Below are 72,089 nucleotides of genomic sequence, written 5' to 3' on the forward strand. Positions count from 1 at the left end.
GATATCTCTTAAACGGGTTATAACATCTTATTCAATTAAAAATTAATTTTACCAATTATTTGATATGAAATTCCTATAAAATAGGGATATACAAAAATTCAATATCCAATTTAAAAAGAAAAGGATATTATTTATAATTAATAAACAATTTTATAGTAAAAAAACATAAGCGGGTCATGAGTCACCAAATTCAGATAACTTTTAAACGGGTTATAACATATCATTTATTTATGAAACCCTTTCATCATCAAACCTTAAATATATTATTAACTTTCTTACAATAAAAAATTAATTTTCAAAAAATAAATATTAAAAAAACAAAAAATATAAAACAACGATTCTCTCAAGCAAACCCAGTTAGCTTTTAAACCAGATTATAACATATCATTTATTTGTGAAACCATTTTATCATCAAACCTGAAGTATATTAATTATTAACTTTCTTACAATAAATAAAATTAAAATCCAAATATACATATATAAATATTAAAAACGAATAATGTAAAACATCTCCCGTAATACGGGGATAAAATCTAGTGAATTAATAAAGTTATAGGGTACTTGTGGGTAGGTGCCACACAAAATTCGTTCGTTTAATAAATTAACGAAAATGAACAAAAAAATTCGTCCGGTAAGCTTAACAAACGAACACGAACAAAGGTAATGCTCATTCAATTGTGTTCGTAAACGTTTGGTAAAGTGTTCGATTAGGTTCGTTCGTTAATGTTTGTTTATGTCTGTCCAAGTACACACACACACACACACATATATATATCCATATAACTGCCTAACATAAAATCCTACGTGTCACTCTCACGTCGCTCCCCACCCCTTTTAGAGCCACCAGATTGCTTGATTTGTAAATGAAGGGCTTTTATTGATTTAACCCATTTTTGGATAATGGATCTCATATGCGTTACGTGTGACCCGGTTGACTAAAACGGGTTATAATACTCAATAACGTTATCCTCTCATGGCTTTCATTCTTCATCTCATTGTAAACCCTAATTCCTTCATGATCTGCAAATCTGCCACCAATCGTTCATTCATCTTCACCACAAACCCTCGATGGGTCATTCATGGGTCCTCCACCGCATCAGATCAATTTCACACTTTCCCTTTTGCCTCCTTCATCCAAAACCCTAGATTTTATCATCCACAACCACAACACAATTACTATCATCAACCACCTCCTTTTTAATCCCAACAACCAGACCTTGATTATAGTACTTTTTGTTATTATTATTATTATTATTATTATTGCAATTCGATTAATATACCACCGAGTCTTTTCTATTGGAGTGGGAGTAGTAAACCATGTTTAAGGCTTGATTCAAAACAACCACATTCATTGGATGAAAAGTTCTATTGATGGTAGATCTGATTCAGAAACACTTTCGATTCATTCTTCATAGATGTTGTTAGTTAATCTCAAACGAAAGTTTGAATCAGAAGTTGTTGCCTACTAGATGTTCGATCAATTGACTTCGCTTTTTAATATTGTTTAAAGTTGTTTTATTCCATTATTTTAGACTTTGAGCATTTCAAATGTTGATTCTTGTTGATTCCGAATTTAGGGTCTAGGCTAAGCTGCCTCTGTATGCTTTCCCAGAATCCGTCAAGGCTCTTCGTTCTCTTCCTATTGTCCGAACCGTTATACCCCAAGCCACGGCGAAACAGCCCAAGCGTAAGCAAGCTTGGCCGCCCAGCGTCCTCAAATCATTCAATGTCATCAGTAACCATTCCCTTGCGTCAAGGATGTGTTGTTTCCTTTTGTATGCCCTACGGAATCATATTGGTGAGCCATTTTTTATTACATTTATATGGATATAAATATGGGTTGTGAAGTAAAATATTCTTAGTTCTATCCTCACTGTACGTAGTCTCAAAGTTGAACTTAATATTCTTTTAAAGTATAAAGAGTAGTTCTTCATGTGTTTTTAAAAAGTTTGGGTATAGAGAGTTCTTATCAAGTGTTTAGTGTTGATTGTGAATTGATCATGATTTTCCTATGTTTTTTAAAAAGTTTGGGCTCATTATACATTGTTTATTTGTATTCCTTTTCATATAACATATACATCATCGTTGGTGCTGTGGTTGCTTGATGCATTTTTGTGAAGATTGTAGGCTGAAGGTCGAGTGGTGTTGTGGTTGCTTGATGCATTTGTGAACACTGTGTGATGAAGATGGAGCTCATAGATGTGGTCAAACTAATAATTATCGCAGTAAATCTTTATATACTTTGTGCCAAGGTCTGCTTAGAGTTATTGCACACTCATCTATTATACAATTTACGTACATGTATGAGTTATTTTTTATTGCCATGAGCATTTATAATTTCTTTTCCCCGGACATATTGGATGAATCACATCGGAAAAGATTGATTAAAACTTTCAACTGTAGATGCTTATTTTTCATTTATTTTTAGCATTTGCATTATTTTTGTTGTTTTGTCGTGTTTGTAGATGTTCTTTGCCACTGTTGTCATTAGTGGTAGATCCAGAAATTTTTTTTACAGAGGTCGGAAATTTTAAGACAGGTTGTCTATCAGTAGATATTAATTTTTCCGGTTGCTTCAGGCCAGGTCGAGTCACATTAAAAAAATATAATGCAAAATTAAATTATGAATACATTGCAAAAATTACATCAAACGCAAGGCACATTAAGGCAACAAGGCCCCGAGCTGATGTGCAAAAACGCACCAATTCACATATGCGATGAACATATGAATAAACTTTATATATTTTTATATAAAAACAATAGCAGTGTGAGAAAATATAAAAAATAACAAAATAAAGTAAATGAAAACTAGTTAATTAGAAAAACTATAAATAAGGTATGGGGTGTTAAACTAAATAATTTTATTTATTTAACTTATATGCTATTATTAGTAAAAATAAAAATAATGAAAAGAAAAAAAAAAGAAAGAGAAAAGAATGAAGTTAAGCTGGACCCACCTAATAAAATATCAATTTTATAAGATTGTCTTCCCCAAAACCCAATTCCCGTTAATAACTCCATCATTGCCGGAATTTTTTCCGGCAACATTTCTTCTTCCCCTTTCTTTTTTTTCTCCTTCTTTTCTCAGTCTTTTATAGAAGTCGGTGTCAAATTTTTATAGGGGTCGGTTGAGATTTTTCGGTATATATAACACTATTTTTTTTAAATCACGGGGGTCGGCCGACCCCCGTGATCTTGCCGAGGTCCGCCAGTGGTTGTCATCTATGATTATTGATGTTGTGGTACGTTTCTTGTGCTTTCTGTTATGTTTGCGTGTCTTTTGTTAGTTTCTTTTTTATCTACTTGGTGCTTGATGTTGAGGTTCGATTGGGTTATGGGTTACATGTCGGGCTGCGGGTTAGGACTGTGCGGGTCAATGGATAAAGGTTTGGGTATGTATAATTTTAACTTTACTGAGAGGCTAGTTTTTTATACATTTTGAAACGAATTCAGGATTTGGTTCCCTGTCAATAAAAACAAAGATGACATGTGAAACTGTGATTAGTTAGATAATGTTGAATTCCTGTTACTATAAATATTATATATATGAAAGAAACTTAAATGTTAACTAAGATAATAGCCCGTGTTACACACAGGTTGAAAACATTTCAACAAACAATATAAAATATAAACTACGCATTCAGTCAACACAAATATTTGACTTAAGTTTTTTACCCTCAGATGCTACAAAAGATGTTAAACTATGCATATAACATAAAAAAAAATACTTTATAAATAAACAATACAATGAATAAAAAATAATATAACATAAATAAACAATTAGACCTGAAAAAAAAATAAAAAAACACATATTAGTAAAAGATTTTGTAATATTAATTGAAAATTAAGTTTACAAATACATACCAGCTTTAAACTGTATCACATTAAGTTTCCGAAAATCTCTTTGTAAACAGTTTTATTTAATTTTTTTTAAATGTTCCTAATTGTTCTAAAGAATGTTTTTTTTCTTTTTTCTTTTAGAGTGTTTTTTATAAATAATTTTCAAAGATATCTATATTTTTATAGCATTTTTTATGTCATTTCTTAATAAATACATAAATAAAACTTAAAAGAACATTCGGTTTGATCACTATTCACCGGCTCTTCTTATTTCCTCAAGAGTAAATTAAATCATTGACAAGGTGGTTATTAATTGAAATAAATAGACTTAATCATGGAGTTAATTGCATTAATTTGAATAAATAGATTTAAATAAAACAGAAACTTAAAAAGAAAGACATACATTTGACAAGGTGGTTATTAATAGGAATAAATAGATTTAATCATGGAGTTAATTGCATTAATTTGAATAAATATATTTAATTATAGAAATAACTGAATTAAATTGGAATTCTGATTTTAATCTAGTGGATTAAAAATAATTGTGAATATGTGGAAATTATTGATATGGAAATTTAATTACATGGAATCCTATGTAGATAGGCTAGAATAAGGACATGTGAAAAGAATCATCTTATTTTAATATATTAGTAAGATGTTTTAACATCTTTAATAAAAAATATTTGGTTTTCTGATGATAACTTAAGCCACTTTTAAGTATAAGAATGGTATTTAAAAACATATTATTATAAATATGTTGGTAATCAGATATGCACCAATATGAAATTAAAATGCATTCATAAATATTATTGAATACCTCTTTATGAAGCCTTTTGAGTTTAGCATCCTCTTTCATTAGTCTTTAGACTTCATGCTCCCTGATTCGTCTACACGAACCAACAAATATATATATAATATTATATCAGCTGCTATTATTATCATTAATATTATTATTATCAGCTATTAATTTATATTCTCTATATTTAGAACATTAAATCAGCTATTATTATCATTAATATTATTATGATTTTTATTATTATCGCCTATTAACTTATATTCTCTAAATGTGTTTTCAATTAAATGTTTTTGAAAGCAAAATTAAAGTTTATATGAAACAAAGAAATAATATCATTTTATCATCTCAATGTCTTAGTTTAAATGTATGTGCTTTTGTTCTCTAAGGGTAGTTTTGGGAATAGCATGTTATAGCAAATTGACATAGATATAGCATGCTATAACAAATACGGTGTAGATTTTAAAACTAACAAGTATTTTGACTCCGCGTTGCTGGGGCAGTCATTTTCAATAGTCAATGATAAAACCACCCAAAAGCGATAGCGGTAATTTTGAATGGTCAATGATAAAGCCACCTAACTCTAACGCAAAGTTCCTTCAAGTAAAACATCATAGGCTAAGATATATTATCATCATAGCCCTTATCAAGGAAATCTCAAAGGCATCTCTATAAACCAAAAGATTTATAATCTGTAAAAGCATTTACAAAGTATTCAAAACAACAAATGGGGGATAAAATAGTTTAATAATAGATATGTATCAAAGACAGCGAACACGATTTTCCCGGCTACCAACTTTTCTAAGTTGGAACCCGGAAATGATCAATGATAATCATCGTAGGCTCAGATTCATGATCATCATAGCCAGTAGCAATTACATCAACCATTGGGTAACCGTAAAGCCCGCAATAAACGTTAGACCACATAGTAACCAAATAGACCAACACAAATGTAACTACGTGAAGTCGTAGGCCGGCAAGCGACAGACAGCAGTCGACAAACCCAATAGCATAGGGTCACCATGACTCCAACCCCACCAAGAGTTCCGAATCAGAACCCGGCAACAATAAAAGATCGTGATCATAAAGTTGTCAGTATACTTTGTGGAACATAAACTCATTTATGACCATTCTGTAATAATCATCATATTTGATAAGGGGAACCTCTACACCCAAACAAATCTGCAAACTTCAAAGGCAAAACGTTCATAAAAAATACCACATCATCAATTCAATAGATCATTATTTGCTAGAATCAGTAACAAAGTGTAAGTTGGTTTGTAGTTTACCGATTGCTGATGTTTAGTATTATCCCTATTTCCATTAGGCCAAGCAAAATCTACAAATACTAATAATGATTAAAGTATAATAAAAGCAAACTATCAGCAGCATGAAGAGTTATTTGAAAACCATAGAAAAACAGATCGAACCAATAAACCTGCAGAAGCAGTTCACAAAAGCCAATTGCCACCGTACCACCACACCACCGCCGACCGACGCCGCCAAGGGTTCCGAACCGAAACCCGGCAACGAAAATTCCAATTTGGGAACATCGGCGAGGATGAAGTAGAGAGAGTCAGAGACAACGACACCTAGGGCGACGTCCGGCGTCACCGAGGGTTCCAAATTGAAACCCGGCATCGCCAAAGTCGCTGGCGATGAAGCATAGAGAGACAGACAGCAGCGGCAATAATTGAAGACGGTGGAAAAAGTGAGAGTACATTCCAGACGGTGGTGGAATAAGTTGAATCACAAATACACGTGTGTGGCTCAAATTTAACATAACCATGAATAGTGTTTTTCCTGAGAGGAGTAGAAATTACTTTTTAATATATATATAATAGGGCAGTTCAAAATGCAAGGTACCAAATTGACACACGGGCAGCTTTGATACTTGGATATTTCCAAAGTTTATGGGTCAAGTTCTTGCTAGAGACATTTGATGTTCGGTTTATTTGTACAGATTTTAGTTTGTTAACTTAGTCGTTTTACTAGTTTAGTTTAGGAACTTTGGTACTTCATACATGTTTATTATGTTTCAGGTCATAGGTACTTAACGCGCTTAATTTGGCCTATACGAGTATGGAATGAAGACCCGATATGTCCAGCACGCGAATCGAGACAGTTTTATGGACTTGCTGACTGAAGCCACCCATCACGTAGCGCGATGGGTGTGGAAGACAGGGCATCGCGCTACGCGATGCCCTTCATTATTGTCTGCGTTGACTTTGGTCCATCGCGTAGCGCGATGGGCCAGGAGAGGAGACCATCACGCTACGTGATGGTCCCCAGAATCGTGAAAATTAGGGTTTGAGTTTATATTACATTTGGACGACCCTAGACGCGATTATTCACCTTCCAGGCGATTTTCAGAGCAGCAAGGAGAGCCCTCATCACTTCCAATCATCTCCAAGCATTATACATGTCCTACCAGATCATAACCGAAGCCCGAGAGATGCCGATGCGCGGCTAGTTCCTTCGAGTCATGCCCGGGATGTAGAGTATTGTATCTTTCAGTTTTTCTCATGTATTAAGAACTAATTGATTGTAACTATCTTTGATGTTAATCTATGAGTATTGATGTCTAGTATGATTGTGCACAACGTCAGTTTAGGTTTATTTCAATCAGAACGATTAGTGTGCCAGTTGCTATGATAATTGCTTGTAGGATTGTTTTGACCTGTTAATTGCAAGAATGCATACGTTTGCCCTTAGTTGAGTCACACTGGCAGGGACCATTTGATAACCAGTGCCGTGTGTTAGCAAGCGTGTATGCCTAAGGTTTAACCGGTTAGTCAGTCTGTAGTTGACACAGTATAGTTTATCTGTTAAGTTGCATGAGTTTGCTGTTAGGTTGTGTACTTTGATTCCCGGGTGTGATTTGCTTTGTTGACTAATTGAATCTTTGATTATTTGTTCGTTTACTATAAAAACCAAACTGTTTGCTAGTGTGATCAGCACTTTAATTGAATTACTTCATAATTTTAGGAATCGTTTTCACTGCACACTTACCACATACTCCTCGTGGTTCGACACCCTACTTACCCTAACTAGCTTAAGGTGATTAGGAACACTGAATTAATTGTTTTGACTAGATAGCGACAGTCTAGCATCAAAATGGCGCCGTTGCCGGGGAGTTGGTGCGCTTAGTGTTTTTGTGTTAATTGATTTCTTTGTTTAAATTAGTTTAATCTAGTTGTTATTTCTATTTTTAGTTTAGTTTATTTTGTTTTCCCATTTTACGTGGGGTGTGTTATTTGTGCAGGTAGCAGGTTTATGCACACCCGCCATTCAGGGAGACGGTCCTCACTGATTTACTAGTTAGAGATTGAACGTTTAGCTCGGCAGAACCGAGCTCAGATCAGACAGGCGGATATGGAAGGTCAGAACCAGAACCAAAATCAAAACCAATACCCACCACCCGAAATTAATGTTTTCCAACCCGAACCAAACCCACCGAATAATCAAAACCTACCAAATAATGACCTACCACCACCAATAAACACCAATCAACAACCCCAAAATCAACAACCACCACCAATAAACACTAATATTTTAATATATAAGAATAATACTAATAATAATAATAATTAATCTATAAATTTAATAATATTTTAATATAACATAATAATTTAATTTAATACTACTATAATAATATAAATGGATTTTGAGGCCCGATCCGTCCGATTCTGTGATCCCCGATTTATGTTTTCGTTGTGATTGCACGTTTTTCGAGACATTGTCTATTTTCGTGTAGTTCAAGTCAGTTTTGTTCGAGTCGAGTCGTCTGTAGTGTCTTGGAATTTGGAGCGTAAATTATATTTGGGTTATCCGCCCATACTCAATCTCCATTCAGGAGGCGACACCTGGATTGATTTTAGATGTAAATAGGATATCTCGAATTTTTCTCGTTTTTCATGTCCTTTATTAATTTTCCATATGTTTCGTGCAGTATGTCGGAAGTTCCAGGACCTTCTTCAGGCGCCGCCGGGTGCAAGCGACAGAGGCCAGCTGGCGCGGGACGACGTGGTTCCGTTGCCCGATCGAGAGGTGCTCCAGAGCCCCCGCAGCCCGTGGTGCGTCCACCACGGGTTATTAGGTACGACGGGGACGAGATCCCGATCACTCCCGATACGGTTCGGGAGTCGATCATGGGGGACGACCGCCTTATCCCTCATATCGTTTTACGATTCGCTCCGTTGTCGGAGGAGCAGACTTTGTATCGCCGTTTCGCGGCGATGCAGCTACTCCGACATCAGACGATCGACTGGACACTGCCTCGTGCAGTGGATCAGGAGGAGGCCGTCCGGGAGCGATTGAGCGATCGGTGGGTCCAGGTTCTCACGTGCGACTCGGCACAGTACGTCGAGCTCACACGTGAGTTTTTTTCCACTTTCAGACACGCACCCACCGATTTCTCCGAGCCCCATGCGGTGTCTTTCGCCTTGGGACGACAGACTTTTGAGATGTCAGTACCTTAGTTTTCCGTCGCCACTGGCTATTACACCAATGAGGAGGTGCTGACCCCGGAGTTCATCACGAGCATTCAGGGCTACACTCTTAGGTCACCGACTGACTGGGAGTTCTGGCTGACTAAGGCCCAGTTGGGCCAGTTCTGGGCCACGATAGCAGACGGGGCACATTCGAGCACCGTGGTCGAGTCATCTATCCGAGACCCCGTCTATCGTTATTTGCATCGTGTTGTTGCTTCCTCTCTCGTTGGCCATCATTCGGGGCAGGGAGAAGTGTAGCAACACCGATTTATTATGTTTGCTATCGATGATTGCCGGCCGGGAGGCCAATATAGCGACGCTGCTACTCGCGTCGTTCTCCCGGAGCCGTGCATGGCAGGGCCAGTCAGCCAGGTTAGCGTTGGGGCCGTATATCACCCGTATAGCAGAGCGCGTCGGGGTATTTGACCGTTACCCGATCGATTATTTTACCCAAGGGCCTGCCACGGCCCCGTACGCATTGGAGGACGTCTGGAAGGCCGGGATTTGCGAGCTTCATGATCCGCTTGCACTTGTCCCGGTCCGATAGGGTCCTCAGGCACCACCACCTCCGGGGACTGACGCGGCTGTCGCGCTTCAGATAGGTATCCCGACTCATTGACAGCCCGTCTATGTCCCGTACATCATGAAACCCTAGCAGCAGCATCCGCTCCGCCAGCCACAGCATCCGTAGCAGCTAGTCACATTGGATACACTTCATCAGCAGCAACAGGCTATGCAGACAGAGATGCGGGCCCATATGGCCCGCCAGGATGACTATTTTCGCATATTATTTACTCATCTGCAGGTACCGATCCCAGCATCTTTACAGATACATCAGCAGGCTGGAGATCAGGCGGAGGCATCTAGGTCGGATCAGGCAGCTGATCAGCTTGACCCCACGACAGGAGATTAGATGGCTGCAGACGTCAGTTGTTGTTTTTGGTTGTTTTCCATTTATTTTGTTTTTATTCATATGGTCTGTATAATATTATATTTGGGAAACTTGTATGGGTAACCGGTTGGGTAACAGTTGTATATATCTTGTGATGTTTGTCTGCTGTGTTTGATTTGTATATTTGCATATATTTGTTTATATGTTTGTGTTGCTTTTGGAACTTTGTGGGTGTGTTCACTATAAACCCTCACGAGACCTCACTCGTCCACCCGGGCTACCGAGGGGTTTAAAGGGCTTGTTGCATACGCTAAATGTAACCGTGATTCCTACGAAAGTGAGTTAGATCTTTTATTATTTTTAATTAATTCACAAATTTTTTTATGAAATTGACTAACTCGGCTTGGTAATGATTTTTATAATATAATAATAATAATATTAACTCTCAAAAAACCTAAGTCTTATACTTGTGAGTGGTTGCTTATACATGTCTCGAGATTTGTGCAGATTTGGTTAGACAGTATTCGTCAGTGGTGGAGACATGTGTCACGAGTGTGTTGAGAGTTGTGGGCCGAGTTTAGCATTGCATTGTCTTTATTATCAGGGGATTTCAGTTTCATAACCTATTTTGTTATTTTTATTTTAGTTGTTAGAAATGTAATTGTATAATTTGCTTTAGTTCATCACATTTGTTCCCCGAGTTTTTAAGTGGTCAAACTGTCAGTTCAACCCTGTCCCCCAAATGATTATTAATTGTTTTATTATTATTTTAACATTGATGACAATGTTAACCTCAAGTGTGGGGATGGGGGAAAATTGAAAATTTTAGCCCAATAGTACCTCGAACAGTATTCAGAAACTTAAGTTATTAACTGTCACTTATTGCTATTAATGCCAAGTTAGAGGTTTTTGGTCATGGTTGGTTTTTCAGCTTCTCGATAGTTTTCCCAATAAATGTTTTTAAAATGAGAAGTTGAAAATGGAATCGTTTAGGCCGGGATAACGAGTCAAGGGGACGGGTATACATGTTTCATATCGGCAGCCCATATTTCCAGACATATTGTGAGATTAGCCCCTATACTTAATACACATATTATATAATAGATATAAAACATGTCTTGTCATTTATTGAGGGAAACCGGTATGTTTTACAGAATTAGAACTTGTTTGTCACATGTTTTTCGAGATCTTAATACCACCACCTGTATGGAGATTAGGACTTTAGAAAACCCATTCCGTACATATTTTCCTCACTAAATAAATTCCTTACCTGACATTATCCCCTAGGAGCCCGTTTGGACCATATTCCTTTTTCGTTTGTTAAACTGAACATTACACACCATTCAACCTTGGCCTTTATTTTATTTTTACATGTGTGATGAAATCCAGTTCGTTATCGAGTTGTACTTAGTCAGGCGAGTTGTAAAGTTGTCAAAGTCTGAGTTGTAATTATCAGTCATTTCAGTTATTATTGATATCAGAAAAAAAAATTGAAAAAATCAGCAAAAAGACAAAAAGAAGTTATCAGTTTAGTATTTAAGTTATTATTAGCAATCGAGTATGCAAATAGCAGTTGATTGTGTAATTAGTTCGTTGTATTCGTGAGTCTGTATATTGGTTTGTTTAACTGGGTTTCATCCACCTGAGTCACTAAATATGCCTAATCCGCACCCAAACCTAAGCCATAGCAAAACCCTTAGTCCGAGTCTTTATGCAACCGGTGGTTAATGGGTGGAGATAAGACTGACCTCCAAGCATATTAAGTTGTAACTCATATTAGGTATTTGAGGGCAGAGACATATACTGGCACATCTTTTGCTAGTCCAGATATTAAACCGAGAGGAGTGTTGATAGTGTGAGGGGTGTGAACATGTATGCCTTAACCGGAAACAAAGTACACTTGTCTGGATGATTCTAGGGTTTTATTGTAGCATTAACTTGATCTGTGGGTTGTCAATCTAGAAAGTGTCAGTCTGGGAAACTGGGTATGACCTTAAACCTTACTAGTATTAATGGTGATAATTGGTTGACCTATGATGGCGGTTAATGTTCACTTTAGAGTTTTGCTTGAGGGAAAGCAAAAGATAAGTGTGGGGATGTGATGTTCGGTTTATTTGTATAGATTTTAGTTTGTTAACTTAGTCGTTTTACTAGTTTAGTTTAGGAACTTTGGTACTTCATACATGTTTATTGTGTTTCAGGTCACAGGTACTTAACGCGCTTAATTTGGACCTGTACGAGCATAGAATGAAGACCCGGGATGTCCAGCACGCAAATCGAGACAGTTTTATAGACTTGCTGACTGAAGCCACCCATCGCGTAGAGCGATGGGTGTGGAAGACAGGGCATCGCGCTACGCGATGCCCTTCATTATTGTCTGCGTTGACTTTGGTCCATCGCATAGCGCGATAGACCAGGAGAGGAGACCATCACGCTACGTGATGGTCCCCAGAATCGTGAAAGTTAGGGTTTGAGTTTATATTACATTTGGACGACCCTAGACGCGATTATTCACCTTCCAAGCGATTTTCAAAGCAGCAAGGAGAGCCCCCATCACTTCCAATCATCTCCAAGCATCATACATGTCCTACCAGATCATAACCAAAGCCCGAGAGATGCCGATGGGCGGCTAACAATGAGAAAGTGTCAAAGCCATATTTACTCGACCTCCATCGGCTAACAATGACTCAAAATGAAGATGACTTTGCTGACTAGACTAAAAGCAAAATTGAAATTTGCACCTGATAAGGTTAGTTTTTATGCCTTCAATCTTCTATACAGACGATAACATGGGTGGGCCATGTAATGGGTCAACATGGAACCTGTAAATAGTTTAGTATGGCTGGTGACTTGGTTCCCAGGTTTTGGTGCAAACTGTAGAGTTCTGTGTGTTTGCCATGGGTGAGACAGGAAGCAGAAAACCCTAACTAGGAATATTGGAAAGGAGGTGACCGTTGGTGGTGCATTTCTCGATTTAATCAAGCAGGATAGGTGGCGTCGATGTTGTGGTAGTGGTGAGCGGAAATTGGTGGCTCTGCCATTCCATTTAGTGTTTATATAATTGAGATGCCAGCGAAGACGAACGACCTCATGACAAAATCGTTTCTAAGTTATGCGGATTTGAAGAAACAAGCCAATCTCGACATCAAACCAGAAGAAAAAGACATCGAGTTTTTGGAATAGTTTATATAATATTTATATGTTTATAGACTTTTTTTTTTCTTTTCATTTATGTGTTTTATTGTTTTTGGTTTTATATTTAGTTGGTTCTTGAAGATCTTTGCATAGATAAACAACGAAGAAGGGCAAAACATGGATCTCTATATTCCCAACAGTGGTGTGTTATTTAAACTTTTGTAAGTAAGTTTGCATCATATTTTTTAATGTCATAAATCAACATAATTATATTTTTTGCAACTCCGAACAGGTTGATTATTTCCAAGGACCGTGCTTTGGTATCAAATCAATGCTGGTCATTTGGATGAATGGGGCTGATACACACCGGGCGTTTTTAACTTTATACCTTTACGGAATATGGTATATCAAAAATTGCCTAGCTAATAAGGAGACATAATTTAATTATTTTGATCTATTATTATATAAATGATAATGATGATCACATATGAATATATAAATACATATATTTATTCTTACACCATGATCCAACCTGAAACTCCTATTTTTATTTCACAATTGGGATCTGAAACCTAAACCTCTCCTTTTTAAATCGAAGTATTTAGGTGTGTTACATCAAACACTTAACATACCAACTGTTCTTTTAGTTCCACCTCATATTTGTTTCTATTTTTCCATACATCATATTTTACCATCATGCATATAACACGTCCATTTTAACCATCTTCAATAAACTATAAAACATGGCCCAATGAAATTTTGGAGTACCAAAGTCTTTCTTTTTTTAATGATCAAAACGAAACCTGGCCAATGTACACATACAGGAAAAAAAGGCTATCCACGCTTGTGATTGCTGTCTGCGTTGTGACCCAGCCCGCCACCAATTCCAAAGAAAAACCCACCACCCGAATTTCCGCTGTCATAAAAAACCCTGATTCATGCATAATATTTCATCGCAGACAAGACTAAAACCGACAACCTTAAAAAATTACCAATTACCGCTGGTACTTTTGGTAGCAAAGTCTTCCTTAAATGCATATTTGACATTTCACATTTAAGCTGTGTGTTAATTATTAGTTTTAAGTTCTGATATGAAGCTGCAGAATGTCATCAGTCATGTCACTTCCTTGAGAATTCAATCAAGTAGAAAGCAGACAAAACCAGACAACTCACTTTCTCCCTAGTCCACTCCTCAAACGATGTGCACCCTACCTAAACCCTTCCACCACCACCACCACCACCACCACCGTATCCTGCCACTCATTCTCTTCCTCACCGCCACACTCTCGGCCGCCGTTGATCCAAGCCCAGTAAAAACTCTCCTCCCCTCCGACGCCGTCGCCCTTCTCAGATTCAAGCTAAAAGCCGACACTCAAAACACCCTGTTCTACAACCTCAACGAGCGGCTCGACTACTGCCAATGGCAAGGCGTCAAGTGCGTCCAAGGCCGAGTCGTCCGCTTCGTCCTCCAGAGCTGCGGCTTGAGCGGCATCTTCGCCGACAACACATTGTCTCGGCTCGACAAGCTACGCGTCCTCAGCCTCCGTAACAACTCACTCACTGGCTCCATACCAGACCTCTCCACTCTCACAAACCTCAAAACCTTATTCCTTGACCACAACGCCTTCTCCGGCTCATTCCCGTTGTCACTACCTTCACTCCACCAGCTCCAGTCACTTGATCCCGCTCGCAACAACCTCTCCGGTTCACTCCCGGTTCAACTCAATTCTCTATCCCGGCTCACTTTCCTCCGCCTGGAATGGAACCGGTTCACCGGCTCAATTCCACCGCTTAACCAGACCGTTCTCCAAGCATTCAACGTCTCCGGCAATAACCTCACCGGTGCAATACCGGTAACGCCTGCGCTTACACGATTCGATAACTCCTCGTATTTACTAAACCCTGGCCTCTGCGGGAAGATACTTAACAAAATATGCGAGACAAAGTCTCCGTTCTTTGATGCTCCGTCAGGCTTTACGGCTCCGGCACCGGTGATGCAAAACGCAGAGTCGCAAGGTTTAACTGTTTCTCCACCGGCGGCAAAGAGGCATAAGCGAGTAGGCGTAATCCTAGGGTTTATAATCGGACTCCTAATCATTATAGCTTTTGTACTATCGATTTTCACTATTTTGAATAAACGAAGCTATCAACGTAGAACTAAATCAGTTGCGTTAAGTTCAGATGCAGAAAATGAAACTCAAATCGATAGCGATAACGTAAACAGGAGCAATACAGCGACAATTATTAACAAGGAAGTTGAAATTAAAGAGCAGAAACTGCAATTACCTCAACATCACCGTGAGAGAACAGGTAATCTGATATTCTGTGACGGTGAGACGGAGATGTACGGACTGGAACAGCTGATGTCAGCATCGGCGGAGTTGTTAGGGAGAGGAACGATTGGAACGACGTACAAAGCAGTGATGGAAAACCAAAAGACTGTGACGGTGAAGAGACTTGACGCCGGGAAGACGGCGATAACGTCTGGTGAAGGTTTTGAAAGGCATTTGGAGGTGGTTGGAAGGCTTAGACATCCGAATTTGGTTCCGGTGAGGGCTTATTTTCAGGCGAAACAAGAGAGGCTTGTGATCTATGATTATCAAGCTAACGGCAGTTTAGTTTAACCTGATCTATGGTGAGTTCACTGTTAATCATTTTACTGTTTGTGTGAGTTCACTCACTGAGTTTGACTCGGTCACATAGAGCATGTGAACTTTATTGGAAAGGTACCGGTATGGGTAACGTGCTTTCCCACTGGAAACAAAGTGTGTTGACTAGTAAGCATAACGTTAACGTGATTATAGGGGTGGGGTGAGGCGAGCTGGTTAGGTTTGGCTTGGTTTGATTCGTTATGGGCTTCAACTGAACCTATACGTATGTTTAGGTTTTAGATTTTCATAAACAATCGGCGTGATTACAAACGATTTAGTTAACTTAGGAATTTTGAAAAGACGGTTAGATTAATTCGGTTATTTGAAAAGATGGTTATGTATAAAAGATAATAAGGAAACTTTTTCGACATATAACATGTTATTTTATAAAGATAAAAAAGTTATAAAAGCTGGTTTTTCAAAAAAATTATAAAAGTTTTTCAAAACTTTTTCGACATATAAACATATTATGCAAATTTTTGGTTATTTATAGTTATAACTAATATATGAAGATTGTTTTAGTTAATTCGGTTTATAACAATAACCAAACCATAAAAATCAGCTATCCGAAAAAACATAGCCGATCAGTTTCTCAACGTGTTTGATTATTCAGTTTATGCCCATCCCTAATCGTGATGACACAGATTATCTAGTGTCAGGTTTGGATAACCGTTAGGGATATCTTATCTTATCTTACAATACTAATAAAAGAAAATGCTGAAGCTTAGGTGTCAAGCCTACATTTCTCCTAATTTCTAATCTCTCATATCATTCATTCTAGCTATCCATGGGTCATGGGTCAAAATCATTTTGTCAAGCGGGTTATAACATAGTGTGGATTTTATAACATAGTGTCATTTTCGTACCTAAGGTTTGACCAACTACGCAACTTTAGCATATTTTTTAAATTTCTTGCAAATCAACGCCTGACATTTCCAAAACCATGCCATTTTAGTAATTTTCGTTAACCCATTTGTTTTTCCTCTAAGTCTACATTAAATTAATTCATAAGTATTTTGAGAATCACAAGTGAAATAAAAGACCTTTTTTATTTTTATCGTTTGATAAATCCCGTGTAATACATAGGTTCAAAAGCTAGTATTACATGTAAAAAAAAAGCTAGTCTACGTATTTACTACAACTTAATCTTATTCGTCCATTTCATATATTAAATGACATTAACAGGATCAAAATCAACAAGGGCAAAGCCACTACACTGGACATCCTGTTTAAAAATAGCCGAAGATATAGCACTAGGCCTTGCTTACATCCATCAATCCTCTAGACTCATTCACAACAACCTTAAATTCTCCAACGTTCTGCTCGGTCCTGACTTTGAAGCTTGTCTAACCGACTACTGCCTGTTGGTCCTCGCGGACCCCACTTGTATAGACGAGTCCATTTCCACAGGCTACAAAGCCCCAGAGTTAAGAACATCCTTCAACCGAGCTACAACCAAGTCTGATGTTTATGCATCTGGAGTCCTCTTGTTAGAGCTTGTATCGGGTAGGCACCCGTCCCAGCATCCACACCTGGTCTCCGAGGATATGGTTGAATGGGTGAGCGCAATGAGGGAGAATGATGACATGGCAAATAATAATAGGCTCAGGATGCTTGTTGAAGTAGCTGCGGTTTGTAGCATGACATCACCCGAACAAAGGCCCGTGATGAGACAAGTGTTGAAGATGTTACAAGAGATTAAGGAGACCGTGTGTATGACCACTGATATTGATTACATGCATAAGAGATTAAGGAGACCGTGTGTATGACCGTGTGTATGACCACTGATAAGTCAGTCATAACGGCTAAGTACAAGAAGAAACTAGAAGGAAATGATTATATTATTGTAGACTGTGGTTATAATTTTGTATATGCAACCACGGAACAATAGCGACAAGTCACGTTTTTGTATGATATGCTGTTGGTGAAGAGGAGGATGTTGGCTATTCGTGAAGATTAAGTATTAATATTTGAAGTAAGATCCCAACAATTTCTGTTATATATCCACACTTATCTTTAATATTACGTTTTAATTAGTCATAACTTGTCTTTAAATTCGCATTTGTCTACATCGAGGCAACTTGTGGCGGTATGCTTGTAAACAAACCGAATGAAAAACGAACACGACATGTTCGTGTTCGTTTAACTTTAAACGACAAACGATTGAACACAAACAATTAGACATACACGGTTTTCTTGTTCGTTTTAATGTTTGTTTATGTTCATTCGTTAGTATTATAAACAAACGACCATAAACATAAATGACACCAACGATCAAACATAATAGACGAGCAGATATAATTGAGTAAACACCAATGAACATGAATCTGTTAGGGCTAAAAGAGTAAAAAGAATAAAATTAAAACCTAGACTAACTTGTAATAGGTGATATTTTTTTCTCATAAAACTAAACTGTAATAGGTCTAAAAGATTTAAATGAATATATAAACGAACGAACTTAATGACATGTAAACCAACAAACATAAATGAACATAAACGAACAAACACGAAAGAAAGTAAATGAATGAACATAAACGAAATTAATGGAATGGATGTTCATGAACATAAACGAACTACCCTCCGAATGATTCACTGAACATTCGGTTCATTTACTAGCGTATGTGGCAGTCAGAAGATAGTTTCATGTTCTGAGACAAATGAAATACATACATTGTTCGATTCCTGTTTCGTGGAGATTGAACTAAATAATACAAAATTCTGCTAACCTTCACCAAATGAAGATAACTACTATTTACAAATAATGTTCTACTGAAAACTTTCAGTTTTCCTTTTGATCCTAACTCTGATACAATGTGTCCCTCTTTGAATTTATAATATGAATGTTTAAACTTTAACCTCAATGATCATTGCACATCTTCACCATAAAACCTCTAACAAGATTGAGATGATCCAGTGGTTGGACCAAGCCTGAGAGACAAATCTTGATCCTTCAATTTATCATCACTGTTTCTTACCCGATCGTTAGTTTTAATGAGGTGTGATAGCTTCCATGGTTTCTGCCACTTCCACTTGAACTGTATCAGCCATTCATCGTGACTTCGCCTCCACCTCGAGATCTTCCCCATCTGTTCGCCAAGGGGCAAGTTTTTCATCAGCACATGTGCGATTGGTATCATCTGTACCAATCGACATACCGTTGAGAAAATGAATGCAAAGTAATCGAAAGGTTCACAAAACCTTGACAAACAAAAGGCTCACCTTTTGTGTTTGTTTAACAACTACTTGAAGTGGCCTATTGCATATTCCGGGCTTATAGTCAAGTTCCTTTGATTCTGGGAATGGTAATGGAAATTCGATACCAATATCTGCAAAAATATCTATCGCAGTTGTAGCCTTTCCCTGTTACGACCCCAATAGTTAAAGATAATGAGGAAGTCGGTTTGTTTAGCTCCGAAGGTAACAAAGAAGAAATGAATCACGGTTTCATAATTCCTACCTTTAAAGGAGCCGAGTCGATTGTAAGAGATTTTGATTTCTTTGAAGGTGTCTTATCCCTTGTGGTCCACACACTCCGTTCTTCAAGTTCTTTCAACTTTGTTACTGAACTTACTTTTGCACTTTGAATAGAGGTTGTTTGTGTTGCAGTTGAACCAGAATATCTATTATCCTTTGTTTCATATTCCTTTTCCAACAACCGGCGTCTAGTAACCCGAAAGTACAAACAAATTAGAATTTGAGAAATTGGAATACTGTACTTTTAATTTTACCTTGCTTCAACAGCGGTACTGAATAAGTGTTGAAGCAAATCCTTTGCGTCTCCCAGGGAGTGTAACGCCTTCCATCTTCCAGCCGAAGCAGGATCGTGTCCCCGCCCTGCCTCTTGAATCTGTGAAGACAGCTTAGAAAGGGCGGTTGAAGAAGATTTCACCTTGCTTTCAAGTGATATGATCCTAACTGCTCGCGTGTTTGGTGACAATGAAGGCCCTCCTCTTACACCAAAAACCATATTTGACAATTAACACCATTACTCAGCACCTGATATATCTTGGCTGGAATAATCGGATTCAAACCAAAACCAACGGTTTGATTTATGCTTTTTTGTTTCGGTTTTGGATGTGATTAAAACCGAAAAAACCGAACTGAACCGAATTTATAGATTTTCGTTTTTAATTTTGAATCATTTTTAAGACTTTAATAGTGTAACCAAATATTTTAGCCCAAATGTATATTAATCGATTATAATCAACTGACAGATTAAGTCCCAAGGTTTTAGGCTCAAACTCCCAAAATTTTCAGGCCCAAATAAAGACGAATGGTTTTCAAAAGCTGAATTTTTATTTTTCGGTTCGGTTTGAACCCAAAACCGACCTGTGCACACCCCAAATTTTTGGTAGCAAATATTATATATACCTCTGAGGGCTGGGTTGCCTATGAGAAGGTCTATCCTGTTGTTTCAGAATGCTCAAGTCCTCCTTAAGTTTTGCATGTCTCAGAGTTTGCTTTTCATGGTCGGTGCGGAGTTTATACACATGCATCACTTTGTCAAGTTCATTATCAAGCCATCTCTTCAATGTTTTGATCTACATATGGAATATTAATTACGTATTAACTACTAACACGCTCTCTAAGAGAGACAATAATATTTGCAGGAACATAAGGTTTACAGTTAGCTACCTGTCCGGATCGGTTTTGTCCTCTAGGTTGAGCTAAAAGAGAAAGTGGAGAGAGTGAAAGTTAACCCAAGCAGGAAAAGAACGTGTACAAAATTCCATTGAGATTTTTATTTACCGATAGTTTCACGGCGTGTGGGAAGTTTGTTTTTGTTTGGTTTAAGCAACTCTTTTAGCTTTTTGGTAGCTCTTTCAGCTTCTTCTGTTTTCCTTTGAAGAACCTAAGGGTTTATGACCAGTCTTAAATGAAATTAAAGGGTAAAAATACATTTGAAAGCAATATATTTACCTGTGCTTGGCGTTGATATAGAGCATGCATTTTTTGCAATTCGACTTCAGTTTTCCTGCTATCCTTCTTTAACTGCTTAAAAACAACTAGTTACATTGAAAATTCTTTGTAAGCATATATGAACTCAAAAGTCACTCACCTGCACCATTTGCTTCTCTTGATTAGTCTTCCATTGCCGGTATTGCTCTTCATCGTATTTAACCTTCTGTTGTAACTGTACCTGTAATACAATACAAAATATACAGATAAAATTCAAATAAATACACAGGGAACTTCATGAAATTGTAAGCTGCATTTAGGCTTGTAAAAGAACATGAACGGGGGATGTCCGTGCTCATTCATTTAAAACTGAAGAAACGACAAACACGGACAGTTAAACGACTGAGGTTTTCTTGTTTGTGTTCGTTTGCTAAGAAAATAAAGGTGCTTATGTTCGTTTATGTTCATTCGTTAGTAGTATAAACGGACGATTCATGAACGTAAATGAACGAATAAAATGAAGATCAGTTTGTTGGACCTAAAAACTTAATAGAACTAAGACTAAATTGTAATGGGCCTAGCAATTTAAATGAATACATAAATGAAAAAAACTTAAATAAATGTAGTGAACGGACGTTCACGAATATAAATGAATGAACAAGATAGGTGTTTATGGTCGTTCATTTAACTAAATGAACAAAAAGTATCGTTCATGTCGATTCGCTTATTAAATAAGTGAACTTCCCACCGAACGGTTCACTAAAAGTTCGGTTCGTTTACAAGCCTAGCTACATGCGGTTAGAAATACCTTTTGGGACTTGATACTGTGTAACTCATCTTGCAACCTTTTCTTTGCATCATGACATTTTTGCTTGATAAGTTCAATCTCCTGTTCGTGTTTCGCTTCCAAATTTGAAATCTGTATAATAAAGGTTTGATAAAAAAAAAGGTTAGCAGATAGTTAAAAAGAGGTCTAAGGCAGCATGATAATGTGGATCACAACACCTGCCTGAGTAGCTAGTTCATGGGTCTGAGCATTCATGGTTTGCACATTTGTGGTTGCCTCACCGAGTCGTGCAATTTCATCTCGCAACTCGTCTCTTTCCATCTGCAATAACCTTTTGTCTTCCTCAAGTGCAATGATTTTCTCTCTAGATTGCTGATTAAGTGCTTCCATATCAGCAGATCTAATGATGGCCTTCGGAGAGGTCGCGCATTGTGAGCCTTTTGTATCTTCATGAGGTTCTTGATATTCATGTATCTTTTGAACATGAGTTTGTTGATATTCATGCATCTTTTGAACATGAGTTTCTTGATATTCGCGCATCTTTTGAACAAGTTGTGAATTGGTAGCCTCCACAGAAGCACATTTTCTGCTGTATTCATGAATCTTTTGTTCAAGTTCGGAGTTGGTAGTTTCTAGCAAGTTAGCTTTTCTCTTGAGATCCTACAAGCAAGTTTGCACATTATCATAATCCTTTCTAGTTTCTAATAGGAAATTGTTAGGGATTCAGGTATCGCAAAACACACACAAACACAAATAATCTGCAAGAGAAAATAATAAAATAAGATGAACACGCGAGATTTACGTGGTTCGGTCCGCTGACCTACGTCCACGGGCTGCAACCAGGATACTTTTATATATTATTGCCTCTGCCTCACTCGTGATGAGGAATTATAAGTACACAATGAATATATAGAGATCATGCTAGGGTTCACAACTTACTACCCAAGAAAGCTAATAATGGGCTTTAATTAAATAAACGGGTCAGGCCTGCCACTAGTCTTCAATTAATTAATCTGCCACAAAAGATGTCTTCTAACCCTGGCCTAATTAAGCCTCCATAAACCCAACAATCTCCCACTTGGAGGCTTGATAATCTTCAAACTGCCTTCCGCTATGATAACTTGTACCTCTTGTAATCTTCCTCGTCTTCCTGGTTGCATCTGCCTTCTCATCAGTTAACCTGAAAGCCCGTTGAAGCTCCCCCGAGCTCTAACACATCAGTCATGGCTACAACTGCCGCTGACTCGTTCTCTATCCCTACCGGCTCCCACTTACACGAACTGCCAAATCCTGGAATACCTTGAGAACAAACAACACTCTCCATATTAAGCAGGTAATCTTCTGGAGAGACTTTAACTGCTGAAAAACCGGTTCTCTTAACCCACTATCTGGTAACTCTGGCTAAAGCTTTGACTGGTCGACTGCCAGTGCTCCCACTGCCACGAAAACCCCTAACTGGTTTCTCTGAACCTTTTCTAGCACGTTCAACCTAAATCTGACATGTGGCTCTGGGTTTATATCCTGCAAAACAAACCTTCTTCTGCCCACTAGACTCTGTGAACCGGACTTTGGTCTTCTTCTGAACTGGTTCGGTCACTCCCTCAGACGATAAACTGACCATATACAACGAACCCCTCTTTTTTCCTCGAGCTATGACAAGATTTCCATTAACAACTTTCCACTGCCCATTCCCAAATTTAACCTCATGTCCCTGTTCATCCAACTGCCCAACAGAAATCAACGTTTTCTTTAAGCTTGGAATCACTCTGACATCCTTCAAGGTCCATGAACCGGCTGAAGTAACTAAATTCATGTCACCCATGCCCGTAACATCAAGAACATCATTGTTCGCCAGTCTAACCTTACCAAAATCACCTTCCTTCAAATTCTGCAATGCTTCACTGCTATGGATAGCATGAAATGAAGCACCAGAATCCATGACCCAATCAACATTACCTCAACACTAAGAACTAAAGCCTTATCTTCTGAGTATTCTTCTGCTGTGTTGACTTCTTTCTTTTCATTCTTTTCATTCGAACACTGATTCCTAAAGTGTCCCGTCTCGTTACAGTTCCAACATACCACATCCTTCCGAGTCCTAGACTGACTCCTTTTCCTGTTCCCGCTCCCACTACCTCTGTTATTTTTCCTCCCTCTGCCAACATGCATTAAATCACCCGATGATTCACCTGAATTTCTTCTTCTGACGTCTTCGCCTAAAATAAGATCCCGAATCCCATCAAAAGTGAACTCACTGGTAGAACTAGTAATCGCTGTAACAGTCCCTGACCAACTATTTGGCAATGATGATAACAGTAGTAGAGCCTGAACCTCATCCTCGAATTTGATACTGACTGACCCAAGTCTTGACAAAATCGAGTTAAAGTTGATGTGCACTGTAAGTGAACTTCCTTCTTTCATCTTTGTGTTCACCAACTCACAAATCAGGAAAACCTTATTAGCTACCGAAGGCTTCTCGTACATATTAGACAATGCATTCATTATCCCACGCACTGTGGTTTCCTTCAAGATGTTGAACGCAACATCCTTCGATAACGACAATCTAATAACTGCCTTAGCTTTCTTATCCAAAGTTTCCCACTCATCCGGTTGTATCTTCTCCGGTCTTTCACCCAATACCATGTCCAAATCTTTATGAACCAGCAAATCTTCCATTTGCATTTTCCACCAACCAAAGTCTTTACCATCAAACTTCTTAATCTGAAGTTTACCACTCTCAGCCATTAACTCAAACTAAGAATTTTCGACTTTGAATCTAGGTAACACAATCAGAAAAAAATAATCTCGGACAAACAAAATAACCCCCGCAAATCACCACAAAACAACTCGGCTAAACTGCCCGACAACGGCCAAAAAACCCGATGACCAAAGCCCGTTGCAAACTCACGAACCAACCCCAAACCTAATTAATAATCAGAAACTGAAACGAACCGAAACGCAAACCTGTTCCTTGGTTTCTTTCTGACTAAAAAGCAACTTGGACTTGCTAGAATCTAGCAACAACTGTTGGTAATTTTTCTTGGCTCCAAATTGATGATTGCGAGAATCAAATAATTGTGAAACAATCACAAAGTGCTCAACTATAATAATAATTAAGCTTTTGTGGCTTGCTGTGTTGACTTCACGCACAAGAAAAAGAAACTAATTGCAATATATACCTTTTTGCCTTTTCTAGAGATCAACACCAAAAAAAAACCGACGTGCTAGACTACGGATCCGATCGAACAACTTAGGTTGATTTAGTGGCCGGCTGCCAAAAATAAAAACGTAGCCCAGGTTCGATCCAAACAATTTCTCTAGCGCTGTGTTTCCCCGTGTGTAACCGTAACCTCGGCTCTTGATACCACTTGTTAGGGATTCGGGTATTGCAACACACACACAAACACAAATAATCTGCAAGAGAAAATAATAAAAAAAGATTAACACGCGAGATTTACGTGATTCGGTCCGCTGACCTACGTCCACGGGCTACAACCAGGATACTTTTATATATTATTGCCTCTGCCTCACCTGTGATGAGGAATTACAAATACACAATGAATATATAGAGATCATGCTAGGGTTCACAACTTACTACCCAAGAAAGCTAATAATGGGCTTTAATTAAATAAACGGGCCAGGCCTGCCACTAGTCTTCAATTAATTAATCTGTCACAAAAGATGTCTTCTAACCCGGGCCCAATTAAGCCTCCATAAACCCAACAGAAATTACATGTATCTAGGCTTGTTCAAAAAGCTTGCATCTCAATCAAAAAAGCTTGTTTTGAAACGAGCAGACCCAAGCCGGCTCGGTTTGAGCCCCAGCCAAGGTTGACTTGGCTCGTGGCTGCTCTTTGCTCGTTTAAATTAAACCCTTTTAAAATAATAATACAAAAATAACAATAATGATGATAATATAATAATATAAGAATATTGAAAAAAAAACAAAAATAATGCATATAATGTTTTGAATCTGCCTCGCGATCTTAAAAAATTAAAACATAAAACAAAAATAACACATAATGTAATAAATTCTCTAGTTTATAAATTTTGTATTATGTGTATGTTAAAAAAAAAAGACTTTTTGTATTATGTGGTGATCCGGCTCAACAAGCCACGTGCCAGATCAAGCTTTTTATGAGCCGAGCTCGAGCTAGACATTTCAGCTCGTTAAAATAAACAAGATGAACCGGGCCGCGCTGACTTGTTTAAGTCGAGCTCAAGCCCGAGCCCAACCTGGCTCGGGTAGGCTCATTTACAGCCCTACATGTACGCCACAAATACTTCTTTGACAACTTTACCCTCACACCACAAGATGAGATAAGAAAGTGTTGCAGAATGCAAAGGACAATATTGTCAAAAGAAGTGTTTGTGGTGTGCCGATGGTAACAAAAAACGCATACATATATTATACCTGCACTTTAACAAATTCTGCTTCTTTCCTGTGTGAAAGTTCTGCATGCAACAATCTTAACTGCTGCCTTAACTTGTGTGTGTCAGCAGGAAATACTTCTTTTTGAACCTACAAAAGGTCAATTAAGCATCTGAGCAAAACCATAGTTCAAAGAAAATATTAGTGAAGAAAAAACAATCAGTTAAACTGACCGAAGCTTTATTCTGAATGTTGCGAGCACGATTAGCATACTTGAGAGTATTAAGAGTTTCCTCAGCATTATAATCAGCAGGGCTAACACACGCTAAAAGTAAACCGCACTCAGTAATATAAGAAGTATTAACAATTTGAGAACATAATATGATTAGGAAGATAGATAGATACCTATCATAACCGTTTTGCAATTCCCACCAAGTGAAGCTTGTAATAACCGAGTAAGTTTACTGTCCCTATAAGGTATATGCAGTCCCTCTTTCCGTTTCTTGTCATCTCCTAGTGCACTGATCACATTCCCAAGTGCAAGAAGCCCCTTATTGATTTGAATACCTATTTACAAGAAACTGGAATAATATATCTGAATACTGTGATTACAATAGAGGTAGGCCTGTGAACTAACCGGATGCTCAATGAATAGTTTGTGAACCGCTTGGCGGGAAGTTCACTTATGTTTGAACGTCCATTTATGTTCGTTCATTTATGTTGATTAGTTTACGTTTGTTTATGTTTGTTAAATATATCCATTTTAAATTTTTGTACATTACAACTTAGTAGTACAATTTATTAACTTTTTAGTACCCACAAGCTATTCACATTACTTTTAACTGGATTTAGTTGAGCTATGTTCGTCCATCGATGCTTTGTTATGTCCGTTCGTTTATGTTTGTGAACCGTTCGTTTGTACCGTTAACGAATGAACATAAATGAACACGAACATGTTCATTTTCTTAACAAACGAACATGATCAAGAAAATACCAATAAGTGACACCTAGTATTTGCATCCATGTAAGTTAGTTGTAGGGCTGCAAACGAACCGAATGAACACGAACAAGGCCTTGTTCATGTTCGTTTGTTAAGGAAATAATGTGTTCACGAACGGTTCACGAACACTTACCAAACAAGATTTTATGTTCGTGTTTGTTCATTAAGGAAATGAATGTGTTCACGAACACAAATGAAATCGGCAGGGCCTAGAGATTGATATCGATGTATTCATCAATGTGAATAATGAGAAAGGAAATGGGAGCAATGCGGAAACAATGAGAGAATATGGTTTCCTATTTTATGTTAGGGTTAATAACTTAAAGAATATAAAATGTTTAGATAAAATAAATAAATGTACAAAAAACTTTCATGAACAACATATACAAATGAACAAGAACGAACGTTCACGAACACAGTACTGAATGTTCATGAACACAATTGAACGAACAGGGCTGTTCATGTTCGTTTGTTTAACTAATCAAACGAAATTTCTTGTTCATGTTCGTTTATTTATTAAACGAACGAACATAAGCGAACTTCCCGCTGAACGGCTCACGAACTGTTCATTGAACGCTTGGTTTGTTTAAAGCCCTAGTTAGTTGTTCGTGTTTGACCGTTTGTTTAGTTAAAGTTAAACAAATGAACACAAACATGCTCCGTTCATGTTTGTTCGTTTACAAGCCTTCTTTCAAATGAAGGGACCATTAGTATATAGAATCTACTAACCTTCTTTCAAACGAACCCCTTCAGAGCCTGCTCGCTTAGCTCTCTCGGATCCGGCAAGGTCTACCAAGTGCAATTTTGCACAACGATACTCCTCGGACATAATAAGTTGATTAGAACTGGTTTCGTCTTTGTTTTTATCCTTCTGCTCTAGAATTATGGTGAAGATTGCGTGGGACCGGCTGTTACAAACTTGAAGTTCATCCCATTTGTTGTAGAGTAACTAACAAACGGATGGAAATATATTACCTTGATTGATTGTTCATATCCGTTGATGCTACTGACCGATTCAAACATCCCTGCTCAAGGCAAGCTGCCATCTCTCTCTGTGTACTAACACTAACTTCTGTTGACCTGCTAAGGCTTAGACCTCCTTCTGATGTTTTGCGGACTGGTAATGGTTGTTTTCCTGGAACCACGTTCTCAGGATTTCCATCACGGGTTTCTAGTCTTTCAATAATGCCCGAATCCAGCAAGTCCCTCACTTCTTCTTTTAGAATCTTAACATTCAAACCCTTTACTTAGAACCAATTGTAAACACATATACAGGGAGAGGTTCGTTACAAAGCACTAAATTATTATTGCAAGAACAAAAGGAACAAACTTAAATCATGTAATTTTTTCAATAGTTCATATTAGAAAAAAAATGTATTTCTAACATACAAATGTCTGTGTTTACTTCACAAACCATAACCTACACCTAAATTTACACTATTTTTGCTCACAATGGCCTTAACACCTTGGTACCATTGGCTACAAGCCTTTTGGTACACATGTCTATGTTATGTACATGAAAAACCAGTAAACTAATTTGTTACAGTGTCTTTCTCATATATTATTTTATAATATTAGAAGGATTAATAAAAATGCGTTTAAGCCAATTTTAAAAAAACAGAAATTTTAAGCATTTTAAGAGTGAAAATATAAATAATTTATTTGTTCTTGTTCTCATAAAATTGTGTTCTGCCTACAACTCTCCCCATTTGGGCATTCAAATGAACATAGGAAGTGACCTCAATGAAGGAAACATGCAATTGGAATTCAGACTGATGTTGCAGAGCCTGAATCTTGTTAAATATTGTGTTCATAACTTGAAACATAAGTCCTGTGTGGGAAGTTTCTTTTGGTGAGGTACCCATGGTGTATGTCTTGCCTGAACCTGTCTGCAAACAAAACAATTGTTTATGAACAAATCAAAAACAAGTCTCCCATCTTACCAGAGAGTTTACACGGACGAAATACCTGACCATACGCGATAACCGTACTGTTGTATCCTTGAAACAGAGCGTCTAACAAAGGAATCACACAATCTTGAAACATATTTTTCGATGGAGACCCTCCTCCTCCATACACATGATCGAATATAAAGGAATGCGCACCCATTAGCACCTGCACTTGACAAATAATTGATTATAGAAATATATAGCAGCACGAATCCAAAGTATAATAAAAACCAACAAAATCGTGTATTTTTACGAGTATATATGTGCACGTGCCTGAGAGGTGCCTGGAACAACGTCCAGACATTCTTGGCCGCTGTTTTGGCGCTCATGGCGGAGGAGAGGACGAATATGCACGGCCACCTTCACATTGCAATTCTCGGGTGAGTTTTCCATTAAGATGTTCTTGTATGGAGAAAAAGAAGATTTTGATGATGATTTTGGCGGGTAGACGAGTCATTCAGGATCCAAGGTCTTCTAGCATCTCTAAAGTTGTTGGTGAATTTATTCAGTTTAGCCATGCATGCATGATGGACATTTTTGTGTTATTCGTAGATCAAAATTGGCACAATGGTTCTTCTCAAAATGGAACCTAGAGCCATGATCGATTCCAATTGTTATATGCTTGATCATCCATAATCCTCACAGTCATAGATTGAAAGACAAACCGATGATTTATTTCATCAGAGAAAGAGAGGGAATTAGGATCTAAATGGAGAAAAATCAATTAGTTAATTAATTAATGCAGATTTAAACCAATGTTTTGGTGATGTGATTAATGAAGGTGTCATGGGCTTGGGCCAAGGTTTGGGCTCTAATGTGCATTTGGGGGGGGGGGGTCTTAAAAGGATCTGGCTATACATTCTTGGATTTGGCCCAAACACTTCTATGGGGACTGGCCCAACTTGGTCCAATCCATTTGCTGACAACACAGTTCGATCCGTCACATTTCACCTCACGCTCCTCATGGACCTTTGCTGTGTTTACATAAAATGAAGCTAATATACTATACCAATTTTATTATAAACAATTTTATATACTACTTTAAAACTAATAGAGAGTATGGACGTATGGTCAGCGACGGATCCAGAAATTTTTTTTACTGGGGTCGGAAGTTTAGAGGGGTGATTGTCTATCGCCATATATAATAGTTTTTTTTTAATTTCGAGTCGGGTCGGGTCGGGTCACATAATAAAAAGATGAAACTAAATGAAATTACAAAATACCTGTAATATGATAAAAATGTTTTATATTTATCGAAACACCTTTATATATTGGTGAAATGAGTAATATGATTAAAATATTTTATATTTATAGAAGCACCTGTATATATTATTGAAATGTACTATGTTTATAGAAATAGTTAAAATAAAACATAATTTGTAACCTACTCAATAAGACACAACATACAAACCAAATGAAAGTAAAATCTAGTCATGTTCTAAAATAAACAAACTAGCAAAGAAAATAAATTACAGCTACTAATTTAGTTTTGTGGTAAAGATATATGACCCTAAACCAAAATAATTGTTGATTTTTATTTAGATTAGTTGTTAAAAAAATAAAAGAAAATAAACATAATAGAGCATCTAAATTAGTTTATTTTTATTAAAGCTACTTTACCTTTGAATATTTTATTGCATTGTTTCTAAATTGAATTGGTAAATGTGTAGTGCGTAGGTTCGTGTTCCTATATATAATAAAAACAAATAGTAGAGAGATACATACAACTCCATCTTCTTTTTTTTCATATGCATAAAACCAGTTCAAAGTTTCATACTTCCTCTGCTTATTCTCGTCGGATTTTTTTCCTAATAATCTTGTTTTTTTTTCTTTTTTCATTATGACACAGGGGTCGGTGTGGAAATTTTACAGGGGTCGGTCGTGATTTTATCTTACACATAACACTAATTTTTTTTTCACAGAGGGCGGCCGACCCCCTACGACAAAGCGTAGGTCCGCGCCTGAGCATGGTAAGTAAGAAATTGATCAGATGCATGTCAGACTCGGTGCCACCACACACATGACATCTAATATTTTGCAGTTTATGATGTCGTTCCTTACACTTGTACACAAAAGGTCATTGTCGACAACCATATGTGATTTGTCGCTTCCTAGCCCTCAACACCTTACTATTTATCTGTCGCTAGTACTTCAACATCACGAGAGTTTTAACATATTCCTGTTTAGGTAATCTATCAAAATTTTTCCTTGTCTCGTCTTTCATTTTTACAATTGTCAAATAATAAGTCCTTAAACTTATATAATGTGTAAGTATTGCCAGACTTCTAGGTCTAATAGAATTCCTTTTTAGTATTTTGATTCTCATTCGATTGTGCCTTTACATATTATACAATGTGATATTTGGAGACCAGTTCCCATTGTTTCTAGATAGGGTTATTGCTATTTTACATGGATGTACCCCTTATCTCATGATAATTGATTCCTTTAGCTACTTCAAACCCGTATATAGTAGAAAACGCCTTCTCATGCACCGTTGAAGGTCTATAGTGGGATTATGCACCTGCGCTTACTCATGGCTGGATAGACAAATACCTTTCTGATTCTAGCATCATGTATCGTATAACATGTCCCAACACACACCAACAAATAGGGTTGCTAAGCGGAAAATCTGCCATCTTTATGAGATTGCTTGCACACTACTCTTCAATTCTCGCCTTCTTTGATGATTTTGGTATGATAGCTATGCTATATCCGCCTCTCTCATCAACCGATTATCTACACTTGTTCTCCATCATTCATCACCTTGTGAGATTCTCTTCGGTACCAGTCCCAATTATTCTCCTCTTCTTACTTTAGTTGTTTGTGTTATCCATTTGCTGGTGACCCTCGTGCGGACAGACTTTCATCCAGATATTTCCATATTCATTTCTTGGTTATGACTTACCCATCTCATCGTGGTTATCTTTGCTACCACCCTCACATTTTACGTACCCACTATCATTTCCACATCTCATGTTTCTCTTTCTCTAACTCATTCACTTTTACTTAAACTAGGTGTTTTGATGGCGTGCTTGCGCGGTTGTTGTGCATTTCGCTACCTTGTGTATTATGTTGCATTTAATCATCCATTTTTGGTACTTGGTTATAAAAGACATTCCCACTTACATATAGTTTAGTTTCTATGTTTCCAAATGCAACCATAATTGTTGATAGGTACAAAACCAAAGTGTATTTTCAAAATCTTAAAGGAGTAAAGTTACATAGGATAATAGTTCACTGTAGCAATTACTTCTTTAATTATATGTAGTTTATAATATTTGTATATTACATTTTTTGTTGTTGTAAATTTATAACTTGAAAAACATGCAAAGACTAGAATATAAACCAAGGCTAAATCAACATGGTCCGTTTATTCATCAGATTAAAATTTTTTGATATTCTCACTTTTTTTCTTTTTAAAAAGGACTTCCTTGTGCCCTTAGGTATGAAATTTTAATGAGATGTGATGCACCGCTGCTAGTATGTTCAGAATGATATTATCACCCTGTTAATGTTTTATTTGAATATTTGCTAAGTATTTTTTTATTTTGTTTTTTTTATCGTGTTCAACACAATGCAAATTAATATGTTTTTTTTTCTTTTGCTTGTCTTTTTCTCTTAATTAGCTCATCATGCTCGTTTATGTAAAAAATATATTTTTTTAAAAACATAACTTTAAGGATGGACATCGGTATATACACACCTTGACAAACTAAAAACGTAACCATAAAATAACAAGACCGAAGCAACTTATTTAAGAACAATAACAACAGTATTATAGTAACAATAAGAATAAGAACAACAATAAACAATACCAAACCCACTGATTGCGTAGTTTCAATAACCAACACCTTTGGTCATGATTTAGTCACAAGATAGACGGAGGCTAACCAACTCACGAACACCTTGAATGGAATTATTTCTCGACAACTAAAATGACAAGCAAATCTTCAGCATCAATACACATGGTTAAATAAAACACCTATTTAAACGTACGAACCTCCAACTTTGCCGATCCTTAGATAAACCGGAAACGTAACGCTCTTTTCGTCCCCTTTCCAAGCATTTGCGAGTTCCTTGATAGCAGCTTCGGTCAACAGCTCGACACCCTGATCTTTTGCTGTTTGGTAAGTCGACCATGACCTTATGTATGCAAAGACGTCATCCAAAGTCATCAACTTGCAGGTTTGGAACTCAAAGGGACCGGTGGTGTCACATTGATCCACCGGATCAAACGGAAATTTTAAAGTGGTGTAGTTGCCATCCACCAATGCACGTTGCAAACTACCCGAATAAGGCTGTGACCCCGCGTAAAACTTTTGGAGCACGGGGTCGAATTGATCGTCAACTTTTGGAATAGGGTAACACCAAACAGCAATTACGCCACTAGGTTTTTTGAGTATCCATTTGACTTGATTGTAGAAGGCATCAAGGTGAAACCATTGGAGCGCTTGAGCTACTGTCACTAAGTCAACACTTGATTCTGGCCCCACCTTCTCTTCCAATTCAGACATAGACATGTTGGGAGAAGTACATTTGTAACGAACGTTTGGGAGCTTCATGGCAAACTCTAGCTGTTTATTGCTTGTGTCTGTGCCAATTACACTTTTGTATATGTTTGCAAGCTATAAACTTGTCAATAATTAATTAGCTATATATATATATATATAGCCTATATACATATATATATATAATTAATAATAATAACTAGTGACGACTTACAGAGGTGGCAGCCTGACCGCTGCCGGTGCCAACGTCCCAAACGACGTCATGGGTGGGCGTTTTGGAGGCGATGAAATCAAACAGTTTCTGTGGATAACGTGGTCGCGCCTCCGAGTATTGCTTCGCTTGCTTCAAAAACCGATCTGCCATCCTTCTATCCCTGTCAAAAACCACCCACATTTGAAATCTATACAAACAGCAACAATGCAAAACAAAATGACGACTCCAAAATATCTAATTTGGGAAAGAAAATTAAAAAAAGCTTGAAAACCATAAATTGCAAATGGCTAAATACCTCAACTACCGTACACAAGATGAGAGAGATCTTGTAATTTGTAAATCACAATATGAGAACTATATATATGCAGTAATATTATAAGAGCTTTATACACCAGTCCTTCTAAAAACACATATCCTCACAGAAGTCCTTCTGGTTTTTTATTGAATTCAGCAGGTGCCTATATCTATATCTATACTATGTATAAAGAATACCAAAAGAGATGACATAGGCGTGACACACTCTGGTTGCTCCCCAGCCTCCTCTATGGCACCACCAGATTCCTATTCCTTCTTTGCTGAATGGTGAAACAGTATGTGTTTGACCCGTTTAAGTCAAAAAAAATTCATTGGTCATAGGTCTAACCAAAACATGGATAACCTTTAAACGGCATGAAACCCTAATACCATCTGCATCTCCATCTCCATCTATAGGACTCCACTTCCTCTTCGAAATAATCTTGTTCCAAACCCCCATCCGCCATCACCTTCATGCTCCGACGAGCACATCGACGATAAGAAAAGCCAATAGCTGCTGCAATACCTCCAGGAGCTGCAACGATGGTTGCGACTATGCTCTTTTGAGCAAATTGATCATTCAGATTCAATGGCATATGATGAAAAGATTCTTCACGACAAGAAGATGCTAGGGTTCTATAATCGGTAAATCCATATTACATTTTGATTCTCTCTAATCGTGTTTATCTTATTGATTCTATTTGCTTCTTTTGTCTATAATCACGCCTTAATTTTGTTATTATATTGATGGTTGCTTGATTATGAATACGTACTGCCTTCTTTTAATTTATGCAATAAATCTAAGATCCATAGCCAAATGCACTTAATATTATCATCTATACTCATTGATTTATGCAATAGATTTAACCTTCTCACTGTCTGATCAATATAAAGCCCTAGCAGGTAACCATAAAAAACCGAAAACTGAGTACAATTCATTAACTGAACAAATTTTTTTTATCTTTAAATTCAGAAAAAGTATTAAAAAGGGGAAATAGAGCAATGATTTCGGCAATCAAGTCCACATTGCTTCGCGGTTTTGTGCGAGCTCAGGTTCGTATATATTTTATTACTTCCTAAATTTTCTAATTAGATGTTCTAGCAAAATCGAGAAGACGAACAAGCTATATTATTATTGGAACTCCAACTCTTCGATCAAGAGGGTAATTAATTCCTCCTTTAACCTATTAAAAATACTTTTGTTTACTGTTAGTTCTTTTAAGTTCATGGTGGCTAATATAGATGCTTAGGTACCATATACAACAATCATACTGTAGGACATGGGTCACGATTTTATTAAACAATATTAATAAAATAAATAAATAATCTCATTATACAAATTTGGGAAATTGTAGTACATATACCGTATACAAATTTAAACGAGAATAACAACAAATATAACATATATACATGTCTTGATTCATACCGAAGTCCTTAACTTGTGCTCGAACTCCGAATTCTTTAAACCGCACCGCAATAGCGCTCACGTCGTCTAGCTCATGTTCACCGAGACCCGAGCATCACCTCCGAGTCATGTCTTCTTGTACACCCCTTCGGTTGGTGAACCCGTCTTGATCACCCGAAAACATCTACGCTTTTTTAACTACAAAACTGAAGAAACTGTGGTTCTCGGTTGTGACTGAGGATTTCTGTTAGACAAAGGTCCCTTAAAACAGATTTCGGGCTACCTCCGCGAGCCCGCCTGTTTCCCAGGGTACAACAGCCGAAGCAGTATGTACTGCCGGGATTACCCTAGCACCCGAACCATATTTGTAACGCGAGTTCGGGATCGAATGAGAGTTGAAATTGAGAGAACGTATCATTGGCAGGAAGCCGTTTGGTGCTATGTGCGTGGTAAACGAGTGAAGGCTTTGTGTGCATTCGGATTGTGACTCATGTGGTTTGTCGATGTGTCGTTGTTGTGGTTGTTCACTCTGAAATGCTCCCACGCACCTTCTATTTATAGAAAGGAAGTGTGATGTGTCAATGGACACGTGTCAGTCACAGAAGTGAGGTGAGCTCAGGCGCTGACACATGGCGTGCTGACTCACCTCAATTATCAACACATGGCAGCTGGTGGCACTCGACTCTCCAGAATGCGACACGTAGGCTGCTGACTCATCACTGGACAATGACAAGTGTCACACTACCCAACCCTACTACACAAAAATACTAAGGCGCCTCAGAAGCGTTCTACCAATGCGGGACAAACCCATTTCTCTTTTTAACAGTGTTCAAGTTCTCAACTACATACTTTAGAGTATCGATATTGCATTCATCTTTACTCTTTGGACACGTTACTAATTTATTTATTAGTAACAAATACTAATAAATATTAATTATTATCCAAAATTTCCAACACATACTTGGATTGCATAAAAGACAACAGCTATTTGATGGATTTGTTATAGATTTAGTGTGGATTGCCAACCGTTGTGTGTTGATATTCAACATTATTTTGAAAGTTCGCTTATTTAATAAACAAACGAACACCAACTTTATGCTCATTTAATTAATTGGACGGACATGAACACATATCTTAGTTCATTTACATTCGTGAGGGTTCGTTTATGTTCATTCATTTATGCTTGGTTTTATTATATATTTTGTTTAAACCTTAGGTGTAAATGTATTTCTTATTACTTGAGTTGTGTTTGTGCAGTTCCGGGCTGTTAGCTTTAAGGAAATGTTTGAATTCCTTTTGTTTTGTTAGAAAATGTCGTATAAAAAGTTATTGACGCTTTAAATATTAAATAATAAAAGAATTGGCACGTGCTTTGCATATAGAGAGAAAAAATCAATTAATGTGTTATTTTTTTATGCCATTGCTCTCATTTCCTACTTGATTGCCCTTCTAAACTAATCTCAATCATCGAAGTCCAAAGTCAATGAACAAGATTATTTCTGATTCATCATACAAAAACAATACTTTTTATTATGACCTAACCTTACACACACACACACACACAAATATATCACATATTTATGACAAAATGGTAATTTGGTCTCCCTGCTAATTGTTTCAAAGCGTTGATTCCCTCATTACTCCTAAATTATTCTCCGCATTAATTCTCTTAGAAGATTACATATTTTAAGAAAAAAATAATTTGGCTTTACATAAAACACATATTCTAAGAAAAATTTAATGAAATATCTTCATGATCAAGTTTTTTACATTCACGGTTTCGTAAGTCATTTTTATTTTCTTTTCGTGTCATCGTTTTTACATAATTACATGATATCAGAGCGTGGTTATTAGACCTGCTCTTCGTTTCAACCGGGTTTTTCATCATTTCTCAGGATTTTCTCTCTTTATCAGCTGTTTCTTCTTGTTTCTTGATCATTTGATCATCATCTTTACTTCTTTCCTGTGTTTCAACTGATATATTTCATCTTGTTTCTTTCTCAAAATCATCCTTTTCATCTCTTTTTTCCATTCATTTTAGATTTTTTATCCATCAAAACTCCAATTCTCTTAAAATGTCATTTTTCTTGTTTCTGAATCTTTCCTCAAAGTTTCAGACATTTTCTCATTCAATTTCTCACACTTTTCTGTCTTTTTCTCTTTGATTATACTTACACGCCGCATAAGTCTGTGAGTTACACGACGCATAAGCTTCATTACATTCTTATACGCCGCATATCTTACGCGGCACATAAGTCTCTTTCACTTATACGCCGTATATTTTACGCGGCACATAAGTCCTTCAGTAACGCTTAAAGTTTGTTTTTCTGTGTTTTCCTAATGGAAGCCCTGAACATTTATTTTGTTCAAAACATGACCATTGATTCCTCCAATCTCTTTGCCTTTATCCGTTTGATCACCCTGGCATGATTTTTTTAAAATTCCTTGACGAAAACGGTTTTGGAGCCTGTCAATGAGTAATGACAATTGCTCTTTCAACTAAGAACCAACTAGGCTTCATCAATAAAACCGTCACCATGCCAGCTAATCAACCACATCTTGCTTATTGGAAACGATGCAATGATATGGTGATGATATCATGGATCCCCAACACTCTCGATCATGATATTCGTGATAGCGTTTTGTATGTTGAGACATCTCAAATCCTTTGGAATAAGCTTAACTCTCGATATGGTTAGGCAAACGGTGCTAAAATTTATCAATTACAAAAGAACTCAAGGTAGTAACGACATTGCTACTTATTTTGCTAAGATAAAGTCGAACTGGGACGAGTTGAATGCTATCAATACCATTCCTTCTTGCACTTGTGAGGCTGCTCATGCCTTTGCTAAAAGAGAAGAGGATCAAAGGCTATTTCAGTTCCTTGTTGGATTGAATCGTAGTTATGATATGGTTAGAAGCAATATTCTGATTATGCAACCCCTTCTTTCCATTGATCGTGCTTATGGGATTCTCATACAATATGAGAAACAAAAAGAAATCCACACCACCATCACCACTTATTTCACTGCATCCTCTGCATCTATGCATGCAAACAATGGAGGACCTGTCAGTGCAGGAACGGGGGAGAATAGGAGGACTTTGGTGTGCACCCATTGGAAAAGGAATGTGTATTCAGTGAACAAGTTCTATAAATTGATTGGTTTCCCAAAAGGCTACAAGTTCGCAAAGGAAAGAAGTATGCTAATCTTGCTGAGGAACAAGGAAAAGTGATCAAAATCAATCTGATCAGCAAGAAATCATTCAGCAACAATATCATGACTTGATGGTTATATTGCAACATAACAAAATTCAATATGTCCCTTCAAATACTTTTGCTGCAAGCAATGCTACAACCATCAATCATGATTCTTTCCGAGGTATAATGTCTTGCAATTCTTCTATGTTTTTTTTTTCCAAATGGATCATTGTCACTGGTGCTAATGATCATATGTGTCATGATCAAAATTTGTTTTCAGGTGTTTCTTTTCTCAAAAATCCAATTTTCATCACTCTTCCTAATGGCACAAGTGTTACTGTTCATCAGTATGAAATTGTTCCTTTAATTGATAAAATTTCTTTGTCAAAAGTTCTTTTAGTACCACACTTTAGAAATAATCTTATTTCTATATCAAGATTATGTTCTGATACTGATGGTATTGTTCTTTTATATAAAAACACTTGTGTTTTATAGACCCTTTTTCTAAAGAGCCCTCCTGTTCTTTGTGAAATGCTGAATGGTTTCTATCTTCTTGAGGCTACTAAGCATATTGTTTATCCTTCTTTTGTTTTAAATAAAGTTTGTACTCCGTTGAAAATAGTGAAATTTGGCACAATCGTCTAGGTTATTTGCCAATTTATAAACTAAAACAATTACCTTTCATTTCTAATGCTTCTTTAAAGTCTATCGAGCATTGCGTTATTTGTCCTAAGGCACACAAATTGCCGTTTCCAACTAGCACCACATCAACTAGTAAAAATTTGAGCTAATTCATATTGATGTTCGGGGGCCTTATCATACAGCTACCTAAAACATTTTTCTATTTCCCTTGGGGGTTCTCCGATTTCTTGGAAATCTATGAAGCAACCTGTCGTTTCTTTAAGCTCTGCTGAAGCTGAATACCGATCTCTTCGATGCATCACTAGCGAACTTGCATGGTTGACAAAACTTCTCTTGGAGTTTAATATTCCTGATATTACTCCTGTCACCCTTAAATGTGACAGTCATGCTGCAATTTGTATTGCAAAGAATCCTGTTTTTCATGACCGAACTAAGCATATTGAAATCGATTGTTATTTTGTTCGCAAGAAGTTACAAAAAGGCCTCGTGACTTTGGTGCATACGAAGACGAATGATCAGCTTGCTGATATTTTTACAAAGAACTTACTAGGGCCTTTTTTTCACGAGATTTTATGCAAGTTGGGGTTTTCTCAACCTCCAGCTTGAGGGGGTGTGAACGTATATGTTGTTATCTAACATATACGTCGCATAACATATGCGCCGTTATGTGTTTGTATATATAGGTTGTTTCTTTTCTTGTATTGTAAAAATTGATTATGAGATAATAAAATTTCTCTCTCTCTCTCCTTCATTTCTATTTTCTTTTCGTGTCATCGTTTTTAGACGAATACACACCATTTAATTTGCTAAACTGCCCGACCAACACATTAATCAAAATGCCATATGCTAAATAAAGGTAGATACGAATGTCAAGAATAATATGATATGCTCATTGCAACAACCTTAATGTAGCGTTTGGTATGTAGGAATGAGAGACGGAATGGAATGGACCATTGTGAAGGAATGAAAAAAAGGTGTTTAGTTGCTCAATGGAATGGAATCACTATTACCATATGTCTATTCCACTCCCCCTAAAACACATCAAATTCATTCCATCCATCACCTTTATTTTTTTCCATTCCATCCATCTTTCACACTATATCACCTCCAACACTCTACCACCACCACCACCACCCATTGCACTCTCACCACCACCACCCACCGCCGTTGCCGCCTGTAACCGCTACCCATCACCGTCGCCGCCACCAACCACCATCATCAACCCGCTGCCACCACCTACCAGTTCCGATCACCTCCGCTATCACCCCCGACCCTCACCACCACTGCCCGCCACCCACCGCCGCCACCCACCGCTGCCCATCACCCATCTCCCACCACCTACCATCACCCGCCACCCACCACCACCTGCCACCACCGCCTGTCTCTACCACCTATCCACCCATCGCCACCAACCATCATTTCTAGCTCTCGCCCATCGCCGCCACCACTCACCACCACCACTCACCACCACCACTACCCACCACCATCCATTACTGCTCGAAGCGCACCACCTGATGGCATTCACCACCATTTTTATTTTATTCTGGTTTTTTCTAGCCTACCAAACAACAAAAAGTAAAAATTTATTTCATTCCGACATGGTAACCAAACATCTCAAGGGAATGATAATGATTAATTCCATTACCTAATCAATTCCATTCCATCACCCATTCTATTAACTCAAAACAAATGTACCCTAAATTTTATGTAATAAAACAATAAAAATAGAAAAATAAAGCTTGTGATAATGTGCTAATAAATAATTATGTTTCACATAAATACAGTGGTGAAGCTTGAACGAGAATTTGGGGGGGGGGGGGGGGGGGAGGGGAGGGGTGGTGTTAAAAAACCATAAATGAGGGGGAGGGGGAGGCTGAAATATTTGGTTGAAAACGGGTAATTTACACTACGTATAAACAAAACGGGTAAATTTACACTACTGTGCAAACAACAGAGCACGTTGGGACCACCCATGGCCCTCACTATCTTGCACCAATGCATAAATATTAATTAGTGATATGGTGATTATTTTTTAAAATCAAACTATTATATTTTTAGTTAACGTCATTAAAAAATCAAAATTAAAGTTAATATAATTTATAAGTGATACGTCAAAATCTATTTTTTAAATGCACATCTCGATGACTATATGTGTTAACATGTTACATCACATTTTATTCAATCCGTGTATATATGATTTATTTAACTCGTGCAATACATAGGTTTTCAACAACATATTTTTTTATCATTTAGTATATATATTTATTTAACTCGTGTAATACACAAGATTCTAACTTAATATATTAACAAAATTCCGTGACAATATGCTAATAAACAATTATATTTCACATAAATAATGACTTAGTGAAGAGTTAAGGGTAAGCCCAACAATCAGAAAGTCATGAACATGGTTATAATTCGAGAAAACTTTCATTTCAGCAGAAGTATTATTTAAGTTTCAAACATTCAAAATAGAAAAACTTGGTGTTAAACGTGTAATACCCGTTCTTATTATGGAATAAAGAAATGGATTATTATCATATTTTAAGTGCTGGAAGAATGTTAGTAATTATGGGTTATGGACTTGTTTATGGGGTTTGGAGGGTTCATTAGTATAAATACTAAAACCCTAGCTCCATACAATCTTTCCACCATAAGAACACCTTAAAAACTCACTTAAGCCCACATATCTCATAAACCAATGATTCTTTTTTGGCTCAGAATCGAAAAATGATCTATAAAATGTTTAGATGTATTCAAGGCAAGAAGGATACATAAAGGAATCAAGATATAAATACACGAACATCCGGATCTAGATCTAGCTTGTTTAAGGTATGCTTTTATTAAAATGGTTCACTTTTATTGCTTAGAATTCTATAAAAAACAACATGTGAGTAGATCGGGCTATGATTATCAAAAAGTTACGAGCCTGGTCTCAAAAGAGCCCAAAAAACATAGATCTCACAAAACGAGTATGGTTAGATACGCAACAAGGATTAGTAAATATAACTGGTTCGACTTGAAGCTCCTTATAGTATTAGATCAGATGGTTTAGGGGCTTAAAGTTTAGAACTTGGCAAAGAAAGGGGTTCGGAAGGTGATACTCGCAAATATAGGCGTGGTTCATTGCAGATGTGTCATACGAATAAACCTTGAAGATGGTTCAATATGGACGGCCCATTGTGAATGGTTTGATTGATGATGAAACCCTTTTTGAGAATGAAGGGTCATGCAAATGGCCCTTTTACGAATAGTCTATTTGCGAATGACCCCTTTTGTGAATGGAAGGCCATGCGAGTGGGACCCTATGGATAGGTCACATGCGGATAAGCCATGCGAATGTTCATAAGAACCGGTTAATGCAATGGACCACATGAATGGTCCTTTATGGATGAATCTTGTAGTAAATGACCTTAGTTTTGCAAGGCTCGATTAAGGTTATGCATAATAGTCCCTGAATGTGAGATACGGTTAAGTGGCGTGTGCAGGTAAGGTGGCTAGCTGACGACAAAACTCATGTGCCTTTCACGTGTCTCAAATGAGGAAGTACTAAGCTGACAATGTAACTCATGTGTCGTTTTAGATATTGAAGTGGACGAAATTGAACTACATCGAGCAGCCGGTCACAATAGTTGATCGTCATTAGAAGCAGTTAAGACACAAGGTTGTTCCCTTGGTAATGTCTTATGGAAGCACATGGAAGGATCAGAAACAACTTGGGAGGTGAAGGACGAGATGAGAAAGTTTTACCAAGTTTATTTAGTGTGTAATTGGTTTCGAGGAAGAAACCTCTTCTAAGGGGGTAGACTTGTAACATACATTTTTATTACGTTTTTATTAATAAATAAATAAATAAAAGGATTTATTTATTATCAAACTATAAGTCCTGGAAGAATGTTGATATGGCTATGAGCCTGTTTATGGGCTTTGAAGTAGTGTTGCTGTTCACGAACCAAGCCAAACCAAAAGAAGGCTTGCTCATACTTGGTTAGGTTTGAAAGTGAGCCGAACTGATCAAATTGAATTTAAACAACTAAGTCATATTTTTATACTTGAACTTGTTGAAACCCTGCAGCTTGGTTCGGCTTGGTTTTGGTTTGTTTCGTACAAATTTGTCAGCTTGAAATCTCTAAAACTAGAAAATATCATTAATTTAAGACTTTCAACTCTAAAATGTTTAAACTTTCAACTATAAAAATATCTAAAACTCAAAGTTAACAAGAAAAAGGTATATAAAACAAGTGGTTATGTTTTTGATTTGAACTTTAAAGTCAACACAAAAGAGAGAAATTGTAAAAACATAATATGTTTTTATATAAATACATAAAAAATATTTATAAAATTAATGATATATGAAGAAACACTAAGTGACCCCGGGCAGATTATGGATAATCTGGGGGCTAGATAATGTTTCCCACGAAGGTTAGGTCCAGCAGAGTAAGTTGTACTTTAGGGAACCTGCAAAACAGACACCGTAAGCTCGTCACTGAGAAGGGGGGGGTTCCTCCTTGTGACCACCCTCCGGCGTGAGAATCAGTCTATATTGCTCTTTGAATATAAAAGTATATGAATACTATTAGAGCAATTATCAAGTAAGTTATACGAGATAGTAGATGATCTTACCATTCCAAGATATTGGAGTATTTATAGCCGAAGGTAGGTTTTCTAGAAGGTACAGCCGGCTGAATAGTATTCCTGTTCAACCAACAGTGGATTACGCACAGGCCATACTGGTTGGTGGGTAGGTTACAGCCAACAGTAATAAAGTCGGCTGCACTATTCCACCAACTGTAGACCATGCACGTCCCACTGACTGTGGATTGTACGCAGGCCATGCTGGTTGGTGAATAGGTTACGGCCAACAGTAATACTATTCCACCAACTGTAGGCTGCGCCTGCTCCACAGTGAGGGTTGGTGAGTAGGCAGCGGCTAATAGTGACAAACAGTACTAGAGGGTGCTCCTCCTCGCACTGTTGTCGGTGAGCTGTCACCCTGTGATTGGCTCATGGGCTGTTCTGGTCAGATCGTCTGTCCTATCCATACCTTGGTAGGTATGGTACAAAAGATCTTTCAGAATCAGACTGGCTCATTTGGGCGGGATTGTTCCCGCCTTGCTCATGCCTTCATGTGACTGCTGAAGTAGCTAGTCTTGTACGTGTAGCCCTGCTGTCTGCGGGTAGCCTTCCCTGATGGCTTGTATCCGCAACTGCGGGAACAGGCGGGGTACTTCACCATTGGGAGGCTTTCCCTGCGTGTACAGCTTGCGTACTGCGCGTAAGATTCTATGAGCATGGTGGGTCCTGCGGGAGCAGATGGCCTTTGCGCAGACAACCCTGTTGAAGGTGAGTCTTGCGGGACCAACTGGTCTCTGCTGGGACCTACCTCTTCAAGTCCCCCCAGTCCAATGTTCTTCTCATGCGTGTTTAATAAAGTGAGGTGAACTTTTGGACTTAAGCAAAGGGTTTTGAAAAGGGTTTTGTAAGGTTTTCCATGGGAAGTCCTTGTCACTTGCAGAAATGCCCGAGTTTCCTGCTTGGTCTTTGGGTATGATGCGGGTAGGTCTGTAACCTCCTCGCAAGTCAGGAGCATTGAGTCCCAGTTGTATGTATTTTCCATGAGGTTTTGGTAGTTTCGAACATAGTGATCAATTATGTTAAGACCACCAATTCCATCTTGGAGCTTCAAACAACGTAGTTCTCGACGCTCCCGCTATGCGGGGATGTTATTTCCGTTTCCGCAAGCATTGCCCAGAAGATCCTTCTTGGTTTCAATTCCCAGCGGAGCGCTAGGTATGTGAAGGGTTTTGCCTTAACACTGTACCTGCGCTCGTCTTACGGTTACTTTACTTCCAAGGTATTCCTGGCGTTAATTCCCTGCGGGTGCTAGGTATGTGAAGGATTTTGCCTTTACACTGTACCCGCACCCGTCTTATAGTTACTTGGTTGCCGAGGAATATTTGGCTTCAATTCCCTGCGGGTGCTAGGTATGTGAAGGGTTTCGCCTTAACACTGTACCCGCATCCGTCTTATGGTTACTTGTTTGCCAAGGTTTTCTTGGCTTCAATTCCCTGCGGGTGCTAGGTGTGTGAAGGGTTTCGCCTTAACACTGTACCCGCATCCGTCTTACGGTTACTTGTTTGCCAAGGTAAGGGGGGATTTTCCCGCTTACTTTTTAATATTTTCGAATTTTGAATTTTGAAATTCGAAGAGTTGGTGAAAAGATAAGAACAGTCCAAACCTCTGAAACGTCGCGCGTCAGTTTCTTCTGACTGTCAGGACGTGCAGGAAGTTATGGTGACGTGACAGAACATGGTCATTCCAGTCGCTTTTTCAGGCGCGTGGGCGTGATTTTTCTGGCGCGTGGCCGCGAAATTACTGGCACACGTCCTTTCAACAGCTGTTGCCAGCCTGCTTTTTGCCACGTGTCATAGTTTCATTGCACCTTTGATTTCTCTCTCCTCCGCATTAAATTCACCGCATTAATTGCGATTACTATATAAAGGGGAAGAGAGTTATCTGTAATTCACACTTTCACCTTTCTTCTTCTTCTCAAGTAATTTCCGGCAAATTTTTCTGTTCAGTAAAGCCTTACTCTGAAATCTTTTTCTTTTTTCCACCATGTCTTCTCATGATACTGATGATCAGAAGACTGCTGGCGAATGCCAGTGTTCTCTTCCTGTCGATCTGTACCAGTATATCGTCAGGAAGTTCATGCTCGAGTCTCTCGAGCCTGAGTTTCCTGAACCCCACCATACTGTGTACGATGCCCCTAGTGGCAAGATCGGGGTTTATGCTGCATTCTTTGTCTACGGAAACCTTAGGTTTCCGTTGACAAAGTTTGTGTACCGTGTCCTGGAGAGGCACGGTGTGCACCTGACAGAGGTGCACCCCATGGCCATTGCCAAGGTCCGGCACTTTGAGTGGGTGTGCCGGATACTGGGCCTTGAGCCCTTTGTTGACCGTCTGATGACCTTCTACACTTGGAGGTGCATCCAGGGGTGGTACACTCTTACAACCCGTATAAAGGGTTTAAAGATTTGTACCACCGAGCGGAGTCTTCGCTCATGGAGAAGAGAGTTCTTCTTCATATCCGCTCGCGCCGTCCCCATCGCCATGAAGTTTAAGAATGGCCAGGCGCTTCCGAACCTTCCCGCCCTTAACTACGAGGAGGCGGAATGGTTTTCGAAGATATCCCGGGTCCAGTCCCCGGTTTTTCGTTTTCCGGAGTCGGCGATGGTGATGCTGGGGATGAGCCGGGTGTGGAAGGCGGCGAATGCGGATAAGGTTCCGATCGTCCTTGAATATGGTTCGAACTCTACCCCTTATGGTATGTCTTGTTTCTTTTTTACTGACTACGATTTTTTCTAACTTTTTTGTTGATTTCAGAGGGTAACGATCTTCAGTCGCTCCTGAATCCGCGGGAGGAAGATGGTCCTGCGCGGATGGGTACTCGTGCTCTGGACGAGAACGAGTTGCCCATCCTCGAGCAGACTGCGGGTCGGTTTGTGGAGGTTTACCCGCCAGGCCAAGAGATCCTGAGCCACCGTCGGCCAGGTAAGCCTATCTTCCACCCTGAACCTCTCAAAGCTGTGCCTGCTGCTGGAGTTCATGACATTTCTTCTTCTGAGGAATCCGCAGAAGGTCCTCCACTGGTGCGGAAGAGAAAGGCTGCCGTCGCGAAGGGCAAGGAGAAGGTGGCCTCTACGGCCGACCCGGTAGTCCTATCTGACTCGGAGTCAGATAATGCAGAGGTGGCGGGGAAGCCCGGTGGTGAAGAGACCACCGCTCCGGAGGCTGCAGGTGTCACCTCCGAGGAGGCAGCGGCAACGACGGTTACTGGTGGCAAGAGGCCGGCTCCATCGGGTTCGCCCCCGCTCGTCCGTGCGTTCAAGCTCAAGAAACCCCGTAAGTACCCCCATAATTCTTGTCTAGATTTGTTTAAAATAAATTTTTCTAACACTTTTGCTTGTGTAGGTGTGGATGTTGACGCATTCCAGGGTGGAGTTGGAGCAAGTATTCCCCCGCCAATGACGGTAGGCTCGGTCAGCCTTCCCGAGGCATCGACCCAGGCGTCTACGCCTGCTTCCGCTGGTTCCAGCCTTCCTGAGGCTGTTCCAGCTGAGAAGGTGTCTCCGCCGGCCGTGAGTGCAATTTTTACCGCATCTTTCACGGAGCCGGCGGTTACTGTTGCTGAGGAGGTGGCGCCAACCATGGCTACCACAGCGGCTGCCACTATACCTGCGCCACCGGCACCGACGGCCGGACCTTCAGGTATGCGCCAGGCTTCCCGCCGATCTATGCCACCTTCCCGTCTGCCTGACCTGTTGGATGGATTTCCTTTAGGTTCAGGTGATGGGTTTGGCGGCTATCGGCCTGTTATTGACCCTACAGGTACGTAGGGTTATTTTTCCTTTACATATTTTTATCATCTTTTCCTAACTGCCTTTGTTTCTTTTGCAGTGTCGGATTCCAATGAAGTGTATGTTCCAAGATGGAACATACGCCGAGGAACAACCCTTCGCACCCCTGTGGAGTGCGTGGACTGGGCTCGCCACGCTGCTCCTCATGGTGCGTTGGGGGAAGCCATGGCTAGCTACCAAGAGGGTAGGCTAACCAATGAGCTTCGGGTTCTCCAGGCCCGAACGCAGCCCCGCGTCGAGCTGCTTTGTCGTGAAAACGACAAGTTAAAAGCAGCTCGCGCCAAAGATATATCTGAAGCGCGGGCTCTTCGGGAGGAGAACCGGCAGTTGGCCGCTGCCGCAGCCGAGAAGGAGAAGGCATTCAAGGCCCTTGAGGTTGAAGTCCAGGCGCGACTCGAGGCCCGCTCCAAGGCTGCCCAAGCTGTGAATGAACAGCTTCGGCTGGCCAAGGAGACTGCGCGAAACTCAACTGAGAGGGCTGCCAAGGCTGAAGCTGTTGCTGAGCCACTTCGCGAAGAGAATGAGCAGCTTAAATGCAAATTAAAGGCTCTTCAGCATGCTCATGACGCCTTGGCAATGGAAGATGCCAAGAAGCTGCAGGAGATCCTTGACCAGAGGGGGGTGCTTGACCGTACTGAAAGGAAACTCAAAAGCGTCGAAGAAGCTGCCGCCAAGGAAGTTCAACTTGCCAACCTTGATAAAAGCGGAGCCGAACGTGCTTGTAAAGAAAGTCAAGCTACCCTCCAATGGTTGCTTCGAGAAGCGTTGCCTCAGGTATCCTCTTTTTCTTTACGCTTTCTGCTTGTAATTAGAAAATGTTCTAAGTATTCTTTTGTAGGTTGTGCGTCAGGTCCTCTCAGAGACCTCTTACGACGATGCAATGAGCGCAGCCCTCAACGCTTCTCATGAGGATGGGCAGAAGACTGGCTTCCTGCTTGGTCTAGGGTTTGCTGAGAGAGGCTTTCCGCCCTCCAACTTCCCTTTATTCAATGTTAATACTGAAGCTGCTTATGACCAAGCTGTGAATCAGTATGCTGCCTTCCCGCATCCAGTGGTGGAGAAGGTGAATGAAGTCGCTGCTGCTGATGATGGGCTAAACATCCTTAAGGCTTTCCTTGGGCAGCCGCGCTCTGATGGTGCTGGCCCAAGCGGAGGTGGCCCTGAAGCCTGATCCTGAAGATCCCTTCCCGCTGCTAGGATAGACTTAGCTTTGTATAGATTTCTTTTAGGCGGGTAGTTACCCAGCCCTTGTAATTGATTGTGAAATATTAATCTCTTTGCGTATAAGATTGTTATTTCCTTGGGTTCTTTGCTTTATAAACTTATGACTTGCATACTTAGTTTAAATTAGCAATTTCCCAAGTGCTTAGAATAAGAACCTTTGAACGTGGTTGATAATGGGTTAAAGTTTCGCCTCCTCCTTCGTGATTGTGCGGGTAAAACCGTCACTTGCACTTGGTAGGATGGCTAATCTTTACCCTTTATCTGACCTGCGTGTAGGTTTTTCAAAATTTCTAAGGCATTAAGTTAAACCTTTGAACGTGGTTGATAATGGACTAAAGTTTTCGCTCCCTCTTTCGTGATTGTGCGGGTGTAACCGTCACTTGCACTTACTAGGATGGCTTTAACTTTAGACCTATATCTGACCTGCGTGTAGGTTTTTCTTGTCCTTTTTTTTTTTTTTTTTAGTGTTCATAAGTTAACCTTATAACGTGGTAGACGGTAAGTTAAGTTTGGCTTCCTTGTTCGTGATTGTGCGGGTAAGACCGTCACTTGCACTTCCAAGGATGGCTAAACTTTACCTACATCTGACCTGCGTGTAGGTTTTCCTTAGGAACTTTAACATTTTGGCGTTGTGTTTATGCGGGTATTGCCGCCTTCCACACGCAACTACTTCTTCCCGTAAGGGAAGTTCATAGGTTACAAGCTATCAATACATCGTGAAAGGAGAATCATTTCCATTAGAAGTGGCTCTAGGCCTTTTCTTTACAAGTTGGAATTGATCTACATATAACATTTGCGCAATTGAGCTCCATTCCATGTTCTAGGGATGGGAGTGCCATCGAGCCTTTCGAGCCGGTACGCGCCCTTTCCCAGAACTTCTTTGATGATGTATGGCCCTTCCCAAATCGGGGCCAACTTTCCTGGGCGTTGTTGGTTCGAAGCCTCGTTGTTACGCAGTATGTAGTCTCCTTCCTTGAAGTTGCAGAGTTTTACCCGCGTGTTGTAGTACTTTTGCATTTGTCGTTTGTAGTTTTCTTCACGCACGGCGGCTAAGTCTCTGCGCTCTTCGGTTAGCATAAGGTCTAACCGTCTTTCCGCATCATTGTCTTCTGGTTGGATTAAGACCCTTGGTGAGGGTAAACCGATTTCGACTGGGATCATGGCTTCAGTGCCATAAGTGAGACTGAACGGGGTTTCTCCCGTACTGGTCTTCTTCAGCGTTCTGTTTGCCCAAAGGACGTGCGGAAGCTCGTCCACCCAGCCGGATCTGTGTTCCAAGAGTCTTTTCTTGATGCCTTCGACGATGCTCTTGTTTGCTCTTTCTACCTCACCGTTACCTTGCGGGTGTGCCACTGAGGTAAAGGTGTGGGTGATTTGAAGTTCTTTCAGCCACTGCTGTAGCTTCTTGTCAGCAAAGTTGGTGCCATTGTCGCTTACCAAATTCTGTGGAAGTCCAAAACGGCAAATAATAAATTCCCAAATAAATTTTTTGATATGCTTTGCGGTTGTTTGGGCTAAAGGTTTCGCTTCTATCCATTTGGTGAAGTAGTCAATGGCCACCACTAGGAACTGAACATTCCCAGCTGCTGTTGGAAATGGGCCTGTCACGTCAATGGCCCACTTCTGAAATGGCCATGAGGAAGTGACAGGAACAAGTTCATTTTTCGGGCGATGCGTGTTGGGTGCGTAAAGCTGACAAGATCTGCATTTTCTGATGTATGCCAACGCGTCCATATGCATACCCGGCCAGAAGTATCCCGCGTTGTTTAGCTTGGCTACCACAGCGCGGGGGCCTGCGTGTACTCCACAGATGCCTTCGTGAACCTCCCTTAGGAGGTAGTCAGCATCTTGGTTGTCCACGCATCTTAACAATGGGCCAAGAAAGTTACGTCTGTAAAGGGTGTCATTGACCAGCTGATAATTCAGTGCTTTACAGCGTAGTTTTCTTGCCTGTGACTTCGACTCTGGTAACGTTCCTGCTTCAAGGTATTTTATTATTGGGGTCATCCATGTTTCTGTACCGGTTTGGATGACACAAATTTCCTTGTGCGGGACTGATGGTGTTTCGAGGAGTTCCACGCGGATGTCCTTACCCAAGTGGGTGAAGGCCAGTGATGCAAGCTTGCTTAACGCATCCGCAGATTTGTTTTCGCTGCGCTTGACATGTATCACTTTACAATCATTAAAATCGCGCATGATGGCTTTGGCCTGGGCAAGGTACAGGGCCATTGTGTCATTTACAGCCGTGTACGTCCCGTTTATTTGGTTTGCCACTAGCATGGAATCTACATGGGCTTCCAAATTTTTTACACCCATTTTACGCGCAATCCTCAATCCGGCCAGGAATGCTTCATATTCAGCTTCGTTATTCGTACTTGGGAAATCCAGCCGAATAGCATAAGTATATTCCTGGCCTGCTGGGTTTGTTAATTTTAACCCTGCGCCTGAACCCTCGTTACTAGCTGCTCCATCAGTATAGAGTCGCCAGACCTCATCGATTTCGTGTGCTGGGGAGGGTTGAACCTCCTCCTGGCACTCTTTCTCCCGCGCAGCGGGGACTTCAGCAATAAAATCAGCCAGGACCTGGCCTTTAATGGCTGGTCTCGGCTTGTATTGAATCGCATATTCTCCCAATTCAATTGCCCATTTGGCTAGGCGTCCCGATAACTCGGGTTTGCCTAGAACATTTGAGAGTTTGAAGTTGGTGAGAATAGTGATTGGGTGACCCTGGAAATATCGTCTCAACCTGCGTGAAGCGTGTATAAGTGCCAAGACCAGTTTTTCCAGGGTAGAGTACCGGGTTTCCGCGTCTGCCAGCACGCGGCTAACATAATAGATTGGCATCTGGATGCCTTTTCGTTCTACAAGCAGGACTGCCCCGGTTGCTCTATCTGTTGCGGAGAGGTATAGGATCAACTCCTCTCCCGCTTGTGGTGCTGTGAGTGTTGGGAGTTCGATCAGGCGTGATCGAATCTCCTGGAAAGCTGCTTCCGCTTCTGGTGTCCAGCGGAAGTGCGTTTTCTTTAAACAATTTCTTAGTGTTGACACAAAAGGGAACGACCTATCCGCATGATTTGCCAAAAAGCGGTTAAGCGCGACTAGTCGTCCATTAAGTGTTTGAGCCTGTTTTATGGTGGTAGGTGATTCCATTTTGACAATGGCTTCGACCTTTTCAGGGTTCGCTCTGAAGCCATCTTTAGTAATAATGACCCCTAAGAACTTCCCTTCTTCCACCCCAAATGAACACTTGCTCGGGTTGAGCTTCATGTTTATCTTTCTGAGCGTGTTGAAAGTTTCCTCAATGTCTTTCAACATCGTCTCTGGCTCGGGGCTTTTGATGACCAAATCATCCATATAGACTTCCAAGTTTCTCCCAATTTGGGCGTGAAACTCTTTGTCCATTAGTCGTTGGTACGTGGACCCCGCGTTCTTAAGTCCGAACGGCATCATTTTATAACAAAATGTGCCATCGGGCGTCCGAAAGGCGGTTTTGTCCTGGTCATCCACAGCCATGTGGATTTGATGGTACCCCTTATACGCATCCAAGAAGCATTTAAGGCGAAATGGTGCCACCGAATCCACCTTGAGATCAATTTCTGGCAACGGATAACAATCTTTGGGGCATGCTTTATTCAAATCTTTGAAATCTATGCACATGCGCCATTGTTTGTTATTCTTCGGTACCATTACGGGATTTGCAACCCATGTTTGATATTTGCTAACGCGCACGATGCCCGCATCAAGGAGTTCCTTGACTTGGGTTCTGCACGCGTTGGTTTGCTCGGGCCCCATTACTCTGCGCTTTTGTACGATCGGCGTTACGGCCGGATCGCATTTGAGCTTATGCTCTGCCTTTCCCCGGGGTACACCAGTCATGTCGGCTGGTGTCCACGCGAAGATGTCTGCGTTTCGCTGCAGTAAGCGCTTGAGTAAGGTGCGTGTTGGATCAACAATTGTCGGGCCAATGGTAACGGCCTGATCGGGATATTTCCCATTGAATGCCCACTGTTCAGGCTCAGTGATGGTTTGTTTGGCCATCTTCGGTTTGGGTTTAGAGGAGACAGATGCGATGCATACCTGGGGAATGCCCGTGATCATCGCTACGCCTTCAGTTGTTGGCCATCCCATCATGCCGTGGACTGAGGATACCACAGCGTTGAATCTTGCCATCCCGTCTCTCCCGAATAGGATGTCATACGTATGATGTGGTTTTTTCATCACAACAAAATCCACATCCTCCGTGCGTGAATAATTCCCATCAGTGAGAGTGACGGGGAAAGATAGGATGCCCAAGGGAGTGTTCATGCTGCCGTCAAACCCTTCCATTGAAGCGTAGACCGTCTCCAGGCGTTCCTTGTCTTCATCATCGAGCTTGTCGAAGAACTGCCTGTACATCACTGTCGACGATGCGCCATTGTCAACGAGGGTGCGGGAGGTGATGTAGTGCCCCAGCTGGCTTTTAATGACAATGGGGCCTTCTTTGTTTGGGCCTCCCGGCACTCGCGGGAAGCGCACTTCTGCTTCCTTCCATGCGCATGATTCGGTCATTGGTCTCTTTCTTCCTCTGACCTTACCATGGACCATGTTGATGCTAATGTCGACGGGCTTCCGTCCGTTACCCCTGTACCTGTTGTCGTTCCTTCCTCCCTTCTTGATAGATGCCACGAGGTGTGCGAGCCTCCCATCCTTGACGAATGTCTCGACGATGTCCCTCAAGGATGTGCACTCCTCAGTGCTATGGCCCTTTGTCCCATGGAAGTCACAAGACTTGCTTTGATCCGCATTGGGTTTCTGTCGGATCACTGGAGCTTTTGGCCATGGCAGTTTTTCCGTGGCAAATATCTCCGTGACGCTCTTGGTGAGTGGCGTCCAGCGGTTTTTTCGGTTCAAAGGGTGCGTTTTGTCCCTTCCGCCAACCAGAGGGCGAGAGCTTGAGGGGGCGTCAAAGTTTATCCTTGACTGCCAAATACCTTGCCGCCTCTTTTTGTTTAGCCGGGCGGTTCTTACATTATTCTCCCTTGTCCTCTGCGTGTAGAGGTTTGTATTGTGAGGGAGATCTCTTCCCAGCTGTTTCTCTGTTTCGGCAAAGCGCTTGGCTGCCGTCATTATGGCATCCCACGTGGATGGCATACCGTCTTTACCCGTCAGAGTGCGGATGAGTTCTGGGTATTCAGCGCCCTGAATGAAAGCGGCGCGAACGAGGTCTTCACTGATGTTGCCCAGACTCACCTTCTTGGAGTTGAAGCGGGTGATGAAGTCTAGTAAGGATTCATCCTCTTCTCTGACACAGTTGAGGATCGTCCACTGCTCCTCAGTGTGTTTCCTCTGTTGACTAAACTGTTGACTGAACTTGTTCTGGAAGTCTGCCCAGTCATAAATGTGGTGGACCGGTAAACGGTCGAACCATGCTCTGGCTGCTCCTACCAGAGTCATCTGGAACATGTAGCACCACGTGGGTTCCGTCCAGTTACTGACGGTTGCCCCCGCAATGAACCTGTTCAGATGGTCATCTGGGTCGGATAGACCATCGTATGTGCCAACGTTGGACATTTGTTTGGCACTCCTCGGGGCGATTGCTTCTGCAATGTCCCTTGCAAATTTTGACCTTCCTGCGTTTGTAGCAGTAGGTCTAAAGGCCTTGGAGAAGTCGCGAGAGCTTTTTTCCGTGACTGGTTGGAATGCTTCCCCAAAGTTCCTTTTTGGCTGGGGATCCGTTTCCTTACGCTTCCCTTTCGCCCTATGGCGAGGGTTCGCGTCGGTGTCGGAGTCTTCCCCCTCGCCGTCTGAGTACTCGTGCTCACTACTCATGTTGAGGTGCTGGCGAGTACTACCGAATTCCTCAGCTTGTTGGACTGAACGCAAGCGTTCGTCCAACTCAGCCTGAAATTCTCTTTGACGTGCCTCGGCCCATGCCTTCACTTGATCAAGTGTTTGGCGAGGGGCTCGAGGTCGTTTTTCCAGCTGGGCATCAGTGAATCCCAGTGGAATATTTACTCCACTTGCCCCTACATGAGTGACTGGGGTAGTGTTCGTAAAATGTATTTCACTTGCCCCAGCTTGGGTGGCTGGGGTAGTGTTTGTAAACATTGTGTTGCCGGTGTTAACCCCAGTGGCTGGGGTTGTGGTTACCGGAATTTCTCTAGTCATCTTGGAAGTTTTGAAAAACTGGAGAAAGATGTAGTTCTAGCTTTATGCACGGATGGCGCCAATGAAGAAACACTAAGTGACCCCGGGCAGATTATGGATAATCTGGGGGCTAGATAATGTTTCCCACGAAGGTTAGGTCCAGCAGAGTAAGTTGTACTTTAGGGAACCTGCAAAACAGACACCGTAAGCTCGTCACTGAGAAGGGGGGGGTTCCTCCTTGTGACCACCCTCCGGCGTGAGAATCAGTCTATATTGCTCTTTGAATATAAAAGTATATGAATACTATTAGAGCAATTATCAAGTAAGTTATACGAGATAGTAGATGATCTTACCATTCCAAGATATTGGAGTATTTATAGCCGAAGGTAGGTTTTCTAGAAGGTACAGCCGGCTGAATAGTATTCCTGTTCAACCAACAGTGGATTACGCACAGGCCATACTGGTTGGTGGGTAGGTTACAGCCAACAGTAATAAAGTCGGCTGCACTATTCCACCAACTGTAGACCATGCACGTCCCACTGACTGTGGATTGTACGCAGGCCATGCTGGTTGGTGAATAGGTTACGGCCAACAGTAATACTATTCCACCAACTGTAGGCTGCGCCTGCTCCACAGTGAGGGTTGGTGAGTAGGCAGCGGCTAATAGTGACAAACAGTACTAGAGGGTGCTCCTCCTCGCACTGTTGTCGGTGAGCTGTCACCCTGTGATTGGCTCATGGGCTGTTCTGGTCAGATCGTCTGTCCTATCCATACCTTGGTAGGTATGGTACAAAAGATCTTTCAGAATCAGACTGGCTCATTTGGGCGGGATTGTTCCCGCCTTGCTCATGCCTTCATGTGACTGCTGAAGTAGCTAGTCTTGTACGTGTAGCCCTGCTGTCTGCGGGTAGCCTTCCCTGATGGCTTGTATCCGCAACTGCGGGAACAGGCGGGGTACTTCACCATTGGGAGGCTTTCCCTGCGTGTACAGCTTGCGTACTGCGCGTAAGATTCTATGAGCATGGTGGGTCCTGCGGGAGCAGATGGCCTTTGCGCAGACAACCCTGTTGAAGGTGAGTCTTGCGGGACCAACTGGTCTCTGTTGAAGGTGGTTTTGGTTTGTTTCGTACAAATTTGTCAGCTTGAAATCTCTAAAACTAGAAAATATCATTAATTTAAGACTTTCAACTCTAAAATGTTTAAACTTTCAACTATAAAAATATCTAAAACTCAAAGTTAACAAGAAAAAGGTATATAAAACAAGTGGTTATGTTTTAGATTTGAACTTTAAAGTCAACACAAAAGAGAGAAATTGTAAAAACATAATATGTTTTTATATAAATACATAAAAAATATTTATAAAATTAATGATATATATATAAAATAAAATTAATAAATAAAAACATAATATGGGCTTGGGACCATTCCCAGATTTCGCCACACACGATTTGATTTGCTAAATGTGCCGTCACAATCTCACCTGCAACTGACACATAAATATAAACGACATGTGCTAAATAGAAACCGACACGATGGTCCATACCCCTTTATGGATTTATATGAATGTTTTTTTTTAATAAAATGAGGCCTTTCAAACAATTGCTCATTGTAACAACCTTAATATTTATGTATCATAAAAATAAAAAGACAAAAATAATGGACGCGAAAATATCTTAATAAATAATTATATTTTGCATAAATGGGAATTAGTGCTATGGTAAATATAAATGAAAACCAAGCTATCAAACTTAAACTTAACACAGTTTAGAGAGAACTGCGGTTTTCATTACCATGGTTTGTTATTTCGGTCCAAAAGTTAAAATTTTTAATTTTACTATACTTTCATTTTTATTGAAATTTTCATTTATGTGATTTGTTAAATATGTTATTTCGGTTCAAAATATGTTGACGAGGACATAAATTGCAATAAAAATGAACCTCTAAGGATGGAAATAACAAACCTTAAACTTTTGGAGTAAAATAGCAAATTTGAACAAATCGGAGGAACGAAAACCATAGTTCTCTCTAGAATTTATAAGTGACATAAAAAATTAATATTTTTAAAGGCGTATCTCGAAGACTACATCAGCAAACATATTACAATATATTTTATTCATTACGTGCATTACACGGGGTTATTTAACCCGTGCTATACATTTATTTTTAATGACATGTTTTTTATTGCTAAGTACATACCATTATATTTATTCAAGTCATGTAATACACAAGATTATAACTTAGTACATTAATAAAACACGTGATAATATGTAGATCAATAAGTATATTTCACATAATAATTAATGAATTAGTGAACAGTTCGATAGTAACTTGAAGCCGTTCAAAAAGAAAAAGTTAGTGACTTGGCAACCTAATCCCAAAAGTTTTAAGCTATTAACTATTATGCACAATTGAGAACTTTGGTGTCGCTAAACCACTACTAGATCAAGTGGCGGCACAATACTGGTCCACGCCATTTTGTTTTTGTTATTTTTTATTATAATTGATAATTAAACTGTCACACTTGACTAATGGCGGTTTGTCGGTGCGCAACGTGATTGTTGTAACGCAATAACACTGCTAAAAGGTGACAATATCATTTATATTAATTTATTCGCAACAAGGCACACATACTTGATCAAAAAGAAAATACCATACAATTAATAGAATTTATTTTATTCTAATGACCTAAGGTCTACTATATGTCTTTGAATCTTGAATAAGCATCACATGATAAAACCTATAGCATTTTTGAATGTAAGCTATAATCAAAAAGTTGGTGAGTAATCATTAGTTTATATTATTGTTTTGGTTGAAAATTACACATGGATAATCAAGTAATCAAAGGTTGATTTTGAGGTAGGATGCCTATGAAATGCAAACTAAAGAATATTACCAGGATCGGATTTTGTGATAACAATGTAAATTGGACAAGAACACACAAAACACATAATATGAAAACCCTGCAGCTTGGTTCGGCTTGGTTTTGGTTTGTTTCGTACAAATTTGTCAGCTTGAAATCTCTAAAACTAGAAAATATCATTAATTTAAGACTTTCAACTCTAAAATGTTTAAACTTTCAACTATAAAAATATCTAAAACTCAAAGTTAACAAGAAAAAGGTATATAAAACAAGTGGTTATGTTTTAGATTTGAACTTTAAAGTCAACACAAAAGAGAGAAATTGTAAAAACATAATATGTTTTTATATAAATACATAAAAAATATTTATAAAATTAATGATATATATATAAAATAAAATTAATAAATAAAAACATAATATGGGCTTGGGACCATTCCCAGATTTCGCCACACACGATTTGATTTGCTAAATGTGCCGTCACAATCTCACCTGCAACTGACACATAAATATAAACGACATGTGCTAAATAGAAACCGACACGATGGTCCATACCCCTTTATGGATTTATATGAATGTTTTTTTTTTAATAAAATGAGGCCTTTCAAACAATTGCTCATTGTAACAACCTTAATATTTATGTATCATAAAAATAATAAGACAAAAATAATGGACGCGAAAATATCTTAATAAATAATTATATTTTGCATAAATGGGAATTAGTGCTATGGTAAATATAAATGAAAACCAAGCTATCAAACTTAAACTTAACACAGTTTAGAGAGAACTGCGGTTTTCATTACCATGGTTTGTTATTTCGGTCCAAAAGTTAAAATTTTTAATTTTACTATACTTTCATTTTTATTGAAATTTTCATTTATGTGATTTTTTAAATATGTTATTTCGGTTCAAAATATGTTGACGAGAAGGACATAAATTGCAATAAAAATGAACCTCTAAGGATGGAAATAACAAACCTTAAACTTTTGGAGTAAAATAGCAAATTTGAATAAATCGGAGGAACGAAAACCATAGTTCTCTCTAGAATTTATAAGTGACATAAAAAATTAATATTTTTAAAGGCGTATCTCGAAGACTACATCAGCAAACATATTACAATATATTTTATTCATTACGTGCATTACACGAGGTTATTTAACCCGTGCTATACATTTATTTTTAATGACATGTTTTTTATTGCTAAGTACATACCATTATATTTATTCAAGTCATGTAATACACAAGATTATAACTTAGTACATTAATAAAACTCGTGATAATATGTTGATCAATAAGTATATTTCACATAATAATTAATGAATTAGTGAACAGTTCGATAGTAACTTGAAGCCGTTCAAAAAGAAAAAGTTAGTGACTTGGCAACCTAATCCCAGAAGTTTTAAGCTATTAACTATTATGCACAATTGAGAACTTTGGTGTCGCTAAACCACTACTAGATCAAGTGGCGGCACAATACTGGTCCACGCCATTTTGTTTTTGTTATTTTTTATTATATTTGATAATTAAACTGTCACACTTGACTAATGGCGGTTTGTCGGTGCGCAACGTGATTGTTGTAACGCAATAACACTGCTAAAAGGTGACAATATCATTTATATTAATTTATTCACAACAAGGCACACATACTTGATCAAAAAGAAAATACCATACAATTAATAGAATTTATTTTATTCTAATGACCTAAGGTCTACTATATGTCTTTGAATCTTGAATAAGCATCACATAATAAAACCTATAGCATTTTTGAATGTAAGCTATAATCAAAAAGTTGGTGAGTAATCATTAGTTTATATTATTGTTTTGGTTGAAAATTACACATGGATAATCAAGTAATCAAAGGTTGATTTTGAGGTAGGATGCCTATGAAATGCAAACTAAAGAATATTACCAGGATCGGATTTTGTGATAACAACGACCAACAGTAAGCTGCTAATTATAGTAAGTGACTGAAGAACAAACCAAATTAAACTCAAAAGATTTCCATTATCAATAATAATCAATGAGAGACACAGAAACTTAGGGTTTTAGAAGGAATAAAGTTATCAGGCGCGGCTGCCAAAGGTAAGAGGGATATTCAGAGGTTGTCACATCAATGTGACCTAAATATTCTATTTATAGGCACCTGACATTCATTCTAGAAACCCTAAACATTACAAAACATGCTAAAAATTTTTACAAGTGTAAAACAGGTCTTCGAGCAGACATATTCATTGAAGAGCAGGGCTCCTGTAATATCCCGGAAAATCCCATAATTATTTTGGGTTAAACATATCAACTTTGAAAGATGAGAGATTAAAAATATTCTCAAAATAAGTAATTGGAAAAATGAGATAAGAAAAATAAAGCATACCACCTTAAGGAATGAGAAAAATTTCATCCCACATGGAAGATGGAAGAAAGTGAAAGCATTCCACATTGGTATAAATAAGAAAGAAAACTTTCATCCCACGTGGAAAGAGGGAAGAAAATAGGAGCTTTTTATAAGGAAGGAAGTTTCCATAGTAATGTTCTTATGTGGCTAACCGCTCTCCCTAGTCCTATCGGACGGTGCGAAGCATCCGACGGGCACGGGAACGGGCTCGGGCGATGGGCGCAATGTGGCGCTTTGATGGCGCTCTTTGCACGCTCGTATTGCCGCATAAGGGCCGCTTTAGTATTTTTGGAAAGTACAAGGACCAAAAGAGTAAATTCTGAATTTCTTTCCTTCGCGCTACGCGAAAGGATAGGATATAAAATCTTCGCGCTACGTGAAAGACAAAAATACTAAAAGAGACGGTGAACGGTTTCGCACTATGTGAAGTACCAAACCATAATTCCTTCACGCTACACGAAGTAACCTAATCCGCATGCATGACATGTAGCAAGCTGTCTGATGACTCAACAATATAAAGACGGTTCGCGCGACGCAAACGACTGGACTGTTTGTCCTTCGCGCTACGCGAAGGAGCAAAAAATCAGGTATAAATAGGAGGGCTAACGGCATTACACAATTCACACCGAAACACCGTTACATTCACACATTTAGCCTCGTTTTACGTGCCGTTCTCGTAGTACGTTCTAAGTTCCAAAATTTTGACGGTTTAAGCCTCAATACGTGATAGAAAGTAGAAGTGTTGTCTATACAAGCTTAGCTATATAAACTTCGAATACCTTTATAAGGTAGGAGTTCTGCTTAAATTATTATTTTATTATATTATATGGCTTAGACCATAGTCAGGGTATAGCCCAAATCTTGATCATAAATATGTTTACAAAAGTTTTATACGTATAAAGGTTATAGCTAAAATAATGTTTCTTTATGATTAAAAAATTTAAACTTTTACATATATTTAAATATAGTCAGAAATAGTTTCTTTATAATTAAGAAACATTACATGTAACAGATATAGTCTTCTTTGTGATTAGGAAAAGTAAGACTTTACATATAAATATTATAGTCAATTTAGTGTTTCTTCTTAAAGAAGAAGCTTATCAATAGATGTTTCTTCATGAAGAAGAAACTCAACACATGATTTGTAAATAAATGGAAAGACTACAGGTCTAAATATTTTATTCAAACAAATGATTAGTCAAGGTTTAAAGCTATCAAAACCAAACTAAAGGTCTGTAGCTGGATCAAGAGACAATCTGGGTATTTATATAAACCATTTTATTATAGGTCAATCATTATTCATTCATAAAGGTTTTCAAATGAGATCACCACATCATTCAGAAACACAATCACAGGTGAATATGTTAAACCTTTTACAGTTAGTCATTAAGATAAAAGGTTGTTTATCTTAACAAGTCAGTCAAATGTTTATATGAGATTACGTGATCTTTAAAATTAAGTGATTACGTGACCCCTAAGTCACAAGGTAGAAAATAAAAGCAATTCTAACTGAGCACACATGTGTCTGGATCCAAACATATTTGTCTAGCCTATCAATCAAGGCTACGTGGCCGCAGGCTAACAGCCATAACGAAAGTTCTCCAATGGGCATCAGTTCACGGAGAACCTTAATTGTGTGTGTATGGCAAGTGGCACAAGTTTCAAGAAATAAGAGACATTTCTCATGTGTTTGTTCAAGAAAACTATATTGTCAATCAAAGATTTTACAAATGTTTCCAGCATATCGTTGATGTATTTTTTCCCACATTACAGGAAAGTAAGTATAGTACAGATAGCAAGTAATAAGAGTCATTCATGGAGTTAGATGCTCGCTTATGGAGATGACTCATTTTTTAATCATGCAAATATTGAAATCAAGATTTAACAAGGTTTGTAAATCAACTACTCGGATATTTATTATCCGAGAAATTTTCAAAATTAATTAATATTTTATTTTAACCAAAGACTCCCGCTAATAACCCGCAACTCTAATATATTTACAAAACAAGTACCAACTATTGGTCACATGCCTAGGCCCTAAGTCGGGGTGTGACAGGTTGGTATCAGAGCCACCAGTCTTAGCGAATTAGGTATTGAGTATACCTAGGCTTTGATCAGAAATAAGTTTATATTAAAAGCATTGGTATTTAATTGAGAATATCAACATGTATAATCATTGAATGATTAAACATGTTACAGATAAGATTCAATCTTACATTGATTCTATCAAAAGAGGTACTTGATAAAAAGCATCTAAAATGCAATAATTGAATAATTAAATTGTTACGGATAAGATAGGAATGTAATCCTATTCCCAATTTAACCTGGTATATATGCCTGATCGTCAATCTAGCCGAGGATCATTTCAACCTCCGACAGGTAAAGGAAATGGATGTATAGGGACAGCCTTACTCCCAATCCCTATATCCAGCATTGAAGACTCGTATCAGACAACAACTGAGGGATATTCAGATTCCTTCGATACTAACATCCCACTAGCTCAGATAATTCCAAATCTGAATTTGCATGGAGTAGGATCAAGTAGATCCAAGAAATCATCAATGGCAAAGGGAAAGGAAGTAATGTCCGATCCGGAAGAAAAATCCTCAGGGATAGGAATATTTTAAATGTCCGGTAGTTCAAGATCCTTACTTTGCTCACCCTCAAGACTAACGTCTGAATATGGATTTTAATTCCTCAGAGGGAATGTACCACATCATTGATGATTTAACTCGTTATGAAATCGATGTTACCAAAATAGCCGAAGCAATGCTCGATGAAATAGAGATGGAAGAGAAGGAAAAAAAAGAAAAAGAAAAGGAGATAAACGAGAATACCTAGAAGGATAGCAAAAACAATAAATTGATTGTTTGCCTAAAGAAATAAACAAAAATAATTGTAGAAGTTGTAAATAAGTGTAGTTAGAATGTTGTACACTCTTGTAACTACAATATGATAAATAAACGATATGTTTTAAATTCTCCGAATATTGAACTTATCTTTAAAATTTTGTTGTAGCATGTCAAGAATAGAAATGTAACACTCTAGGCCAATTCCACATCGGTCGTGGCTAGGAGAGAACTTTAGTTCATAAGTAAATGTCATGCCTCTTAAATTATCAACGCGTTTTGGGTTTAATGGTAGTGGACGAGAGGAGAGCTCCACAGTTAAGCGTACTCAGGTGAAAGTAGTAGCAGGATGGGTGATCTCCTGGGAAGTCTCCACCTGGGCAACCAAAAACAAATCCGTGAGCTCTTCGTGGGCAAAACGGACAATATTGGTGGTGCGAGGGGCCGGATGTTACAAGTGGTATAAGAGCCACTCTTGTGTCGCTCGGGATGGTGGGGCAAACCTCATCAGAGACGGTGAGTCCCCGGGGGTGTCGCGAGGTACACCTTAGGAAAATCCCATATCATGGATTGGATAGTGGGGCAAACCTCATCGAGGACGATGAGTCCAAAGGGGGGTGTTTGTAACACTCTAGGCAAATCCCACATCGGCCAAGAGAGATCCTTGGTTCATAGGTAAATACCCTGCCTCTTAAATCATCAACGCCCTTTGGGCTTAATAGTATTGGACGAGAGGAGAGCTCCATAGTTAAGCATGCTCAGGTGGGAGTAGTAGCAGGATGGGTGACCTCCTGGGAATCTCCACCTGGACAACCAAAAGCAAATCCGTGAGCTCTTCATGGGCAAAGCGGACAATATTGGTGGTGCAAGGGGCCGGATGTTACATAACTTTACATACTCAGAACAACATATTTATCCCCACGACCTATTACTCAGCCTTTCATCCCAACCTTTTGCCTTACCTTATGTTTGTGCTTCAAGTATGCTATCTTTGTGGTGACCGAGCACACCCGCAATACTCTGAAAGACTTAACTTGTTTCCGCCATGCTATGCCTTACCCCACGTTTCCTTGTTCACTTATAGTTTATATGTTTTCCGCCATCAATGCTTAATCTTTTCAAACTCATCAACCATGATTAAATTTTTAAATACAAATCTTTCCTCGTTTATTTCTCTTATAAACACCTTTTTCGTAAAAATTTCAAATCTTGATTTTTTTAAATTACAAATATATATATCCATATCTATTCACAAAATTATTTTGTTACACAAAGTATAATCAAAACATTTTTTTCTAAAAAAATCTCATTTTAACCAAATGGGTTATTATCAATATTATTTTACTATCATTACTGTTGCTCCTGCTCCTGATGCTCCTCCTCCTCCTATTATTGTTACTCCAAAAAGATCTTTAAAATAAGATTTTTCTTAAGTTAAATAAAATCAATCAATCAATCATACCCAGTATAAAATCCCATCAATAGTAAAGCTATAAGTAGGGTCTGGGAAGGGTGGGATGTAGGCATATCGTCTATTCAATAGAATAGAGATGTGGCTTTCAGAGAGACCCTCAGCTCTAAAAATCATATGTATGGGAGAATATAAAAGCAATCAAAGTTCAACAGTAATATAATTAATAATAACACTTAGTAATAATAGTGATAATAATATACAGATACATTTAAATAATAAAAATAAGGTACAAAAAAGAAACAACATAATATATGAAAAGAAGGTAGCATAATGGCGTGCGACCAAAAATAAAGTAAAGAGAAGCCCCTTAGGTATTAATTTCTCCTTAAAAATCATTAATCTTAATTCTACGTCTCCAAAAATTCATATCCTCAACCATGTCCTCAGAGAGGCTTAGGTCTAGCAAATCATGCCTAATCCTCTCATCCCAAGTCAATTTAAGTCGGCCTCTACCCCACTTCCCTCTATAGTAATGTTTTCTACGGATCTAACTAGATTCATTGTTTGTCTTCTCTTCACATGTCCAAACCATCTCAATCTCCACTATCTTATTTTGTCTGATATGTTAGCTACCCTTAATCTCTCCTGAAACACATCGTTTCTTATTCGGTCTAGCGTAGCATTCTCATCTCTGCTACTCCATCTTCCGCTAGTGTGCCTTTTTGATGGCCCAACAATCTATTCCATATAGCATTGCAGGTCTAACTGCGACCCTATAAAACTTTCCCTTTAGTTTAGTTGGGAATCTCCTGTCACACAATACACATGTGGCTGCTCTCCATCTACACCATCCTACCTGCACTTGATGGGCCACATCACTGTCTAACTCCCCATCGCTCTTTACAAACGATCCTAGATACTTGAACCTCGTTACTTGTGGAACCACTTGCCCTTCAATGGTGATCTGGATGTCCTCATTGTCATTTACTCCACCAAAAACACAGTGGAGGTAATCCGTTTTAGAGCGACTGATCCTTAAACCTTTTCTCTCTAAGGTTGTTCACCACTCCTCTAGTCTCATGTTAAGATCTTGTTTTATTCGGCAACTAACACAATATCGTCTGCAAACATCATGCACCACGGAAGTGTCTCCTGAATTGTCTTTGAAAACTCGTCCAAGACTACTGCAAAAAGAAACGGGCTCAAAGCTGACCCCTGGTGAACGCCTACCTCCACGGGCGCACGAACACTTGTATCACTCCTGGCATACATATCCATACTTATCTCTATATATTTCCTTGGGACCCCTCTACCCTCCAGGCAGTCCCAAAGCACTTGGCGTGGTACACTGTTGTACGCCTTTTCTAGGTCAATAAACACCATATGGAGGTTGCGCTTCTTCTCGCTATACTTTTCCATCAATCTTCTTATGATATGTATTGTATCTGTGGTAGAACGTCCTGGCATGAAGCTAAATTGGTTCACCGTAACCTGGGTTTCCCGTCTATGTCTAGCCTCAATCAGTCTTTCCCATAGCTTCATAGTATGGCTTAGTAGCTTGATTCCTCGGTAGTTACCACAACATTGGGTGTCTCCTTTGTCCTTATAAATAGGGACTATGATGCTACTCCTCCATTGGTCTGGCATCTTACCAGATTTGAGGATAATATTGAACAAAGTAATTAACCACATGGCTCCTTCTTCTCCTAGACACTTCCACACCTCGATCGGTATGCTGTCTGGGCCGACCGCCTTAGCCCTTCCCATCCTCCTGAGTGCATTCTGCACCTCTTCGCATGTGACCCTTCGGCAGTAGCAATTATTTGGTTGTTGTCGTAGGACGATTGTGTAGTCATATTCTTCTTGGTAAGCTCTCCCATTGTTAAAAAGGTTTTGGAAGTAGGTTTGCCATCTTAGCTTAATGTCCTGCTCTTTAACCCGTACATGCCCATCTGTATCCTTTATAAACTTCACAGGCCTTAGATCTTGCCTTCTACGCTCCCTGGCTTTGGCAATCTTAAATTATTATAAATTATTTTTATCACCTTTCACTCAAGAACCAAATTTTTCATACTCGTTAAGTTCGTGAGTCCCGTTAATATAATATTATCACTATAGCAGCTTTATCAACAAGTTATAACATTTGAGTATTTGACGATCCTCCATAATGTTTTCATAAGACACAACCCGACAGAAAAACTTTTACACTAAAAGGTTTTATAAAGATTTCTTTGCAAATTATTATTTTTCCTTGAGTTATAAAAACACCACGTTTTACAATCAATTTTCACAAATTTAACCGAATATCAAACGATCATTTCTTTTCTTTGCCAACGCCAACAAGTTCAGGTTAAGAAATCATACTACCGCCCCATAATAACTTTCATACCGCAAAACCCATCTTCGAGAAGACAAGCATCGCAAACAACCTTTCGTTGTCCTTTCTTTCTTCTTCATTATATATATATATATATAATTCTATCAGGACATTATCGAAATAATTTTATGTATCGATTTCTTTCGAATGTTGTTTACGAAGTTAATATTGAGTTTGAACAAAGTTAATATTGAGTTTGATTATTCGTTAATTAGTGAACTATTTTTCAGTTATTAAATCGGTTTACTTTGTTAATCCTCACGGTCTATAACCGATTTCCCATAAATGTAATCGTTTAGTGGAAGTTGGGACTATGAACATGTTTATATACGTATTGAGTTTATTATTTTTACGCGAATAGTTTTGTTTGTTTGATTAGTTCTATTTCCGCTCAATGTTTTTTACGAGTTATTTTGTTATTCTTGATTTCAACATTTCATCAATTTGATCAATGTTTTATTTTGATCTTGAAGTTTTAATTATTTATTCTTGATTTCAATGTTTTATCAATTTGAGACGAATGTTTCACCTCGATTATTTATTTTGTGATTCATAATCTCAATGTGGCCTTTATTCACAATGATTTTTTTATTGGAAATGTTCATTTGTTAAACGAGTCATTTTTTACTTCAAGAACACACTCTATTATGTTATTAAAGTTTCGTTTATTTTATTCTCGGGCCCAATGCTTTACCGACTTACGTGTTTGTATTTTGTTAGCTCAATGCTATGTTTATTTACCCTGTTATTCTCAACCTCATTATTTCATTTCTTGAAATGTTGATGACTTCAATTGTTTTTATTCGTTTGTGTTTGGTGTTATTCAAGAGTTTCACTCATTTCGTTATAAGCTTGATAACATCGTTTATATCATTTAAAACTTCAACGATTTCATTTATTAGGACCTAATATTTCGCTTATCCTTGATCTCAAGGATTTGTTTATACATTTTGTTAATTTTGATTTCTATAGTTCATCGTTCTTGATTTTCAAGTTTTTATTTATTGTATTTATTGTATATGTTTTAAAACCCACACAATGGGATGGATTATGTGGGCCATCCGACAATAAAGGTAATTATGGGTCGACACCTAATTATCCAAATCCTCGCATGGAAGACATAATAAGTACGTCGTGTGCAATAACTTGAAACCTGGAATGATTTTGAAAGAGGGACAAATGCAGTATGATAAGGCATGGTGGATACGCCACTGGTACATCCTATATATAAGTGTCCTTGTCATATTCTCATTTGTGGCGTCTTCGGGCCATTCGAAGATCGAAGCTATTGTTTTTATTTAATTATGTATTTGTAAAACTGCTAAAACTATTAAACAATAGTATGAATTGTTTTCTTTTAAATTTTAGTTCTATTTTAATTTCACGATGAAATTTCTAAAAGTTGTGAATCCTGTAACATTCGTTACTTTTCAAACCCGAAAACCCAACCCATTTCGAATTTTCGGTTTTTGTTTATAAATATTATACACACACACACACATTATTAATATCTCAAGTTTTGTTTAATGTATTTTATATTTGTCGATTTTATTGAATTCATTGAATCGACCCGTTTCGTCGTTTCATTGTATCCGTGTTTAGCGTGCATCGCAAATATAATAATTCATGATGATTTACGGTTATCGTTCGTTTTCTTTTGCATTTGTTCAATTTACGAAATTCCGGGATTTAAAAGTTTCTTTTAAACAATTGCGAACTATATGGGAATAATATAATAAAATATCCAAGATCTATAAATTTATTTTCTCCTTCTAATTACATTTCAAAGTTCGGGATCTGACTTGTAAATTTCATTTTAAATTTTATAGTCTTATAACATTTCAAAGTTCAAGGTCCAAATGGTAAATTATATTTTAACTTTGTTTTTAATGTAATATAAATCTTGAAGGGCTAAAAGTATAATTATAATTTAAATTATATTATCTTTAATCAAATCAACCCAACCCAACCCCCGCTGCCCGTCTTTGCGGCGAAATCACCGCCAGCATCGGTGTTAGTTCTCCGGCGAGCTCGTTAATCTCGTTAAACCCACTTATAATGCAATTAATTGCTTGTAACAAATGTAGACCTTACCAACGACCCTTAATCATCGATAATAACGCTTATTAACGGCTTTTCTAATGGGTAAATTTTAGCCATAATCACCGGAAAACGGCCGGCCAATTTTTAAACTTCAATAATGTTCAATTAAACGGTTTAAGCTCCAATTAATAGTATAAATAGGACGGGAATCACCATCTAAACTCGTCCACACATCTATTTACACTAACATACTCTCAAAATTCCGTTTTCGATCATCAAAGTGCGTACTCCGACGAGCCCTCTTCACCGTCAAAATCTTTCAAAACCAGGTAATTAATTTGTACATCTTTATCGTTTTTCATTGTTAAGTAAAACCCCCCAACCTAATTGAATCAAAGATGGAATCAATTAATTAGATTAGAACTCTAGGGTTTTTTTTAAAGATGAAGAGGATGAACTGCAACCATTACATTTAATTAATCTGGTTTGTATGAAAACTAACATGTAGAACAGCTGGTTAAGCCACTAGTTTGTGAAAGTGTAGACCCGGGTTCGAACCCGGGTCATAGCTTAAATTTTTGATATTTTATTTTAAATATTTTCCTTTTATATCAAATCAAGTTTAATATATTAAAAATCATAAAAAAATCAAATAAAATCTTTTTAAGTTAAATAAATTTATTATAAATTAATTTTGCCATTTTTCATCTAAACCAACTAATTCTTTTCGTGAAAACCCTCAAAAGTTATAGCTCCTTTTTCGTTAACTTTAAAGCTTTAAAATCCGTTAGTTTTAATCCAATAACATAATTATTTTTTCGCATCGTTAAAATATGGGCTTTGTAAAGACTAATAAAATTCAAGATGAAATAATATTTACACAATTATTATAATACCTTCTCGCTAAATCGTTAATATTAGTTTCAATAAACTTTAATTCGCTAAACCGTAATTCGCTAGTTTATAATTCATTAAACCGTTAAAGATAGATTTGTAATTCATTAGCTTCTAAATTCTTTAACTTTAATTCGTTAACATAAATATTCTTCAAGTTATGATTACTATTTAAAAAATCAATTAACCTTGAAAATAATATAATATTATAATGTCATAACATAAAATATATTAACTAATGCAATATCCCGTTAACTATATAATTAACCTGTTTAATCCTGCTAGTTATTCCTTAAATATTTGTATTTGTTTTTTTTATATTTCGAGAATTTCAATTGTTTCGGATTCTTTAACGTACTTTCGGTTGCTTCGGTTTCGTTAAACGCGCTTTCGTTTTTATTTCAAGTTGATCTTTGATTTCAATGTGAGTTTCTCACACCCCCTTTTTTAAACGTTTTTACATTTTGGGGGTAGCATATATATCATATCCATCTCAACTATTTATTATATTCGTTTACAAAACTGCGATTCATATCATGGACTTATGTGTTTACGTGCTTACTTGATTATTTGCTCAGCTCATGGTTGCCTCAATAAATATGATCATACGCCCCCCTTTGCACTCAGGTCCATTGTATCGAGTGGAAAAGGGACCCCCGATCCGAGTACGTTGGTTGTTACCGGCTGGAAAGGACATTGCATGCGATGTAGTATAATTTACACAAGTTTCATGGAATTTCATGATTTTTACGTACTTATACAAAACTTATGTGAACTCACCAACTATTAAGTTAGTTGACCGTATATATATATATATATGTATATATATGTATATATATATATATATGCTACAGGTACAAGCATTAGAGGATGATACTTGGAGAAGACACTAGACTTGGGTTATTTAAACAAATGGACAAAATGTTTAGTTGTATTTATATTTCCTTGTATTTCTTGTTTACAAACTTGTGTATATGATGATTAAACCAATTAATGATAATATTGACACTTAATAGTGTCACATGTGTTTTGAACAATCTGCACGTCACACTAGGGCGTTTCCGCTTTAGCTGGGGTGTTACACTTACCAAGTCCACGTCTATCCGACTTAGGCCATCCAAGCCTAATTAAACCAGGCCCAAGTGAATCAGCTTCAACCAACCCAAGCTCAACCCATTCAAGCAATTCAAGCCCAAACTATTCAAACTATCAAAGCCAACCAAAACCTAATCAACCAACCTCAAGTTGACCAAGTTATTCAAGGTACTCAAGGACAAGCTGTTACATCAACGGCTCCCAAGTCTAAGCCTCTCCCTTCAAGAAGGCATGCGACTAAAGAGACATTTATTTTATCTAGTTCTTTTTGTTTAAATCTATTGTAAAGACTTCATTAAATTTCAAATTTTGTTATGAATGGAAATTATGGTTATTTTCTTGTGAATTCAATTTCCCACCTATTTCCATTATGTCATTTATTGCAATATGTATTGTTACGTAATTTAGCATCACAATTCAAATGGTCTATGACCGGTTACTTATCGGGACTATGCACATGGTCATGTGCATGGTTATCTAATACTATCGTATTTGTAACATGAATACCTATGACTGAATTCCTACAAACCTTTTGTTTCATAAATTCAGACTATGAAGATGTGTTGTACATAGTTATCTAATAGAAATCACATGTACAAATTGTATTTTGATATTTTAATACTTTAATACATGCTAACCAATTTCCCCAAAACTTACCTCATACTCAGGGAACTCTTTCTCGTCTTATCCAATTATATAATCTTGATTTCAAGACTCATCTATTGTAATTTTGTTTGTTGTGTGAACCTATTTATGTGGATATTTATTCGTGAATTATATTGTCATCTCAAGTATTTCTAGACATCAAATGTGTAATTTACTTTTTGAATTTCATGATTACACCCATCTACTTTGTTCTTTTTGTTAATATTTTTTTAATGGTTAACTCAAATAATTTCATTATAAAGTTTCTATTTATTTACTCGTTATTTATGGTCATCAAATTTCACTCATTTATTTAGTTCATTTTATTGCTCATGATTAAATAATTTCATTTAATTATCAATATAAAAAGTTTTCTTTTACCTTGTTTTCAAACCCGTACAACGAGATGAACCATGTGCATCATGCAATAATCTAAATAATTATGAGTGCACACATAAATTATTGAAGTCCTCTCATGAAACTCATAGGGAGTACGGTTGTGTGCCATAACTCATAACTTAGGGTGATTTTGGGCAACGATACAAATATCGATGTGATAAGGGTATGGTAGATACACTGCTGGTACATCCTATATTAATATTATTATTATTATTTAATCATAAATTATTCATTTCAAGTTATTTACATTATTTTCATATGTGCAAATACTTGAACATATG

General features: G+C 38.4%; 3 protein-coding genes and 1 pseudogene across 3 annotated transcripts; 2 read left to right on the plus strand and 2 right to left on the minus strand.

The window, feature by feature from the left end:
* Positions 1-14,204: 14,204 nt before the first annotated feature.
* LOC143631178 (putative inactive receptor kinase At5g67200 pseudogene) lies at positions 14,205-17,573 on the plus strand (annotated as a pseudogene).
* A 1,114-nt stretch (positions 17,574-18,687) lies between these two features.
* LOC143631179 (kinesin-like protein KIN-4A) lies at positions 18,688-29,204 on the minus strand. Its single transcript, XM_077100020.1, has 19 exons — positions 29,085-29,204; positions 28,831-28,977; positions 28,602-28,751; positions 27,838-28,088; positions 27,592-27,770; positions 26,268-26,429; positions 26,096-26,187; positions 25,905-26,012; positions 21,704-22,150; positions 21,512-21,622; positions 20,864-20,944; positions 20,725-20,796; positions 20,554-20,656; positions 20,440-20,471; positions 20,176-20,345; positions 19,533-19,754; positions 19,274-19,466; positions 19,024-19,164; positions 18,688-18,941 (listed from the first exon to the last, which is right to left on the minus strand). Exons 1-19 carry the CDS (start codon positions 29,202-29,204, stop codon positions 18,696-18,698), a joined length of 3,027 nt encoding a protein of 1,008 aa, XP_076956135.1. The 3' UTR covers positions 18,688-18,695.
* A 3,593-nt stretch (positions 29,205-32,797) lies between these two features.
* Positions 32,798-33,686, minus strand: LOC143631180 (uncharacterized). Its single transcript, XM_077100021.1, has 2 exons — positions 33,534-33,686; positions 32,798-33,436 (listed from the first exon to the last, which is right to left on the minus strand). Exons 1-2 carry the CDS (start codon positions 33,681-33,683, stop codon positions 32,798-32,800), a joined length of 789 nt encoding a protein of 262 aa, XP_076956136.1. The 5' UTR covers positions 33,684-33,686.
* Positions 33,687-37,712: 4,026 nt separating this feature from the next.
* Positions 37,713-38,466, plus strand: LOC143631181 (uncharacterized). Its single transcript, XM_077100022.1, has 2 exons — positions 37,713-37,876; positions 37,932-38,466. Exons 1-2 carry the CDS (start codon positions 37,713-37,715, stop codon positions 38,464-38,466), a joined length of 699 nt encoding a protein of 232 aa, XP_076956137.1.
* Positions 38,467-72,089: the final 33,623 nt, after the last annotated feature.

This window comes from Bidens hawaiensis, unplaced genomic scaffold, assembly GCF_021521415.1.
Source record: "Bidens hawaiensis isolate Kalapana, Puna unplaced genomic scaffold, B.hawaiensis_p1.1 tig00005959_1, whole genome shotgun sequence".
Lineage (NCBI taxonomy): Eukaryota > Viridiplantae > Streptophyta > Magnoliopsida > Asterales > Asteraceae > Bidens > Bidens hawaiensis.

What these genes read in the sequence shown, in the direction of transcription:
- LOC143631180 (XM_077100021.1), bottom strand. Translation starts at nt 33,683, where the DNA reads ATGGCAGATCGGTTTTTGAAGCAAGCGAAGCAATACTCGGAGGCGCGA. An exon ending in GCGGTCAGGCTGCCACCTCT is followed by an intron (nt 33,437 to 33,533) that starts GTAAGTCGTCAC and finishes ACAAGTTTATAG; the next exon opens with CTTGCAAACATATACAAAAG.
- LOC143631181 (XM_077100022.1), top strand. Translation starts at nt 37,713, where the DNA reads ATGACAATTGCTCTTTCAACTAAGAACCAACTAGGCTTCATCAATAAA. An exon ending in GATATTCGTGATAGCGTTTT is followed by an intron (nt 37,877 to 37,931) that starts GTATGTTGAGAC and finishes CGATATGGTTAG; the next exon opens with GCAAACGGTGCTAAAATTTA.
- LOC143631179 (XM_077100020.1), bottom strand. Translation starts at nt 29,204, where the DNA reads ATGGAAAACTCACCCGAGAATTGCAATGTGAAGGTGGCCGTGCATATT. An exon ending in CGGTTATCGCGTATGGTCAG is followed by an intron (nt 28,752 to 28,830) that starts GTATTTCGTCCG and finishes TTTTGTTTGCAG; the next exon opens with ACAGGTTCAGGCAAGACATA. An exon ending in TTGCAAAACGGTTATGATAG is followed by an intron (nt 26,188 to 26,267) that starts GTATCTATCTAT and finishes GTTTACTTTTAG; the next exon opens with CGTGTGTTAGCCCTGCTGAT.